The sequence below is a fragment of the Entelurus aequoreus genome, linkage group LG23, assembly GCF_033978785.1.
Source record: "Entelurus aequoreus isolate RoL-2023_Sb linkage group LG23, RoL_Eaeq_v1.1, whole genome shotgun sequence".
NCBI classification, from domain to species: domain Eukaryota; kingdom Metazoa; phylum Chordata; class Actinopteri; order Syngnathiformes; family Syngnathidae; genus Entelurus; species Entelurus aequoreus.
The window spans coordinates 4,629,040-4,701,128 of NC_084753.1; the positions used below are offsets into that span (position 1 = coordinate 4,629,040).

The window sequence follows — 72,089 nt, forward strand, 5'->3', positions numbered from 1 at the left end:
CTCAGTGGCGCTACTTTTGTGTGTATTACCCACTCCGTGGCTTACGTTTGTCCTTTACTTATCAGAGCCACTCCAATGCCATGTAAACAAATATGAGAATAAAAGGTGGATAGACGGGAATTAATTAAAAAAAAGCCTTGACGTTTCCATTAGTTTCCAGCTTCTGGGCTTTGATTGTCGTTATAAAGCAGAAGTGTACTTGTTGAACCCGGTCTTGTGCAGAATCTCAATGGATGCCCGTGGGAGCTCATTATTGAGAGGATAGCAGTTTAGGCTTTGACGGGCCAACACAATAGGAGCCAGCTGAAGCGCACACGGTGGCGAATGAGCACACGTTCATTATGCGAGCGCCTTGAATGTAGATAATGGCTATAATGGGTCACATCCAATCACCCGTTTCCTTTAGAAGCTGTCAAAACATACAGTACAGTCGCACCCAGGGTGTCACTGCTTGTTTGTGCACGGACATGTGACATAATAATGGGGAGGGCGTGGCGCGGTTGGGAGAGTGGCCGTGCCAGCAACCTGAGGGTTCCTGGTTCGATCCCCACCTTCTACCGACCTCGTCACGTCCGTTGTGTCCTTGAGCAAGACACTTCACCCTTGCTCCTGATGGGTGGTGGTTAGGGCCTTGCATGGCAGCTCCCGCCATCCATACTTGCCAACCCTCCCGATTTTCCCGGGAGACTCCCGAATTTCAGTGCCCCTCCCGAAAATCTTCCGGGGCGACCATTCTCCCGATTTCCACCCGGACAACAATATTGGGGGCGTGCCTCAAAGGCTCTGCGTCCTCTACAAGCTGTCGTCACGTCCGCTTTTCCTCCAGTCACATAATATATGCGGCTTCTACGCACACATAAGTGAATGCAAGCATACTTGGTCAACAGCCATCCAGGTCACACTGAGGGTGGTCCTATAAACAACTTTAACACTGTTACAAATATGCGCCACACTGTGAACCCACACCAAACAAGAATGACAAACACATTTCGGGAGAAATCCGCACCGTAACACAACATAAACAAAACAGAACAAATACCCAGAATCCCTTGCAGCAATAACTCTTACGGGACGCTACAATATACACCCCCCGCTACCACCAAACCCCGCCTAGCTCAACCCCGCCCCCCCCCCCCACCTCAAACCCGCCCCCCACCCCATCTCCCGAATTTGGAGGTCTCAAGTTTGGCAAGTATGCCGCCATCAGTGTGTGAATGTGTGTGTGAATGGGTGAATGTGGAAATAGTGTCAAAGGGCTTTGAGTACCTTGAAGGTAGAAAAGCGCTATACAAGTATAACCCATTTATAACTGAGCCGTATACACAAGTGCATGAATAAAAAAAAAGTGTATACATGTGTAGAGGTCGCTTCCTAGCGGTACCACTGACATATACTTCACAGGAGCCAGTCGTGCCAAGTTTTAATGTACATATATTTTATCCAAGTCTTTCTCCAGCAGAACGTGACTTTTCAGTCACGTCCGTATCCTCTCTCCCCTCCTGCTCCCGGCCGCTTACTGTTAAAGACAACGGATGATTAGATCAACACGTACCACCTGTGAAATCTAATCACCTGCCAGCTGTGTCTCGCCGTGAGCACTGCCACGCCCCCGTCTGATGGTGCTCTGTCCTCAGCACCATGGACAGAGGCGGTGACCTTTGCTCCTGCAGGCGGCGCTGGCCACATCTCCCTCCACAACATGTAATACATGTTTTAATTTTTTTTTTGTATTTGGGGCATTCTACCAAATTAAAGCAAAGTGCTGTCCCTTCACCAAAAAAGGGATTATTAAAACAATAAGTATTAAGACATAGATTTTTACTTATTGTATTTTCCGAACTATAAAATCCTTTTTTTTCTCCTCAAATCTCGACAGTGCACCTTACGTACGCCTAATGTACGGAATAATTCTGGTTTTGCTTACCGACCTCGAAGCAATTTCATTTGGTATGTGGTGTAATGATAAGTGTGACCAGTAGATGGCAGTCAAACATAAGATATACGTGTAGACTGCGCTATGATGGCAATATGACTCAAGTAAACAACAACAACATTTTATATGTTCCATTGAAAATAAATGTTTTAGTAGGACTTTGGTAAGCTATGAAGCCGCACCGCTTGATGGATTGTACTGTGCTTCAACATACCAGTATTATTATAGAAGTTGCATGTGTTACGGCAGTGGTCCCCAACCACCGGGCTGCGGCCCAGTACCGGTCCGCGGACCGATTGGCACCGGGCCGCACAAGAAATAAAATTAAAAAATAAAAATAAATTTTTATTTTTATTTTTATTTTTTAAATTAAATCAACATAAAAAACACAATATATACATTATGTATCAATATAGATCAATACAGTCTGCAGGGATACAGTCCGTAAGCACACATGATTGTATTTCTTTATGAAAAAATACAAAATAAAAAAAATAAAAATACCCTTAATTAACCTAAATTTTAAAAAATTATTTAAAAATAGACAAAATTGTAAGCAATTGACAATAATCGTAATATGTAATGATAACAATGCAAGTACCGTATTTTCCGGACTATAAGGCGCACTTAAAATCCTTTTTCCCCCCTCAAAACTCGACAGTTCGCCTTATAAGCCGGCGCGCCTAATGTACGGAACAATTCTGGTTCTGCTTACCGACCTCAAAGCATATTTATTTGGTAAATAGTTTAATGATAAGTGTGACCAGGAGATGGCAGTCAAACATAGGAGATATGTGTAGACTGCACTATGAGGGCAATATGACTCAAGTAAACAACACCAACATTTTATGTGTTCCATTGAAAATATAGAACATTACACACGGCGCTCAAAAATCTATCAAAATGTTTTAGTAGGACTTTGGTAAGCTATGAAGCCGCACCGCTTGATGGATTGTGCTGTGCTTCAACATACCAGTATTATTATGGTGTGTGTATAAGGTAAGACATATTATCTGGCGTTTTGTTTCGCAATATTATGCAAAAGCAACTTTTCTTACCTTCTGGTACTTGCTGATCTGTATTTGGGATCTGCATAAATACTGAAAAATTGGGCGCGTCCGCCTTTTTAGTCGGTGCCGACACCGTAGTCAATAAGCTCCTTCTTTTTCCTCTATCTTCTTGTTATTGGACATTCATCTTCCACTGTTGCCATTTCTAATATAAAGTAGTGTAAAGTTCTTACTTATATCTGTCAGTGAACTCGCCATGAAAGCGCTAAAACATACCGGTGTAGTGAGTTTACATTATTCACCCAAAGAACTTTAGTTATTAAAGAGTTCTGGTCGGACGTTTTTTCACCCTTTTTCAACATTGATGTTGTTTCCGGATGAGGAGATGCTGCTCCGTTATTGATTGAAGTAAAGTCTGAATGTCATTAAAACAGTTAGCTCCATCTTTTGACACTTCTTCCACTCCCGTCCTTGCACGCTACACCGCTACAACAAAGATGACGGGGAGAAGACGCTGCCGAAGGTGAGCCATGTAAATAAGACCGCCCACAAAACGGCGCATCCTGAAGCGACTGTCAGAGAGCGGCTTGAAAATGATCTGTAAAACATCATCTATGCAACATTTTGACCAAAGAACCACCATTACATGTTATGTACATTACCGTTCAAAAGTTTGGGGTCACCCAAACAATTTTGTGGAATAGCCTTCATTTCTAAGAACAAGAATAGACTGTCGAGTTTAAGATGAAAGTTCGCTTTTTCTGGCCATTTTGAGCGTTTAATTGACCCCACAAATGTGATGCTCCAGAAACTCAATCTGCTCAAAGGAAGGTCAGTTTTGTAGCTTCTGTAACGAGCTAAACTGTTTTCAGATGTGTGAACATGATTGCACAAGGGTTTTCTAATCATCAATTAGCCTTCTGAGCCAATGAGCAAACACATTGTACCATTAGAACACTGGAGTGATAGTTGCTGGAAATGGGCCTCTATACACCTATGCAGATATTGCACCAAAAACCAGACTTTTGCAGCTAGAATAGTCATTTACCACATTAGCAATGTATAGAGTGTATTTCTTTAAAGTTAAGACTAGTTTAAAGTTATCTTCATTGAAAAGTACAGTGCTTTTCCTTCAAAAATAAGGACATTTCAATGTGACCCCAAACTTTTGAACGTTAGTGGAGACCACAAGGAAGTCTTTTACATTTAAAAATAAAATAAAATAATATGACTTCTTTAATGCGCCTTATATATGAAAACAGATCCAAAATATACCATTCATCGGCAGTGCGCCTTATAACCCGGTGCGCCCTATGGTCCGGAAAATACGGTACTTTATATTATGACCTGTTTAAACCCAGGGCATTAATTGAGATAGTGATAAGATAAATAAATATATACAAAATCATCTTTTATGGGCTACTTTCTACTGAGAAGTAGCTGTCCCCAATTGTGACCCCTCAATTTCAATTACGAAAATACCGCTTAAAATATTCTTTTGTTTCCATGGTGTGATTTAAAATATCTTTATAAGTTTTGAACAGAGGTTGAAAGACATAGATTTATTGTAGGTTTTTTGTTGTTGTTGTTTTTTTTTTAATTAAAAAACTCTGCTCAAAAAAATCATGTCCCTAGTTTTTATGTCACTAAAGTTTTAGAGGCGTGGCTGAGTCTAGATTTAGGCCACACCCCTACATTTTTGACCAGGAAGTGACATTGCATTTCTGCCCCTCATGGCTGCCTGGTGAGTCACTTCATTCTGTAGTTTTTAAATAAATGTGTTCCAAAGTCTGAAACCGTAACCCATTCTCTTCAATTGTGTAAACTTTTTCAGCTTTTAAGCAAACTATTATGTTTTTATGAGTGTACGACTCTTCAAATATGTGTTTGCTAGCCATGCGCTTATTAGCATTATTTACTTTGGGTCAAAATGATCTGGAATTGTCACACCCGAAACATGTGTGAGAGAGAGAGAATACAGAGAAAGAGGGAAGGCTGATCCAGTTAACACCAAGGATATTTGAAAAGAAATAAGGAAATAAGAATAGAAAGGAAGAAAGAAAGTTTGAAATCATCAACGATTTGGAGGTCACTGCAGGGCAAAGTGGACCAAATCTGAGTTTTTTTCTAAATCTGATTTTTTTACAGCCGACTGTTAAAATGATAAGTAACATGTGATCTTTATCAGACTCCAGTATAAACACGCACAGGCCTTAATGTGGCCTCAATGTATCTATCCCCAATGTGGCCCCAATGTGGCATCAATGTATCTATCCCCAATATGGCCCTAATGTGGCATCAATGTATCTATCCCCAATGTGGCCCCAATGTGGTCTCGATGTATCTATCCCCAATGTGGCCTCAATGTATCCCTAATGTATCCCCAATGTGGCCTCAATGTATCTATCCCCAATGTGGCCTCAATGTATCCCTAATGTATCCCCAATGTGGCCTCAATGTATCTATCCCCAATGTGGCCTCAATGTATCCCTAATGTATCCCCAATGTGGCCTCAATGTATCTATCCCCAATGTGGCCTCAATGTATCCCTAATGTATCCCCAATGTGGCCTCAATGTATCTATCCCCAATGTGGCCTCAATCTATATATCCTCAATGTATCCCCAATGTGGCCTCAATGTATCCCTAATGTATCCCCAATGTGGCCTCAATGTATCTATCCCCAATGTGGCCTCAATCTATATATCCTCAATGTGGCCCCAATGTGGCCTCAATGTATCCCTAATGTATCCCCAATGTGGCCTCAATGTATCTATCCCCAATGGGGCCTCAATCTATATATCCTCAATGTGGCCCCAATGTGGCCTCAATGTATCCCTAATGTATCCCCAATGTGGCCTCAATGTATCCCTAATGTATCCCCAATGTGGCCTCAATGTATCTATCCGCAAGGTGGCCTCAATGTGGCCTCAATGTATCCCTAATGTATCCCCAATGTGGCCTCAATCTATGTATCCCCAATGTGGCCCCAATGTGGCCTCGATGTATCTCTAATGTATCCCCAATGTGGCCTCAATCTATATATCCTCAATGTGGCCCCAATGTGGCCTCAATGTATCCCTAATGTATCCCCAATGTGGCCCCAATGTGGCCTCGATGTATCTCTAATGTATCCCCAATGTGGCCTACATGTATCTATCCCCAATGTGGCCCCAATGTGGCATCAATGTATCTATCCCCAATGTGGCCCCAATGTGGCCTCAATGTATCTATCCCCAATGTGGCCTCGATGTATCCCTAATGTATCCCCAATGTGGCCTCGATGTATCTATCCCCAATCTGGCCTCGATGTATCCCTAATGTATCCCCAATGTGGCCTCGATGTATCCCTAATGTATCCCCAATGTGGCCTCGATGTATCCCTAATGTATCCCCAATGTGGCCTCGATGTATCTATCCCCAATGTGGCCTCGATGTATCCCTAATGTATCCCCAATGTGGCCTCGATGTATCTATCCCCAATGTGGCCTCGATGTATCCCTAATGTATCCCCAATGTGGCCTCGATGTATCTATCCCCAATGTGGCCTCGATGTATCCCTAATGTATCCCCAATGTGGCCTCAATGTATCTATCCCCAATGTGGCCTCAATGTATCTATCCCCAATGTGGCCCCAATGTGGCCTCGATGTATCCCTAATGTATCCCCAATGTGGCCTCAATGTATCTATCCCCAATGTGGCCTCGATGTATCCCTAATGTATCCCCAATGTGGCCTCGATGTATCTATCCCCAATCTGGCCTCGATGTATCCCTAATGTATCCCCAATGTGGCCTCGATGTATCCCTAATGTATCCCCAATGTGGCCTCGATGTATCCCTAATGTATCCCCAATGTGGCCTCGATGTATCTATCCCCAATGTGGCCTCGATGTATCCCTAATGTATCCCCAATGTGGCCTCGATGTATCTATCCCCAATGTGGCCTCGATGTATCCCTAATGTATCCCCAATGTGGCCTCGATGTATCTATCCCCAATGTGGCCTCGATGTATCCCTAATGTATCCCCAATGTGGCCTCAATGTATCTATCCCCAATGTGGCCTCAATGTATCTATCCCCAATGTGGCCCCAATGTGGCCTCGATGTATCCCTAATGTATCCCCAATGTGGCCTCAATGTATCTATCCCCAATGTGGCCTCGATGTATCCCTAATGTATCCCCAATGTGGCCTCGATGTATCTATCCCCAATGTGGCCTCGATGTATCTATCCCCAATGTGGCCTCGATGTATCTATCCCCAATGTGGCCCCAATGTGGCCTCGATGTATCCCTAATGTATCCCCAATGTGGCCTCAATGTATCTATCCCCAATGTGGCCTCAATGTATCTATCCCCAATGTGGCCCCGATGTATCCCTAATGTATCCCCAATGTGGCCTCAATGTATCTATCCCCAATGTGGCCTCGATGTATCCCTAATGTATCCCCAATGTGGCCTCGATGTATCTATCCCCAATGTGGCCTCGATGTATCTATCCCCAATGTGGCCTCGATGTATCTATCCCCAATGTGGCCCCAATGTGGCCTCGATGTATCCCTAATGTATCCCCAATGTGGCCTCAATGTATCTATCCCCAATGTGGCCTCAATGTATCTATCCCCAATGTGGCCTCGATGTATCCCTAATGTATCCCCAATGTGGCCTCAATGTATCTATCCCCAATGTGGCCTCGATGTATCCCTAATGTATCCCCAATGTGGCCTCGATGTATCTATCCCCAATGTGGCCTCGATGTATCTATCCCCAATGTGGCCTCGATGTATCTATCCCCAATGTGGCCTCGATGTATCTATCCCCAATGTGGCGTCGATGTATCTATCCCCAATGTGGCCTCGATGTATCTATCCCCAATGTGGCCTCGATGTATCTATCCCCAATGTGGCCTCGATGTATCTATCCCCAATGTGGCCCCAACGTGGCCTCGATGTATCCCTAATGCATCCCCAATGTGGCCTCAATGTATCTATCCCCAATGTGGCCTCGATGTATCCCTAATGCATCCCCAATGTGGCCTCAATGTATCTATCCCCAATGTGGCCTCGATGTATCCCTAATGTATCCCCAATGTGGCCTCGATGTATCTATCCCCAATGTGGCCTCGATGTATCTATCCCCAACGTGGCCTCGATGTATCTATCCCCAATGTGGCCCCAATGTGGCCTCGATGTATCCCTAATGTATCCCCAATGTGGCCTCAATGTATCTATCCCCAATGTGGCCTCAATGTATCTATCCCCAATGTGGCCTCGATGTATCCCTAATGTATCCCCAATGTGGCCTCAATGTATCTATCCCCAATGTGGCCTCGATGTATCCCTAATGTATCCCCAATGTGGCCTCGATGTATCTATCCCCAATGTGGCCTCGATGTATCCCTAATGTATCCCCAATGTGGCCTCGATGTATCCCTAATGTATCCCCAATGTGGCCTCGATGTATCTATCCCCAATGTGGCGTCGATGTATCTATCCCCAATGTGGCCTCGATGTATCTATCCCCAATGTGGCCTCGATGTATCTATCCCCAATGTGGCCCCAATGTGGCCTCGATGTATCCCTAATGTATCCCCAATGTGGCCTCAATGTATCTATCCCCAATGTGGCCTCAATGTATCTATCCCCAATGTGGCCTCGATGTATCCCTAATGTATCCCCAATGTGGCCTCAATGTATCTATCCCCAATGTGGCCTCGATGTATCCCTAATGTATCCCCAATGTGGCCTCGATGTATCTATCCCCAATGTGGCCTCGATGTATCTATCCCCAATGTGGCCTCGATGTATCTATCCCCAATGTGGCCCCAATGTGGCCTCGATGTATCCCTAATGTATCCCCAATGTGGCCTCAATGTATCTATCCCCAATGTGGCCTCGATGTATCCCTAATGTATCCCCAATGTGGCCTCGATGTATCTATCCCCAATGTGGCCTCGATGTATCTATCCCCAATGTGGCCCCAATGTGGCCTCGATGTATCCCTAATGTATCCCCAATGTGGCCTCAATGTATCTATCCCCAATGTGGCCTCGATGTATCCCTAATGTATCCCCAATGTGGCCTCGATGTATCTATCCCCAATGTGGCCTCGATGTATCTATCCCCAATGTGGCCTCGATGTATCTATCCCCAATGTGGCCTCGATGTATCTATCCCCAATGTGGCCTCGATGTATCTATCCCCAATGTGGCCTCAATGTATCCCTACTGTCAGGGTTGTCCCTGACAGTTTGGTCAAGTTTTAGTTTTCCTCTGCGTTTGTCTTGGTTTCCTGTTCTTAGTTTCCTGTCAGTGCTTTTATTTTGTCTTCATTTCCTGATTGTCTCCCTGAGTGCTTTGTCCCCTCAGCTGTGGCTGATTGGCACGTGGCCACACCTGGTGCCAGTCAGCCAGCTGCCTACTTAAACCTGTCCTGCCCTCCAGTCACTGCTGGATTATTGTAGTGTCTACTGGGCAATGTCACTTCTACCTGTAGCTTCTACCTGTCACTATTTGTCGTTGTAGCTCTGTCTACTTTTGTCCACTCCGCTCTAGTCATAGTTCCTTCGTGTCACAGTAAGTGTTTTTGTTTCTTGTCCACAGTTAGCCTTTGTGCTATTTTAGTTCATAGTAGTGATGGGTCGATGAGGCCTCATGAAGCGTTTCGACACATTGCAAAACTGTATTGATACTGTGTCGATACTGTGTCACTAAATACTGACATCTGCTGGACATTAAAAATCCCTACAGGCAACCTATGGACCGACTCAACTGACACTGATTTTATGACCTAGTATATACAATAATATAAACCAAGTCATTGTATTTCATTTAGGATTATTTCATATCTTCATTTAAATAAAAATATATTTTTATCTTTTTTAGATACAGTCAATAAATAATGTGAACATGTATCGTGACTAGGATGGTAGAAGGTGGGGATTGAACCCCAGTAACCAGCAACCCTCCGATTGCTGGCACGGCCACTCTACCGACTTCGCCACGCCGTCATTCCTGTAACTTTCTCTAATAACAGTAGTGATGGGTCCCGCAACACAGATGCATCGGCGCATGCGTCGAGCAGCTCATAGAGCGAAACCCTGTGTCGGTGCGCGTACCGCTTTTAGAAAGTCACGTGACCGATCATGAGCTGCTTTGGTCACGTGACCGATCATGAGCTGCTTTGGTCACGTGACCAAAAAGGTTAACCAACGAACGAGATTTCTCTACAGAATTTCCTCTCTGGTCAACAAAAGCACCTTGAGGATTCTGGCGGGAACTCTCGTTCAACCCTTTTTCGATTACGCATGCACTTCCTGGTACCCTAGCACCTCCAAAACCCTCAAATCTAAACTCCAAACATCTCAGAACAAGCTAGTCAGGTTACTTCTAGACCTCCACCCCAGATCCCACCTCACTCCTACCCACTTCTCTAAAGTGGGCTGGCTCAAGGTGGAGGACAGAGTTAAACAACTTGCACTGAGCCTAGTCTATAAAATCCGCTACACCTCCCTGATACCGAAGTACATGTCAAACTACTTCCTTAACGTAAATGACCGCCATAACCACAACACCAGGGGGTGCTCCACTAACCACGTTAAACCCAGATTCCGAACTAACAAAGGTCTTAACTCATTCTCTTTCTATGCCACATCAATGTGGAATGCGCTCCCAACAGGTATAAAAGAAAGGGCATCTCTATCCTCCTTCAAAACCGCTATAAAAGTTCACCTCCAGGCAGCTTCAACCCTAAACTAACACCCTCCCCGGATTGCTAATAATCAAATGTAAACAATCAAATGCAGATTCTTTTTCTTATGCCTTCTGATCTCTCTCTCTCTCTCTCTCTCTCTCTCTCTCTCTCTCTATGTCCACTACTTGATGTCCATATCCCCACCCCCCCACCCCACCCCCCTCCACACTCCTGATTGTAAATAATGTAAATAATTCAATGTGATTATCTTGTGTGATGACTGTATTATGATGATAGTATATATGATAGTATATATCTGTATCATGAATCAATTTAAGTGGACCCCGACTTAAACAAGTTGAAAAACTTATTCGGGTGTTACCATTTAGTGGTCAATTGTACGGAATATGTACTTCACTGTGCAACCTACTAATAAAAGTCTCAATCAATCAATCAATCAAAAACCGATCATGAGCTGCTTTGGTCACGTGACCGATACGCGAACTGTATCGCACTGATGCCTCCTCTGTGCCCTGTGAGCCACGTTCCCTCGAAGGTGCGCGCCTGCGCAATTGTGCACTGCTCAAGCGTCCTCTGCGCACAGCAAATATATGCCGCGCACCAAATCAAACCCATCTGAATTCTAAACAAATTAAACACATTTATTCTGTGTAATATTGAAATGCAACTTTGAGTGACAGTGCCAACAAGCGGCCCTAACGGTGTTCGTCAACAACGAAGCGTTTAAGGCCACACAAAAAGTCGGACAACTCAAACACCACACAAAGTTACACTATGACTCCTCAGTCATACGTGTGCTTATTTTTCTGTCATTTATTATTAATATTAATTTATTGATATTAATCATGGAATGCTGTTAGTCAATAAATAATGTGAACATGTATCAGAACAGTGGTTCTCAACCTTTTTTCAGTGATGTACCCCCTGTGAACATTTTTTTAATTCAATCACCCCCTAATCAGAGCTAAGCATTTTTGGTTGAAAAAAAGAGATAAAGAAGTAAAATACAGCACTATGTCATCAGTTTCTGATTTAGTAAATTGTATAACAGTGCAAAATATTGCTCATTTGTAGTGGTCTTTCTTGAACTATTTGGAAAAATATATATAAAAATAACTAAAAACTTGTTAAAAAATAAACAAGTGATTCAATTATAAATAAAGATTTCTACACATAGAAGTAATCATCAACTTAAAGTGCCCTCTTTGGGGATTGTAATAGAGATCCAACTGGATTCATGAACTTAATTCTAAACATTTCTTCACAAAAAAATAAATCTTTAACATCAATGGGACATGTCCACAAAATTTTTTAGCTGTCAACACTGAATATTGCATTGTTGCATTGTAATGAATGGAATAGCCTTCTTGATTTGATGTTCAGTTTATGAACTTACATTCATATTTTGTTGAAGTATTATTCAATAAATATATTTATAAAGGATTTTTGAATTGTTGCTATTTTTAGAATATTTTAAAAGATTAAGATTAAGATTAAAATACCAATGATTGTCACACACACACTAGATGTGGTGAAATTTGTCCTCTGCGTTTGTCCCATCCCCTTGGGGAGCAGTGGGCAGCAGCGGCGCCGCGCCCGGGAATCATTTTGTTGCTGAGTGCCAAGCAGGGAGGTTATGGGTCCCATTTTTATAGTCTTTGGTATGACTCGGCTGGGATTTGAACTCCAACCTACCGAAAAAATCTCACGTACCCCTTGGCATACCTTCAAGTACCCCCAGGGGTACGCGTACCCCCATTTGAGAACCACTGTATCAGAACATGGAAATCTAAGAGAATGTGTTGTAAATGATGATGCTTGTGGACTGGGATTTTTTTTTTTTTTTACATATTTTTATTAAAAAAAAACAGTTTTTCCAAAGTATTAAATTTTAAACGATTTCCCTTTTTGGTTATAATTTCTCCGGCTGTAGAAAATACCCGCTCACAGGGCACAGAGGAGGCGGGAGTGCAGAGGAAATGAAGTGATAGCTGGAAGAGGTTTGGGAAGGTGGTTTTCTGTTGGTCCCAGTATTTTAATGGGTCCTGGGACCTAGCTACATTTCCCTCTGCCAGGTACCGTTGGACCTCTTGTATGGCATCTACAGTAGTTTTTTGTCTGCCTTCCCACTTCCATATCCAGATGTTTCCAAAGGTTATCTTAAAAACAAAAAATATGCATTTTATTACATGATTTCAAACAACAACAAACAAATAATGCTGAATAAATGCCTGAAGTGGGTGCAGACAGCTGTTCTGCAGATGGTCCTGGCAGGGGCTCATTTGTGTGTCCCATGACAGACGCACATTCGGAGCGTAGGCGAACGATGGCGTCATTTAATTTAAAAGAACTGCGGAACCCGAGTGATTTATATCTGGGGTCAAGAAGTGTTGCTAGGGTCAACACACTTAATGACTCCAGATTGGAAGCAGTGTCTGTGACTCGACGCTTCAAATTTTCATGGAGGTGTTTGGCTGCCTGTGTTTGCAAGGTTCAAGCACTATGCTCTAGTGCAAGGTAGAGCATTTTCATCATCGGGATGACCTTTGACCCTGACACTCGCCTCTCCTCAGACAACTCCACTGTGGCTTGATGGAAAGGAGCAAGCACAATAAGTGTTTCTCCTACGATGTTAAACTCATCAGCTGTAAGTGGAGTCAAATCTGTTTTTAGAGAGGCCAGAGATACCCACACTGACTCCTTCTCATCATGTAGCCTTGACAGCATTTCATATGTGCTGTTCCAGCGTGTTGCCACCTCATTGATGAGTTTCAGGGTTGGCCGTCCCATCTGTTGCTGCACTTGAGCAAGCTTCTCCTTAGCTGTAGTGCTCGATCTGAAGTATGTGACAATGTGCCTAACTTTGTGTCTGATGGATGCAAGTGTGGGGATCTGGTCACATGATTTTCTAACTAATAAATTAAGACTATGTGCTATGCAAATTGAGTGTCGAATTTGGAGCTGTCTAGTGGATGCAATCATGTTTGGTGCTGCGTCGGTCACAAAACACTTTACTTTATTAGTTATGGCCCAGTCTGCCATCATGTCCCTTTTGACCTGGGCCAAATTGTCAGCAGTGTGACTTTGTGGAAAGTATTGCACACCCAACACAGATGTACACAACTGCAAAGGATCATTTATGTAGTGACAGGTAAGAGCCAAGTAAGCCTCCATGTTTACAGATGTCCACATGTCAGCTGTTATACTCACTGCCACAGCTTGCTGTACTTCCAATTTCACTCGTTCCCGTTCCTCCTCATATTTTGTCACCAGCATTTTTTTGATGGTCTGAAAATAACACCAAGTCAAACCAAAAGCAACTCAACGTATTCAATTTAAATATTAAATAAATTGGATGTATCAACTACAACTTTAGATCATTTCCACACAAACCTTTCTGGTAGGCAAAACATATGATGGCTCAAGGACCTGCACCAGTTCCCTGAACCCTTCACTCTCCACAATGCTGAGGGGCTGGCAGTCCTTCACAATGAAGTTCAGCAGAGCCTCATCCAGCATCTGCTTCCTGGTAGCTTGATGGTTAAAAATGAGATAAAGAAGAAGGGAATTAATTCTCAAAAAATAAACTGAGTAAGTTGTAGAATGGCTGTATACCTGAGTTTATCCTGGGTGTCTCTGGAACTTCATTTTCATGCCTGGCCCTATAATGCCTCAGCATTGAGGAGGTGGATTTGTTGATGTACGACAATTCTGTCGAACAAATGCGACATTTAACCTGCAGAAAATATGAATAGTAAACTAAGAATCATTTTGAAGAGATTTTGAATTCTAATAGATCAAGTGGAAACTTTGAGAGAAGAGGATGAAACGAGAAGGAAATGAACACCAATACCTTATTATCCGGTATTTGATCAAAATAGTCCCACACGGCGGAATTTTTTCTTTTTCCCTGAGGCTGCTCCATGATCGACGACGATAAATGATAAATGGCCAACAAGAGAAGTGCGCCGATTCTGTTGCCAGGTGCATCTCGTTGACAGATGCGCCGCTTCCTTATAAACACAGTTTGGCGCGCACGCGTCAGTGCGATACAGTTCGCGTATCGGTCACGTGTCCGGAACAGCTCATGAGCAGTCACGTGACAAGAACAGTTCATGAGCGGTCACGTGACCAAAACAGCTCGTGTTCGGTCACGTGACTTTCTAAAAGCGATACGCGCACCGACACAGGGTATCGCTCTATGAGCTCGACGCATGCGCCGATGCATCTGTGTTGCCGGACCCATCACTACTTTGTGCTGTTTTAGTTCATAGCCTAGTTTGTTCTCCGCCTTGTGCGCGCCTTTTGTTTGTACCCTTTTGTTTGTTTTTTGCCATAGTATCTTAATTAAATCATGTTTTCCTGTTCAATGCCTGCCATCATCTCTGCATCTTGGGGTTCGGCACCTACAAACTCTGACATAATCCAGCCAAATTCGAACCTCGCAGAGATGTCCATGGCGGAGAGGCTTAACAAAGATTTGGAATTAATGGCTAATTTGAAGAGAACTTCGGCCGCTTTTCAAGCCCTCTCCCACCCATCCCTGTCGTCTGTGGGCCTATCTGGGGACGTCTGGGATCCGTCCCTTGGGGGAGGGGGGGGGCTATGAGTAGCTGTGCAGCTGGGGAGGCACAGCTACTCCTCACCCCAGTGGGTCTGCAAGAGATGGCGCCATCATCTCCAAGGGGTCTGCAACAGACGGCGCCATCCTCTCCGGTGGGCCAGCAGGGGTCTCCACCATCCTCTCCGTTGGACCAGCAGGGGTCTCCACCATCCTCTCCAGTGGACCAGCAGGGGTCTCCACCACCCTCTCCGGTGGACCAGCAGGGGTCTCCACCACCCTCTCCGGTGGACCAGCAGCAGAGGGCGCCACCACCATGCACTCCGGTGGGCCAGCAGCAGAGGGTGCCACCACCATGCACTCCGGTGGGCCAGCAGCAGAGGGCGCCACCACCATGCATTCCGGTGGGCCAGCAGCAGAGGGCGCCACCACCATGCACTCCGGTGGGCCAGCAGCAGAGGGCGCCACCACCATGCACTCCGATGGGCCAGCAGCAGAGGGCGCCACCACCATGCACTCCGGTGGGCCAGCAGCAGAGGGCGCCACCACCATGCACTCCGGTGGGCCAGCAGCAGAGGGCGCCACCACCATGCACTCCGGTGGGCCAGCAGCAGAGGGCGCCACCACCATGCACTCCGGTGGGCCAGCAGAGGGCGCCGCCACCATCGTCTCCGGTGGGTCCTCCCACGCCGGCGGTCGAGCCGCCTCGCCAATTGCGGCGGCGTTCAACACGCCGTCGCCACCTGACTCTTCCCCGCTGGTTGCGGGGACTCTTGGCCTGGCGGCCCACCTCCTTGTCCTCCCTCCACCCTCCCTTGACTTTGGACTGTTTTTTTTTTGGGGTGGGGAGGATTTTTTGATACGTCTGGTATCCGTTATGGGAAGGGGGGCTACTGTCAGGGTTGTCCGTGACAGTTTGGTCAAGTTTTAGTTTTCCTCTGCGTTTGTCTTGGTTTCCTGTTCTTAGTTTCCTGTCAGTGCTTTTATTTTGTCTTCATTTCCTGATTGTCTCCCTGAGTGCTTTGTCCCCTCAGCTGTGGCTGATTGGCATGTGGCCACACCTGGTGCCAGTCAGCCAGCTGCCTATTTTAACCTGTCCTGCCCTCCAGTCACTGCTGTATTATTGTAGTGTCTACTGGTCAATGTCATTTATACTTGTTGTTGTAGCTCTGTCTACTTCTGTCCACTCTGTTCCTATCATAGTTCATCCTGCTCGTTTCTTGCCACGTGAGTTTTGTTTATTTGTGTCACAGTAAGTGTTTTTGTTTCTTGTCCACAGTTAGCCTTTGTGCTATTTTAGTTCATAGCCTAGTTTGTTCTCCGCCTTGTGCGCGCCTTTTGTTTGTTCCCTTTTGTTTGTTTTTTGCCAAAGTATTTAATTAAATCATGTTTTCTCGCACTATGCCTGCCATCATCTCTGCATCTTGGGGTTCGTCACCAACAAACTCTGACACCTAATGTATCCCCAATGTGGCTTCAATGTATCTATCCCCAATGTATCCCCAATGTGGCTTCAATGTATCTATCCCCAATGTATCCCCAATGTAGCCTCAATGTATCCCTAATGTATCCCCAATGTGGCCTCAATGTATCTATCCCCAATGTGGCTTCAATGTATCTATCCCCAATGTGGCCTCAATGTATCCCCAATGTGGCCTCAATGTATCTATCCCCAATATGGCCCCAATGTGGCCTCAATGTGGCCTCAATGTATCTATCCCCAATGTGGCCTCAATGTATCTATCCCCAATTTGGCCCCAATGTGGCCTCGATGTATCCCTAATGTATCCCCAATGTGGCCTAATGTATCTATCCCCAATATGGCCTCAATGTATCTATCCCCAATGTGGCCTAATGTATCTATCCCCAACATGGCCTCAATGTATCCCTAATGTATCCCCAATGTGGCCTCAATGTGGCTTCAATGTATCTATCCCCAATGTGGCCTCAATGTATCTATCCCCAATGTGGCCCCAATGTGGCCTCAATGTATCTATCCCCAATGTGGCCCCAATGTGGCCTCGATGTGAAGTGAAGTGAATTATATTTATATGGCGCTTTTTCTCAAGTGACTCAAAGCGCCTTACATTGTGAAACCCAATATCTAAGTTACATTTTCAAACCAGTGTGGGTGGCACTGGGAGCAGGTGGGTAAAGTGTCTTGCACAAGGACACAACGACAGCGACTAGGATGGCGGAAGCGGGGATCGAACCTGGAACCCTCAAGTTGCTGGCATGGCCGCTTTACCAACTGAGCTATACCCAATGCATCCCCAATGTGGCCTCAATCTATCTATCCCTAGTGCATCCCCAATGTGTGGCCCCAATGTGGCCTCGATGTATCCCTAATGTATCCCCAATGTGGCCTCAATCTATCTATCCCCAATGTGGCCTCAATGTATCTATCCCAATGTGGCCTCAATGTATCTATCCCCAATGTGGCCTCAATCTATCTCAATCAATCAATCAATCAATGTTTATTTATATAGCCCTAAATCACAAGTGTCTCAAAGGGCTGTACAAGCCACAACGACATCCTCGGTACAGAGCCCACATACGGGCAAGGAAAAACTCACCCCAGTGGGACGTCGGTGAATGACTATGAGAAACCTTGGAGAGGACCGCATATGTGGGTAACCCCCCCCCCCCTCTAGGGGAGACCGAAAGCAACGGATGTCGAGTGGGTCTGACATAACATTGTGACCCCAATGTGGCCTCAATGTATCTATCCCCAATGTGGCCTCAATGTATCTATCCCCAATGTGGCCTCAATGTATCTATCCCCAATGTGGCCTCAATCTATCTATCCCCAATGTGGCCTCAATGTATCTATCCCCAATGTGGCCTCAATGTATCTATCCCCAATGTGGCCTCAATGTATCTATCCCAATGTGGCCTCAATCTATCTATCCCCAATGTGGCCTCAATGTATCTATCCCAATGTGGCCTCAATCTATCTATCCCCAATGTGGCCTCAATGTATCTATCCCCAATGTGGCCTCAATCTATCTATCCCCAATGTGGCCCCAATGTGGCCTCGATGTATCCCTAATGTATCCCCAATGTGGCCTCAATCTATCTATCCCCAATGTGGCCTCAATCTATCTATCCCCAATGTGGCCTCAATGTATCTATCCCCAATGTGGCCTCAATGTGGCCCTCGATGTATCCTAATGCATCCCCAATGTGGCCCCAATGTGGCCTCGATGTATCCCTAATGCATCCCCAATGTGTGGCCCCAATGTGGCCTCGATGTGGCCTCGATGTATCCCTAGTGCATCCCAATGTGGCCCCAATGTGGCCTCGATGTATCCCTAATGCATCCCAATGTGTGGCCCCAATGTGGCCTCGATGTGGCCTCGATGTATCCCTAATGCATCCCCAATGTGGCCCCAATGTGGCCTCGATGTATCCCTAATGCATCCCCAATGTGGCCTCAATCTATCTATCCCCAATGTGGCCTCAATGTATCTATCCCCAATGTGGCCCCAATGTGGCCTCGATGTATCTATCCCCAATGTGGCCTCAATGTATCTATCCCCAATGTGGCCTCAATCTATCTATCCCCAATGTGGCCTCAATGTATCTATCCCCAATGTGGCCTCAATCTATCTATCCCCAATGTGGCCTCAATGTATCTATCCCCAATGTGGCCTCATCTATCTATCCCCAATGTGGCCCCAATGTGGCCTCGATGTATCCCTAATGTATCCCCAATGTGGCCTCAATCTATCTATCCCCAATGTGGCCTCAATCTATCTATCCCCAATGTGGCCTCAATGTATCTATCCCCATGTGGCCTCAATGTGGCCTCGATGTATCCCTAATGCATCCCCAATGTGGCCCCAATGTGGCCTCGATGTATCCCTAATGCATCCCCAATGTGTGGCCCCAATGTGGCCTCGATGTGGCCTCGATGTATCCCTAGTGCATCCCCAATGTGGCCCCAATGTGGCCTCGATGTATCCCTAATGCATCCCAATGTGTGGCCCCAATGTGGCCTCGATGTGGCCTCGATGTATCCCTAATGCATCCCCAATGTGGCCCCAATGTGGCCTCGATGTATCCCTAATGCATCCCCAATGTGGCCTCAATCTATCTATCCCCAATGTGGCCTCAATGTATCTATCCCCAATGTGGCCCCAATGTGGCCTCGATGTATCTATCCCCAATGTGGCCTCAATGTATCTATCCCCAATGTGGCCTCAATCTATCTATCCCCAATGTGGCCTCAATGTATCTATCCCCAATGTGGCCTCAATCTATCTATCCCCAATGTGGCCTCAATGTATCTATCCCCAATGTGGCCTCAATCTATCTATCCCCAATGTGGCCCCAATGTGGCCTCGATGTATCCCTAATGTATCCCCAATGTGGCCTCAATCTATCTATCCCCAATGTGGCCTCAATCTATCTATCCCCAATGTGGCCTCAATGTATCTATCCCCAATGTGGCCTCAATGTGGCCTCGATGTATCCCTAATGCATCCCCAATGTGGCCCCAATGTGGCCTCGATGTATCCCTAATGCATCCCCAATGTGTGGCCCCAATGTGGCCTCGATGTGGCCTCGATGTATCCCTAGTGCATCCCCAATGTGGCCCCAATGTGGCCTCGATGTATCCCTAATGCATCCCCAATGTGTGGCCCCAATGTGGCCTCGATGTGGCCTCGATGTATCCCTAATGCATCCCCAATGTGGCCCCAATGTGGCCTCGATGTATCCCTAATGCATCCCCAATGTGGCCTCAATCTATCTATCCCCAATGTGGCCTCGATGTGGCCTTGATGTATCCCTAATGTATCCCCAATGTGGCCTCAATCTATCTATCCCCAATGTGGCCTTGATGTATCCCTAATGCATCCCCAATGTGTGGCCCCAATGTGGCCCCAATGTGGCCCCAATGTGGCCCCAATGTGGCCTCGATGTATCCCTAATGCATCCCCAATGTGTGGCCCCAATGTGGCCTCGATGTCACTTACATGCGCAGTTGGATAAAGTGAAAACAAAGGAAGTTGACTGGATTTCGTAAATGAGCAAGAAAGTCACTACTGCAGGAGAAAACATGGACGCCACAGATCAGCGTGTGAGTGTGTTTGTGATGTGGCTGTAGTGTAGAGACTGCAATCAGATGATGGAAAACAACTGAAGGAGGAGAAGATAAATAATTGAAAAAAGGAAAGTGATGGTGCTGCACACACGAATGCCGCACCTCGACCAAAGATGACGTAAAAGTCGCAAACAGGTTGCATTCCAAACGGATTTGGACTACCTCCTGATGTGGCCCAATATCATATGAAAATATTACATTTGAATTGCTTTGGAGCGTTTAGACTGTTTACCTTTTTTAAACTGATATTAACAAATTTCTCCAAAAATAAAGGATTTTAATGTCCACAAAATATAAATGTTTGTAATATTTCCAACATCAAGCATGTTAAAAGTTAATATCAAGCACTAATGTTGAGGTGATATGATACAACCTTGCAGACAAAATAGTGGTCACAACTGAAACATGTGCAGTCACTACTGAAACACTCTCTGTTTACAAAGTAAAGGAAGTATATTGAGTTATCAACTAAAATATTATATTGATTGGTTACATTTATGTTTAACTTCATAAATCATTAACTCTGATCAGTGTTATGCATTTTAGAAAGAAAGAGTGCATATAAATGTTGAAGAATTTCATATATTGAAACAATTACATTTGTAAAAATAATAATTTTTATGGATTTTATTGTGAAAAACCTCAATAATTATTTTTTTAAATAATTTCTACACAAGGGAAGTATGCATAATATCAACAAGCTAGCTTAATATTTGTCATTCATAAGTGAATGTTATGTTTCGATTGTGTGACAAATTTGGGGAGAGGAAACACATTCCCAAATATTCTGAAAATACAAAATACATGTGAACCGTTCTTTTCCTAGAAATGTGTACTCCAGATATTATTCTATAATAATGGGGACAACATTCTGAGAATACAAAATACAAGAGAACCGTTCTTTTCCTAGAAATGTGTACTCCAGATATTATTCTATAATAATGGGGACAATGTTCTGAGAATACAAAATACAAGTGAACCGTTCTTTTCCTAGAAATGTGTACTCCAGATATTATTCTATAATAATGGGGACAACGTTCCGAGTATACAACTTACAACATTTTTAAAAATCTTTTCAACCTCACTTTGAACTAATTTAGTAGAATGGCCCATTTACTACAGTGTGTTTCTGTCAAAAGTTTTACTCTGGTATCGTTTTAACATATTTACTCAATTCTAAATGATTCATTTTTGTATTTATCATTGGTTATACTCATTGTTAGCGTATTCACACTTATTACATTTGCATTAAACACATTCATTTTTTTCTTTAATATTTTTTCAAGGGGGATCTTATGGCCCCATTCGTGGTGGTTTACCAGACACATGGAACGTGACAACTATTCACTTTAGCCGCCAGACGGCAGTAGAGGGTGGAATATCTTAAAATGTGCTTTGTGGCAATTCCAACTTTGACCACAACGTCGGTTACAGAGTAGCGCTTTCCACCATTTTCAGCAGACTGCATTGCAGAATGATTAACCCTCCACCTTCCTCGAACACAAGGATTGGGGCCGTATGAATCCCTTCCCTACTGTACTACACTGTACTTTTCCCCCTTTATTTATTTATTATTTATTTTGCCTCTTTTTTTATTTGTATTTTTAACACATTTCCCTTGATACACTAAAGCTGGGGTGTCCAAACTTTTTCCACTTAGGGCCGCACATTGAAAAATCAAAGCAAGCAGGGGCCATTTTGATATTTTTTATTTTAAAAACCAATACAATATATGTATAAAAAATATACATTTAGGCTTCCACTCAGGCTTGATCACGGGGACCCCAAAGGGTTTTGGTCCAAAAAAATATAAAAAATGTGTCATTATTCAGTATTATTATTTGTGTTATTATTCAAGTTTTAAATCTCCAGATCAACATTAGGTCTATCTGTCAATGTAACATTTTTTAAAGATTTAAATTGTATGCTCTTTTTGTCATAGAAAACCCTTTTTTTTAATGAAAACCCCCCCCACAAAATATGCAATATTTTCACCCAATAAGATTATATAATAATTGGAGCCTTAAAAAGGTCAATAATTCATAACACCATTGATTTGAATTCATTATTGTTTTTTGAGCAATAACACTTAAAAACTAATCACACTAAAATTGTAGGGGATCCAAAAGGGTCCTACTCATTAAGGTGTTAAAAAATAAATTATATATAATTTTTTTTTACTGTTTACTTTTAACACAATAATTTTAAGATCAACTTCAGATCTATCTGTCAATTATAAGTTTGATTTTTGTTTATGTTTTTTGTTTGTTTGTTTTAGGCCCTTCTTTTAAAAAAAACAGCTCGTTTTTTTACATGGCAAACACAAAATATGCAACATTTTCCCCCAAAAATATCTCAAAATATTTAATGTGACGTAATTGGAGCCTTGAATAGGTCAATAATTCATAATGACATTGATTTTGATTCATTATTATTTTTTAAAGAAAGAAACAGCCTACATGGCAGCTGTGTGTTATTAGAGTAAACATTGCTACATGTTCTTGTTACATTTCACCTGTTTGCACTTTTATACCACTTTTTATGTTTTGAATTTTTTTTCAATCGTATTTTTAAAATGTGCCGTGGAGCCGTTAAAAAATGACCTGCGGGCCGCACTTTGGACACCCCTGCACTAAGGTATATATCCCTCTTTGCTACATATTCCCAATTACAGTATTTTCTCCACGGTAATAAAATGAACAGGAAGTAAATGACAAAATTAGACTTAGACTTCCTTTTTATTGTCATTCAAATTTGAACTTTACAGTACAGATAAAAACGAAATTTCGGTGCATTAGCTCATGGTAGTGCAGGATAAAAAAGCAATAGGGTGCATATATAAATAAATAAATAAATAGGTTACTGTACAGATAAATATATTGCACTTTTTCATATGCATCCAGGTTTATGGATGTATGTTATATTGTCTTTTTTATTCCAGCGAGTTAATCCATTTTGGGGGGAGTTGAGGGAATAATTATGATGCGTTCAAGAGTCTTACGTAAGCATATAAAATATTTTAAGTGTTAACATGCATAAGATGGTGTGGTGGTGTGAATTAATTATTAGTAATTGACAAGGAGAAGGGGTAGAAATAAATCATAATTTCAAAAAAATATTCATACTCTTGCGGACATATTTAATTGTGAAAAACTACAACGTGATGTTCCTTAACGTAACTTGTTAAACGGGTCTGAAACAAATTCACTATACGCCAATTAAGTAAGATGTTTTACGTATGACCGATTACGTTTAAACATATTCACCCTCTTCCATTTAATTAAACACTTATAATCAGTTACTGCTCGTTAGTATATGACGTTTGAGTGCAAAGGAAGTTATGAGGACGAGAATAAAACAGCAGCACTGTAGTAACATTAATATGGAGATTAAAGCGCCCCCTCTGGCTCTAATATCACATTACAGCTTGTTTTACTTCCTGGTTACCGTTGCTAAGGTAGCTTGTTAGTGTCCTCGAGCAAGCTAATACTGGCAGAAACACGGCTATTTTTTTAAATACACTATATATCTTCTTTTTTTAAAAACAATGGCTCTTGTTTCACACAGCCAGAAGGACACAAACGAAACCTACACCTTCTCCAGCCGGCCGAGACCTGTTGAGAACCGCTCCAAATACAGAGAACCACCGACAGAAAAGTATGTTTTTGTTCCGTACATGGTAATGCTAACGCTAAACCGGAAGTGTCATAATTTGACGAGTTTAACTCTTCTGTGCCGCGTTGGTGGTCAGAATGTGACAAATATGACAAATATATACGTGTGCAGTCCTACACGGCGTGTTGTAAAATAAGTGTTTTTACGCCACCTAGAGATTTGTTAGTGCAAGTTTGGACTGAATAGTTCCTGGCAAGTCATGACGCATTGATGACGTCATTTAGGCGATAGTGACCTGGTCGTGAAAGTAAACAACCGTGGAAATCAACAATTATGACTCCTTCTGGAACTGCATACCCCCCAAAATATGTGATGTTCTAGGGCAGTGGTTCTTAACCTTGTTGGAGGTACCGAACCCCACCAGTTTCATATGCACATTCACCGAAGCCTTTAGTGAATTTTTTTTTTTTTTTTTCAAATTCAAGACAAAGTTATATGTTTTTGGTAACACTTTAGTATAGTGAACATATTCTAAGTAACAAAGACTTAATTTAATTTCGAGTTTTTTGGACACTAGGGGAACATATTCTAAGTAACACATACTTAATTTAGAGATATTTGGACACTAGGGGAACATATTCTAAGTAACACATACTTAATTTAGATATATTTGGACACTATGGGAACATATTCTAAGTAACACATACTTAATTTAGAGTAATTTTGACACTAGGGGAACATATTCTAAGTAACAGACTTAATTTAGAGTTATTTGGACACTATGGGAACATATTCTAAGTAACAAAGACTTAATTTAGAGTAATTTTGACACTAGGGGAACATATTCTAAGTAACAGACTTAATTTAGAGTTATTTGGACACTAAGGGAACATATTCTAAGTAACATACTTAATTTAGAGTTATTTGGACACTAGGGGAACATATTCTAAGTAACACATACTTAATGTAGAGTTTTTTGGACACTAAGGGAACATATTCTAAGTAACAAAGACTTAATTTAGAGGGTTTTTTAGACACTAGGGGAACATATTCTAAGTAACACATACTTAATTTAGAGATATTTGGACACTAGGGGAACATATTCTAAGTAACACATACTTAATTTAGAGATATTTGGACACTAGGGGAACATATTCTAAGTAACACATACTTAATTTAGATATATTTGGACACTATGGGAACATATTCTAAGTAACACATACTTAATTTAGAGTAATTTTGACACTAGGGGAACATATTCTAAGTAACAGACTTAATTTAGAGTTATTTGGACACTAGGGGAACATATTCTAAGTAACACATACTTAATGTAGAGTTATTTGGACACTAGGGGAACATATTCTAAGTAACACATACTTAATGTAGAGTTTTTTGGACACTAAGGGAACATATTCTAAGTAACAAAGACTTAATTTAGAGGTTTTTTTAGACACTAGGGGAACATATTCTAAGTAACACATACTTAATTTAGAGATATTTGGACACTAGGGGAACATTCTAAGTAACACATACTTAATTTAGAGATATTTGGACACTAGGGGAACATATTCTAAGTAACACATACTTAATTTAGAGTAATTTTGACACTAGGGGAACATATTCTAAGTAACAGACTTAATTTAGAGTTATTTGGACACTAGGGGAACATATTCTAAGTAACATACTTAATTTAGAGTTATTTGGACACTAGGGGAACATATTCTAAGTAACACATACTTAATGTAGAGTTATTTGGACACTAGGGGAACATATTCTAAGTAACACATACTTAATGATGAGTTATTTGGACACTAGGGGAACATATTCTAAGTAACAAAGACTTAATTTATAGTTATTTGGACACTAGGGGAACATATTCTTAAGTAACAAAGACTTAATTTAGAGTTATTTGGACACTAGGGGAACATATTCTAAGTAACAAAGACTTAATTTAGAGTTATTTGGACACTAGGGGAACATATTCTAAGTAACAAAGACTTAATTTAGAGTTATTTGGACACTAGGGGTACATATTCTAAGTAACAAAGACTTAATTTAGAGTTATTTGGACACTAGGGGAACATATTCTTAAGTAACAAAGACTTAATTTAGAGTTATTTGGACACTAGGGGAACATATTCTAAGTAACACATACTTAATGTAGAGTTATTTGGACACTAGGGGAACATATTCTAAGTAACAAAGACTTAATTTAGAGTTTTTTGGACACTAGGGAAACATATTCTAAGTAACAAAGACTTAATTTAGAGTTATTTGGTTAGGGTTAGAGGGTTAGGGCCAGGGTTAGAGGGTTAGCTTATAATAAGGCCATGCCGAAGAAAGCATTAATAAGTTCTTAATAATTACTAGTTAAGAGCCAATATGTTACTAATTTGCATGTTACTAAGCAAGTAATTAATGGTGAATATGTTCCCCATACTAAAGTGTTACCATGTTTTATTACTGGCGCACAAAATGAAGCTTGCATGAACATCACCTTGTTCAAACAACAAAACCAACACAGTGCATAAACTCACAACAAATTACACACCTGCAAATCAGTCTGACTTCTGCTGTTGCCGTATCCGTAATACGCCGATAGGGAGAAGTTTTTATTCACACGATGAGTCGGGTGTGTCTTGACCTCCACCGAACCCCTAGGGTTCGATCGAACCCAGGTTAAGAATCAATGTTCTAGGAGGATTGGAGTTGCAAGTGCGATGCGAAATTGAATGTGGAATTAAGAAGCTTCCTATCGGATTCCAATATGGAACAACATATTTATTTTACACAGAAACAAATCACTGTATTATGATGGCTAAATGCAGAAAATTATATGGTTGGTTGTTTATGGATTTCAGTTTCATCCTCCACTTTCTGCATACAAGCAACTGCACAAAGCATTTCCAAAATAATTGTTATTTATCTTTAAAAAATAACTTTGAGTCAGGCTCAGGGGTTCGGCGGAGGTCAAGACACACCCGACTCATCGTGTAAATAAAAACTTCTCCCTACTACTTCCACAATTGATTGTACACAATATTTCATTAAGGGACAAACAATGCACTAACTATTTTATTACATCATGTCAACACGGTGGAACATGGGTTAGTGCATGTGCCTCACAATACGAAGGGGTCCTGAGTTCAATCCCGGGCTCGGGATCTTTGTGTGTGGAGTTTGCATGTTCTCCCCGTGACTGCGTGGGTTCCCTCCGGGTACTCCGGCTTCCTCCAAATACATGCACCTGGGGATAGGTTGATTGGCAACACTAAAATGATCTCTAGTGCAGTGTTTTTCAACCACTGTGCTGTGGCACAGTGTGCTGTGAGATACAGTCTGGTGTGCCGTGGGAGATTATCTAATTTCACCTTTTTGGGTTAAAAAAATTTTTTTGCGAACCAGTAATTATAGTCTGCAAATGATGTGTTGTTGTTGAGTGTCGGTGCTGTCTAGAGCTTGGCAGAGTAACCGTGTAATACTCTTCCATATCAGTAGGTGGCAGCCGGTAGCTAATTGCTTTGTAGATGTCGGAAACAGCGGGAGGCAGTGTGCAGGTAAAAAGGTGTCTAATGCTTCAACCAAAAATAAACAAAAGGTGAGTGCCGCTAAGAAAAAGCATTGAAGTTTAGGGAAGGCTATGCAGAACGAAACTAAAACTGAACTGGCTACAAAGTTAACAAAAACCGAATGCTGGACGACAGCAAAGACTTACTGCAGAGCAAAGACAATGTACATCCAAACATGACATGACAATCAACAATGTCCCCACAAAGAAGGATTAAAAACAAGTAAAATATTCTTGATTGCTAAAACAAAGTAGATGCGGGAAATATGGCTCAAAGGAAGACATGAAACTGCTACAGGAAAATACCAAAAAAAGAGAAAAAGCCACCAAAATAGGAGCGCAAGACAAGAAGTAAAACACTACACACAGGAAAACAGCAAAAAAGTCCAAATAAGTCAGGGTTTGATGTGACAGGTGGTGACAGTACACCTACTTTGAGACAAGAGCTATGGTGATGCATGCTGGGTTATGCTTTAAAGTCATATCCAACAATTGCGACAACGACTTTTTACTGTCAACTGAGTTTCGTTTTTTAATTATTTCTGCCTGTGGTGTGCCTCTGGATTTTTTCAACGCAAAAAATGTGCCTTGGCTCAAAAAAGTTCGAAAAACACTGCTCTAGTGTGTGAATGTGAGTGTGAATGTTGTGTGTCTATCTGTGTTGGCCCTGCGATGAGATGGCGACTTGTCCAGGGTGTACCCCGCCTTCCGCCCGAACGCAGCTGAGATGGGCTCCAGCACCCCCCGTGAACCCTGAAGGGGACAGGCGGTAGGAAATGGATGGATGTCTTACAGTTAATTTTTACCCAGGCAAACAGACATTATATACTTATTACATTTGATAAAGACAGCATTTTAAAAATGCATACATCTTTTTCCCTTCATCACCACCCAAGGTAAAATAAACTCACTTTAAAGCCATAAACAATATTTTGAGACAGATTCCGTATAGAGGACAACATTAGTATATTTTGTTGTGATGACATAGAAACAAACCACCAACCATGTATTTTTTTTCATGTACCAAAGTTGAGTCATTTTGCAACAATGTTTATATGGCTAAAACTAGGGATGTCCGATAATGGCTTTTTGCCGATATCCGATATTCCGATATTGTCCAACTCTTTAATTACCGATACCGATATCAACCGATATATGCAGTCGTGGAATTAACACATTATTATGCCTAATTTGGACAACCATGTATGGTGAAGATAAGGTACTTTTTAAAAATAATAATAAAATAAGATAACTAAATTAAAAACATTTTCTTGAATAAAAAAGAAAGTAAAACAATATAAAAACAGTTACATAGAAACTAGTAATTAATGAAAATGAGTAAAATTAACTGTTAAAGGTTAGTACTATTAGTGGACCAGCAGCACGCACAATCATGTGTGCTTACGGACTGTATCCCTTGCAGACTGTATTGATATATATTGATATATAATGTAGGAACCAGAATATTGATAACAGAAAGAAATGGGGGGAGGGAGGTTTTTTGGGTTGGTGCACTAATTGTAAGTGTATCTTGTGTTTTTTATGTTGATTTAATAAAAAATTTTTTTTTTTTTTAAAAAACAAAAACCGATACAGATAATAAAAAAACGATACCGATAATTTCCGATATTACATTTTAACGCATTTATCGGCCGATAATATCGGCAGGCCGATATTATCGGACATCCCTAGCTAAAACCTGTTTTTCCATCATTGTCAACACATTTCTACTCTAATGATATTTTATCTGGTATGCTTCTTCAAAACAGAACCCTTGTGTAACTCTAGATTATGCCTTGCAAAATTCCATATACGTAAATGTAAATTGCAAAATACTCCCCCAAATATACTTGCCTTTAAAATCCTCATCTGTATTTGAAATCCCTTATAATTTTTTTTGTTTTTTAAACTAAAAATGCCCTAATTGTTTATTCATTCTGTCAATCTATTTTGTAAAAACACTTGTTATAGCAATTCTCTTGTCTCTTGGTTATTCAGTCATGTTCTTATTTCTTGGTTTTTTAAAAAAAAATTTTTGTCTTTTGTGATTGCTCCCATTTTTGTGGCACGATTCTGCATCTGATTTCTCAAAATTTGTAATGAAAAAACAAACAAGTAAACAGAGGAAGCACGCTCGCTCCAAATGAGTACCAATTCTTTTTGTCCTATGAAATAGTGCTTTGAACGCCTCACACCTCGGACGCTACATTAATAGTGATTACATCTGTTAATTATTCAACTACCCTACAGTAACTGTTGTGAACATTAGGTTGACATTCTATTTCAATATTCTAATGGATAAATGAATATTTTAGTAATCTTTTGTCTAAACCACAATTGTAGTCCAAGTGTTTGTGTAGGGTTTCTTTTCCTCAGTGTTTTCCTGGTGCTCAGTGGCCTAGTGGTTAGAGCAGTGGTTCTTAACCTGGGTTCGATCAAACCCTAGGGCTTCGGTGAGTCGGCTTCAAGGGTTCGGCGGAGCCTCCGCCGCGGAGGTCAAGACACACCTGATTCATCGTGTAAATAATAACTTCTCCCTATCGCTGTATTATGGATACCCCCATACAATGTTCCCTCTTATGTTCCATCTGATTTGCAGGTGTGTAATTAGTTGTGAGTACATGCACTGTGTTGGTTTTGTTCTTTGAACAAGGTGATGTTCATGCACGGTTCATTTTGTGCACCAGTAAAAAAAACCATATAACTTTGTCTTGAATTTAAAATTATTTTTTAAAATTTTTCACTAGAGAAGGGTTCGGTGAATGCGCATATGAAACTGGTGGGATGCGATACCTCCAACAAGGTTAAGAACCACTGGGTTAGAGTGTCCGCCCTGAGACTGGAAGGTCGTGAGTTCAAACCCCGGCCGAGTCATACCAAAGACTATACAAATGGGACCCATTACCTCCCTGCTTGGCCCTCAGCATCAAAGGCTGGAATTAGGGCTGCAACTAAAGATTAATTTGATAGTCGATTAATCTGTCGATTATTACTTCGATTAATCGATTAATAATCGGATAAAAGAGACAAACTACATTTCAATCCTTTCCAGTATTTTATTGAAAAAAACAGCATACTGGCACCATACTTATTTTGATGATTGTTTCTCAGCTGTTTGTACATGTTGCAGTTTATAAATAAAAGTTTATTAAAAAAATAATAATAATAATAATTATTAAAAAAAAAAAAAAAAAAAAGCCTATGCGCATAGCATACATCCAACGAATCGATGACTAAATTATTCGCCAACTATTTTTATAATCGATTTTAATCGATTTAATTGATTAGTTGTTGCAGCCCTAGTTGGAATTGGGGGTTAAATCACCAAAATGATTCCCGAGCGCGGCCACCGCTGCTGCTCACTGCTCCCCTCACCTCCCAGGGGGTGAACAAGGGGATGGGTCAAATGCGGAGGACAAATTTCACCACAGTGTGTGTGTGTGTGTGACAATCATTGGTACTTTAACTTTTAACCTTAACTCAGCTGCCTGTGACTGGGTTTTGTCATAGATAAAAACACTTTTATAGCCTATGCATTTTTGCAGCCCATTCGGCATGTCTCCAAAACCCCCCACTTTCCCCGAGTATGAGACAAATTCTGCTGTGATGTTGATAGATCACTAATTTATGTTGCATTTGTCTTTTTGTCAGATGTCAAATGGGTCTCTATTGTGATTTTGACTGCCAGGCCAATGTTTAATCAAAACATTCCTGTTTTTGCTAAAATCACAATCCGATAAGTTCTGTTTTGCTCATTCCTCCACAACTCCAGGGATGGGACATTTCACCCCAACCCTTCCCTTGTCTCTCTCATTCCTAATAGCATATAAGATTAGAATGTTTTTTGTCTCACTCTCTCTATCCTGCTTTCTTCTTTCTTTCTGTAGCAGCGTAAACATTTCTCCTTTGTAATTCTGGTGTTATTTGGGATTTCAAACACTTAAAACAACTATATGTTTTAATGGACAAAACATAGGTGAGCCCATTGAGACGTTCCTCAACTAATGAGCTGTTTTGTCTCCAGGGCAATCAGCAGCAATTATGGAAACATCATGTATGATCGGCGTGTCATCAGGGGAAACACTTACGCCCAACGCTTCATGTCAGCTGTAAGTACATGACTGTAAAATAGGACTTCATGTTTGCATTCGTCAGGTAATATGTGGGATTGTTCACCGTGTGACAGATGGTGCAGGATGATCAGGTTGAAATACAAAGACAGCAGGAGATCAGGCGGAGAGCCGTGGATCGAAAAAAGAAGATTAGGGAGCCCCTGAGATCTGCAACTCCAGAGGCCGTCGAAGGCAGAAAACACAATGTCGTGCAAACAGGTGAAGTGTGTTCATCAACCTCTGTTTGTATTTCATTATACTTGTCCAGGGTGTACACCGCCTTCTGCCCGATTGTAGCTGAGATAGGCTCCAGCACCCCCGCGACCCCGAACGGGACAAGCGGTAGGAAATGGATGGATGGATATACAAAAATTTTGGTTCGGTACGTACCTCGGTTTAGAGGTCACGGTTCGGTTAATTTTCGGTACAGTAAGAAAACAACAAAATATACATTTTTGGGTTATTTATTTACCAAATTTGCAAAATCTTCCACCAAAAATATTTTTCTTACTGGAATATTTGATGTGAAGTAATGGGAACCTTGGATAGGTCAATAATTCATAATAACATTGATTTTGATTCAATATTATGTTTTGAGCAATGACAGTTTGAAAAGAAAAAAAAGCAGCTTTGTTTTATTAGTCAACATTGCAACTTTTTCTAAATTACATTTAACCTTTAAGCTTTTTTATTTGACTTTTGTTATGTTTTTGTTTATTTGAATAGTATTTTTAGAATGTGCCGTGGGCCTTTAAAACATTAGCTGTGAGCCGCAAATGGCCTCCGGGGGCACACTTTTGACACCCCTGCTATAGATCAGTGGTCCCCAACCACCGGGCCGCGCAAGAAATTTAAAAAAATTTTTTTTTTTTTTTTTTTTTTTAAATTAAGTCAACATAAAAAACACGATATATACATATTGTGTATGTGTATGTCAATATAGATCAATACAGTCTGCAGGGATACAGTGCGAAAGCACACATGATTGTATTTGTTTATGGAAAAAAAAAAAAAAATCCCCCCCATCCCCCTTCCCCCCCGGTCCGTGAGACAAATTTTCAAGCGTTGACCGGTCCCCAGCTACAAAAAGGTTGGGGACCCCTGCTATAGAAAATAAAAAATTAAATCTGATAAATCTATGGATAAAAAGCAGAGCCTGGCGACGCATGCGCGTTTATCATAGCTCTCTCGTTCTCTCTGTCTCTGCCCCAATGCTGCTGCGCGCACAATTTGTTTTGTTTTTAACCCCTTCTTAACCCTGAACGTACATTGAGAATACACGCAACCCTAACTCAAAATGCCGCACATTCAAGGCATTTAAGAAACTCCGCAAAAGAGGACATGTCTGGTGAAAAGAGGACGTATGGTCAGTCTATCGTAGCCCGTTAGCTGCTAGCATGCCGTGTGTTGTGCCTCGGTGTGCATTTTTTACACTACGTGCATTACGCTACTTAATATGTCCGTGTGGAAACTCGTTCGGTACACCTCCGAACCGAACCGACACCCCCGTACCGAAACGGTTCAATACAAATACACGTACCGTTACACCCCTAATGGATATAAGAGCCTGCAAAGTTGTGGTGTCTTTTCAGAGCTTTACCTGGAAGAGTTGAGCTGCATCATACATGTTTCACACACTGAATGCCAGACTGATCCTCTCCTGGACAGACCGGCGTCTCCGCTTTTTATACCTACCAAATCTGGCGAAGATGTTGCAACGCAAGTTGAGGAAGGAGAGGTAGGCATGCCACTCACGACTGAACGGTACTGCTTGATGAGGGAAAAAAGCGATTAAACACATATTTGTCTCATTTTTGTATAGTTGTTTGACTTTGATAGAGAGGTGCAGCCGTTGCTGGAGGTCCTAGTGGGGAAGACCATTGAGCAGTCCCTCCTGGAGGTGATGGAGGAGGAGGAGCTGGCTCGTCTGAGGGCCCAGCAGAGGGCCTTTGAGGAGCTCCGGAACGCTGAGCTGGCCGAGGTGCAACGGCTACAGGAGCAGGAGAGGCGCCGGCGGGAGGAAAAGGTATTACGGTGGAAGTACATTTGGTTTTTAACCCCCCAAAAAGGCTTGTGTGGAGATTTGGCAGTACAGTGGAACGCCTCTATTGGCAACCTTTTCGGTCTACGAACCTTTAGATCGAGCAAAACATGCCTCCGTGTGTACGAACGCTTCATTCATTCATTAAAGTGCACTACGCATAATAAACGCAACATTGTTAATATTGCCACTACGGATAATCTTAACAAAAACTCGTCAAAACAGCCCAATACCTATAATATGGGCTTTTTAAACATAAGATCATTGTCTCCCAAGGCGTTATTGGTTAATGAGGTCATTAGAGACAACAATCTTAACGTCATTGGTCTTAGCGAAACCTGGCTCAAACCGGACGAATTTTTTGCGCTCAATGAGGCATCTCCTAACTATACGAATGCGCATGTTGCCCGTCCTCTTAAAAGGGGAGGGGGTGTCGCACTAATATACACACATATGCGGTCCTCTCCAAGGTTTCTCATAGTCATTCACCGACGTCCCACTGGGGTGAGTTTTTCCTTGCCCGTATGTGGGCTCTGTACCGAGGATGTCGTTGTGGCTTGTACAGCCCTTTGAGACACTTGTGATTTAGGGCTATATAAATAAACATTGATTGATTGATTGATTGATTCATTCATTCATTTTGTGTGCCGATGGAAGCGACGTGAGTGAATTGTGAAGAGTAGTATATTTCTATAGCACTTTTCTCTAGCCACTCAACGCGCTTCACATAGTGAAACACCTTTAAAGTACATTTAAACCAGTGTGGGTGGCACTGGGAGCAGGTGGTTAGGTCTCTTGCCCAAGGACACAACGGCAGTGACTAGGATGGCGGAAGCGGGGAACCGAGCCAATTTTGATGACATCACTTCCTGTACACGCTGTGTCCTTGGGCAAGACACTTCACCCTTGCTCCTGATGGCTGCTGGTTAGCGCCTTGCATGGCAGCTCCCGCCATCAGTGTGTGAATGTGTGTGTGAATGGGTGAATGTGGAAATAGTGTCAAAGCGCTTTGAGTACCTTGAAGGTAGAAAAGCGCTATACAAGTATAACCCATTTATTTATTTACACGCGGTTACGGCCATTTTGGCCCTTTACGTCACATCTAATGGCGCACGAATTGGCTCGCAAATATGGAAGAAACACGTCCACATTTGCAATCGTTATAAAAAAAGAACGGTTATACGACCCCGAAAGGAACAAGCGGTAGAAAATGGATGGATGGATGTATATATGGTTGCTGACTTTGCCAAAAGGGTTTAATATAGAGATAAATGCTTTAAAATGTAATATCGTAAATTATCGGTATGGGTTTCAAAGAGTAAAATGTATGACTTTTGAAAAGGCCGCTGTGTACACGGACGTAGGGAGAAGTACAGAGCGCCAATAAACCTTAAAGGCACTGCCTTTGTGTGCCGGCCCAGTCACATAATATCTACGGCTTTTCACACACACAAGTGAATGCAATCATACTTGGTCAACAGCCATACAGGTCACACTGAGGGTGACCGTATAAACAAGTTTAACACTGTTACAAATATGCGCCGCACTGTGAACCCACACCAAACAAGAATGACAAACACATTTCGGGAGAACATCCGCACCGTAACACAACATAAACACAACAGAACAAATGCCCAGAACCCCTTGCGGCACTAACTCTTCCGGGATGCTACAATATACACCCCCCGCGACCCCCTACCTTTTTTTATTGAATTAAGTAACGTTTATGACAACCTTTTTCCAAAACAATATAGAATGTGAGATATAACAGGATCATGCATACATTTATCATTTGTTTTCAAAACGCTTACACAAAAGTGGGACCCCAAACATTTACTGTGGGACCCCATTTTTATGACTTGATGGGGTCCCTGGGACCCCATTTTGAAAATTCCTAACACCAACACTGATGGAGTGAAGTGAAGTGAATTACATTTATATAGCGCTTTTCTCTAGTGACTCAAAGCGCTTTTACATTGTGAAACCCAATATCTAAGTTACATTTCAACCAGTGTGGGTGGCACTGGGAGCAGGTGGGTAAAGTGTCTTGCCCGAGGACACAACGGCAGTGACTAGGATGGCGGAAGCGGGGATCGAACCTGGAACCCTGAAGTTGCTGGCACGGCCACTCTACCAACCGAGCTATACCGCCCCAGATGGAGTATTGGTGCGTGCAAAAGAACAGCACGCACCAACAGCACGTGCCGGTTCTAATACTAATCAAATATCATGGGGGGCCATAGATCATTCCGCGGGCCTTGACTTTGACACCTAGATTATTAAAAAAAGCCGCAAACATTCACCGACACAAAGTGAAATGGAATTTCCTTTGTTTTTAATGTAGCAACATGGTTGGTAACGTTTTGGAAAGCACCAAAATCAAGCAGACTTATGTGTGTGTGTGCGCTAGAGATGCGCGGTTTGCGGACACAATTATCCGCAGGTCGGGCGGATGCATGACGAAAAAAATAGATTTTAAATAGATTCGGGCGGGTGGCGGTTGAACCAATTCGGAAATATATATACATAGTTAAATGTTGTTACCCACATACGAAAAACGAGCAGCACTCTTTGAAACAGGCAATTATTCATCAGGCACTGCTGCAGCTGTCACGCCAAATTTCTTCCCCCCTTACAAAAACCTCCCCCCCCCCCCCCCCATTTACTTCCGGGGCTGCGTCCAATAAAGTCACAAAGTTGCCGGGGGTCCTTAACCGGCATGCGACTGTCCTGTTTCGCGCCTGTACAAAAAAAAACCAATAATCGATTTCTTCAGATTCCAGCAGCTGTCAAAGACGAAGTATCCTTCCAGCAACGGGCAGTCAAAGCCGAAGTGCTATCGATCGCTGTCAATGACGTAAGAGGAAACATGACCACGGAAGTAAATGGGGGGGGGGGGGGGGGGGGGAGGTTTTTGTAGGGGGAAGAAATTTGGCGTGACACAGCACACCACAACACAACACAGCAGAAGAAGAAGAAAAAAATAAAAAGATGGCAACGCCGGCAGCAAACGTGGTACGCGACAAACTAAAAAAGGGAATACTAAAGACCAGGGGAAAAAAATACCAATAATAGTCAACAGTTTCGTAATGGAAATGACAATAATATTATAATAATGATAAATAATATCATCATGCATTAATATCTCTTAGCCTCTAATGCGTGGCCAAGAGATATTAATGTGTGGCACGCATTGAATGTCTCTGCTGCATTGGATCAGTCTCCTTTCTTTAACAGGCAAAAGCTTTCTAACCTCACTAATGCCTTGCATCGTCTATATTAGATATATAACAACGGGCGGGTGGCGGGCGGTTGTGGTTTTGATAAAATGTTAGTTCGGGTGGATGGCGGGTGGATGACGACTTTTGTGATGCGGTTGCGGATGAAATAATTGCCTATCCGCGCATCTCTAATGTGCGCACGCATTGACAGTTACCTGTAAGCTGGCTGTTGTTGTCTTGTTTGGATAAAAAAAATAATTGTTCAGCCATTACTCCCTTGTTATGTCGCTTTGATATACATACACATTATAGTGTCTTCAAACAGTACTTTTTCTTTAATGAAATAGGGATTTTTGTTGAGGCTAGAACCAATTATTCATGTTTACATTGATTTTTATGGGGACCTCTGCTTCACAATATAAACTTTTCAGTGTGCGAACCATGTTAATGAACCAATTAAGTTTGTAAATCGAGGTTCCACTATATAACTGAACATTACACATCATTAAGAGACAAACTACATAAAAAGACTAGAAGAAGAATAGCTGGCCGCTTCTCAAAGTCAAAAACAATGTTTGATGAGGGGGACATTTTGACCGCGAAACTAATTATTTTATTTGGAAAAATTTTAAATAAATGAAAATGCGATTATGTGACTATGGCTATGAGTTTATGCTTAAAAATAATAGTTCATTAACAGCTTTCGGTCCCCAGGAGCGTAGGATTGCCCAGCAGAGGGAGACATTGAAGAGGGAGCAAGAGACAGTGGAGAAGATTGCAGCCCGGGCCTACACCCATCATTACCTGGCTGACCTTGTACCCACTGTCTTTAAGTCTCTAAGGACCCACGGCTTTTTCCATGACCCCGTGGAGAAAGGTGGTGAAAAGTACCACTCAGTAAGCTTAGGTTCAAGCTGAAGTGTTGAAACTGTGGTGCGCTTCTGATTTCAGATATTGAGACAAACTTCTTTCCATGGCTGATGGCTGAGGTTCACAGCAACTTAGACAAGAGAAATACAGCAAGGGAGCTTTTAGACAGTAAGTCTGAAAGCATCACAACAGCATGTTACCTTTAAAATAACATGAGAAGGAGGCCTGGGTTGTTAAACAGTTCTTACTATTACAGTATTGTAATAATGGCTGAAAAGTAAGTTGCACAATATAACACTAGGGGGGGCTCTGGTCAGCTATTTAAGGATTACCCGCTCAGTTCTCTCACTCGTTTGGCTGCTACACAGCCATCTAGTGGCCATTTTTAGTTATTACAAATGTTAAATGATTATTGTTGAGATTTTAACGTTTTTTTTAAATGACCTGCTTTTTTATTTCAGCACTCATCCAGGATGTGGTCCAGAAAAAACTGCCACTCTACACACAAATGGAGTCACAACAAGATGACAAGTAGAGGGATGTATTATAGTAACTACCAAAAAAAGATCATGAATACTTTTTTTTCTCTTCCATTTTTGTGTTCCAAAAGCTCTTTCGTTCACCTTATTTGTAGACGTGAGTAAACAGACATTTGTCTCAGGCATGCAGTGTTCATACATTAAATACATGCTTTGATATACAACTAATAAATCAGGGGTGTCCAAACTTTTTCCACTGAGGGCCGCGCACTGAAAAAAATCAAAGCACGCGGGGGCCATTTTGATATAATTTCATTTTCAAAACCTATATGTCAAGTTCCACTTATTGACTCCGTAAAGACACCAGGACAACTCGGATTTCCAATTGATCAACTTTATTTATCCAACTTTTTGGCTTTGTTGGTTTCTTTTCTGTTGATCTTCATTCAATCAGGTTGTTAACCTTCGAACACAAGTGTTAACAATGGAAAAACAATATATGTACAGGTATTTACAAAAAGGTTCAAATTCAACTGACTCAAACAGGTATTAATTTTAAAGTTAAATTTGCAAACTTTTAAATACTATTGTTTAAACTTTTAAATTATTTAACATTACTTTTCAAAAGGACTCTAGACACTTAGATTAAATGCATGTGAATGCACTGTCAAATTAACCAGTTTCAGTAAAATGAAACAAGTAAATCAGAAAAGTAGTTTTAGTCACTTTAAAGAAGTCAAAATTAATTGATCATTTAATTTAATCAATCAATCGTTTAATTACTTAATCGTTCACTCAATTAATCATTTAACTAATCATGCAATTAAGTAATCAATCATGTAAATTCATTACCATGATGGAACTGAGTAAATCCACCAAACGGAGTAAAGGTAAGTAAAAGGTAAGTATAATTAGCTTAATTAATAAGGTAGCTTAATTAGTAAGGTAAGTATAAAGGTAAGTATAATTAGCTTAACTTTAAGCAAAAGTTTTAACATTTTTATCCTTCAACTTTGCTTTTATCTTTATTACTTTTAACTTTGAACCATAATCTTTGACTTTTTATCCCTTTAAATTGAGCTTATTTAACAATTCAATTAACTCAAGCTTTTTAATTATCAAACAGTAAGAAAATACCCAGATGCAATCAATGCTCAAGGTTGGAGTAAATTTGCTGTGGTTCAAACTAAAAACAATTTAAGACAGGTAAGTAAACCAACATGTCAAGGTGAGTTTTAACAAATAAGCATTTCAGCATATTGCAAAGTGGGTATATTCACCGACCATTGGTGTGTTGGAAGTCTTTTAAAGATGGATCTTGTAGATTTTTGCGTCTTGCCGCTCTGCTTGCTTGCATGAAATGAGACAGCACCACCATTCCTTAACAGCTGCCTTGAATCAGCCAATTGGTGGCCATCTTGACCTTGGTGTTCTGGGAAATGTAGTTCTTTCTGGTACTTCACCAAGGAGTAAGATTAAGGAGGAGACAGCTCCTTACTTCCAGGGCAGGGACACTTCATTCACACTGAGTTTCAACTCCACACCTCCCACTTGGCCCTCATGGTTTTCAAAACCCAATGGGGTCACACAGGTCCTTCTTTCCTTTGTTCTTCAATGGGAATTAGAATGATGAGGCGTCTGACATCCCTATGCAGGATTGTTGCTGGGATTTGATGTCTGAGCCTCTTGGTTTTCGTGGTCGGTTTTTCTTTGTCGCTTGTCTTCTTGATGGGGACAGGATAGCTGGGAAAGGTCCTCACAAGCACGTCTCTTACGATGCCTTTGCTGTCCGTATTGGCTCTGACTACTCTGGCCAGCTTGTACTGTCCTCTCAGGGCATTTTGGTCAGCCAACCAGACCACATCTCCGACAGAAACATTTCGCTCTTTGGTGTGCCATTTGTTTCTTATGAAGAGGTTGGGTCCAGCTAGTTGGCTCCATTTCTTCCAGAATTTGGTGACTTCAGCTTGAATCACTTGCAGTCTTTTATAAGGATAGCGATCAAACTGGAAGTCTCCAGGATCTCCCCTAGGGTTGGCACGCCCTAGGAGCAGAGAGTTCGGGGTGATGAATTCCACACAGTCTTCCCTGCTTTGAGTTCTTGCATCGATTGGTCGCTCATTTGCAAGGTTGGCAGCCATGTAGAGGAAGGTTTGAAATTCACCCCAGGTGAAGACACCATCTCCGCCGACATTGGTCAGGGCCCGTTTGACCACTCTGACAGCCGCTTCTGCAGCACCATTTCTGTGGGGAGAATCCGCAGGGTGGATCTTCCAGGACCATTCTGTTCCATGGTTGGCAGCCATGTCTTCGACTTGAGACTTGTCCAGTCGGTCAAGGAATGTGTACAGCTGTTCCAGAGCAGGTTTGGCGCCCACAAAATTTGTGCCGGGGTCTGACCAGAGCTTCCTGGGATGTCCTCTGAGTGACGTGAACCTCTGATAGGCGAGGAGGAAGCCTTGGGATGACTGGTCACTCACTAGTTCAGTGTGTATGGCACGGGAGGCCATGCAACTGAAGACGATTCCCCACACTTTCAGTCTGGTTCTTTTCTTGACTTCATCCTTCACTTCATAAGGGCCGAATAGGTCCATGGTTGTGAATTCAAAAGGAGCAGCTGGGGTGGTTCGCTCTGGAGGTAAGTCTGCCATGATTTGTTGACACTTCTTTGCTCTGTTCTTTCTGCAAACTATGCAGCTGTCAACTACTTTCTTGGCAATTCTCCGGCCCTTTATTATCCACGCTGTCTTCCTCATCCGTAGAAGGGTTCCTGCTACCCCCTCGTGGTTAGCGTCATGGGATTCTTGTGCCAGCAATGTTGACACCCATGCTTCAAATGGCAAGACTGGCACGGCTGTCTCATCTTCGTTAAATATCTGGATCCTCCCTGCACAAACGAGGAGTCCAGTTTTCACATCTTTGAATACTGCCAATCTGCTCAGAGTAGTGACTGGGAATGTTACACCTTCTTGAGCTGCGAGGAAGACGTCTTCACGTGCACCTTCTAGTTCAGTGCCAGCCAATCCAGCCTGCTTGGGTGTTGCCTCCCACTTTGGTTGTCCTGGGTTCGACCTCCTCTTCAGCCACTGCTCGGCAGCTCGTCGTGTCCAGGCAACAACTCTGATCAGTTTTGTCAGGCTACTGAACCTTTTTACATCCACAAGATGTTTCACCCAGCTAGTGGGTTTTCTTCTTGGCATAATAGGTTTCGATTCTTCACAGGGACTTTCCTTTTCCGGAGTGGCCAGTGGGTCTTCTTTTTGCCGACTCATCTTAGCTTGAGCTCTGGTCAGTGCAGCAGAGAATGCCTTTCTTTGAAGCTTGTTTACACTCTCCCTGGCCTGGGCTGCAACTTCTCCAGCTGACTGAATAGGCCACTCCTCCACTGGCCACTCCAGGAACTCTGGTCCGTTTTGCCATGTGGATTCCTCATTTAAGTCTTTGGGATTGCCTCCTCTTGTTATTAAGTCAGCAATGATCAGATCTCCTCTGATCCACCACCAGTCTTGCACTGGCCCGGACATCTGGATTTCGCCCACTCTGTTGGCGAAGAAGGTTTGGTATCCGTATGATTCTCGTTGGATGGCCCCGAGGACTGTTTGACTGTCCAGTAGGTGGAACCATTTCTCAATCTTCATACGGGCATGTTTCTCCACGTACTTCCGAATTCTGGCAGCAAAGACTGCGCCACAGATTTCTGCTTTTACAGCATCTCCCTTTTGGTCCAGGGGTGTCAGTTCGGCCTTTGCTTCCACGAATCGAACTTCAGTTCCGTGACTTGTCTCCCATCTGACGTACATCACAGCACCATAGGTTTTGTCACTTCCGTCAGAAAATGTGATGCCGTAGGGTTTCCCTTTCCAGTCGGGCGGTGTGAGGCTCCTGTGGAATTTCACCTGTCCAAGCTGGGCATATTCCTCGAAGAGCTGTATGGCTTCTTCCCTGAGTCTTTCTGAAAGAGGTTGATCCCAAGTTTCTTGGGTCAGCTTGCCACCCCCTCCTTCTTGGAATGCTTTACGGACGAGAATTGCTCCCTTCTGCTTGACCGGTGCAACTAGGCCGATTGGGTCGTACAGTGCAGCAACTTGGCTTAGGAGAGCTCTCCTCGTCAGTGGGTTAGGCGTTTCAGCTCTCACCTCCTCTTCAAGAAGATCTTTGCCAACTCTCATCTTTTTCTTCCTATTGGAAAAGTTAACCGCCGTCAGCATGTACAGTTTGTCTTTGTCCACCTGGTAGCCGATGCCCAGGGCTTTGTTCTCTCCTTCTCTTATTTGGTTTGGAAGAATCAAGGTGTTTCCTTGCTCTGGCTTTAGGACATCCGCTTCAGTTTCTTTCCTCCCACTTTGCCCTGACCTGACCCATGGTTTGAGGAAGAAGCCTCCAGCCTTTAGGACCTCTTCAACTCCAGCTGTGATTTGGTCAAGTCTGTTCAGGTCATTGTGGGAGGTCAACAGGTCATCCACGTAGCTGTCTTCTTCAATGACTCTGCGTTCATCCTGCAGGTGAGTGAAGTTGGGCAGACTTGCAGTTTCCCTCATGGCCAATTGAGCAATGCAGCCAGCAGGTTTGTCGCCCATATTGACTCTGGTGACGGCATACTCACTGATTTCCTCTTCTGGGCTGTCTCTCCACAGGAACCTGTGCAGATGCATCTCTCGCTCTTCCAACCAGACAGAGTTATACATCTTTCTGATGTCGCCCAGAGCTGCGTTCACTCCTTTTCTGAATCGGAGCAGGACAGCTCTGATGGGGTTGAGAACATCTGGTCCTTTTAGGAGAAGATCATTCATGCTCACTCCGTTGTATTTTTGGCTGCTGTTCCAGACAATACGAACTGGTGTAGTCACTGAATGGGGATTTGGCGCCACCAAGTGGCTGACATACCAAACTGGTCCTTTCCACTTCTCCATGACTTCATTGGTGAGTTTTATGGCTGCGCCTCTTTGGACCATTTCATGGATCTGGGTGGAATATGCAACTTTCCAGTCTGGGTCTTTGCTCAGTTGCTTTTCCATTCTCAAGAAGCAAGCTTGGACTGCTCTTTTGTTGTTGGGGAGAGAGGCTGGATTTTCAGTCCAGGGATATTTGGCATCCCAGTGTGGAGTTGAGGAGTGAGAGTCCTTCATCTTGTAGGTGAGTCCTCCTTTAATGATCTCAAACTCCCTCTCCTCCGCCAGGGTCATGTCCTTTCCTCCTGGAGGACAGTTTCCACACCGGCAGCTTCCACATTTCGGCTCACATGCAGCTCCGATGCTGTCCCAGTGCCACCAATCAAGAAATTCACGGTTACTGGCAGATGTAGTTGCGTGGGCCACATCGTCCTGCTGTAGCCGGCCTGGCTCAGACGCTGGGACTGTGATCTCTTGGTATCGGACAGCAGCGGTTCTCATGGAGCGGGCAAAGTGGGTTCTTGACTCATATGCTGCCACCTCCACTTCTTCGAGCAAGTCAGGGTGTGCTCCACCGACTGTTTTGCCCAGGGGGCTCTCCCATAGGACAAGGTCACCGATGACTTTTAGTCTTTGGGGTGCGAGTCGTCCCTCGCGATGGCTTATGAGGAGCTCGACTTCCTCTGGTCTTTCTAACTCCTCAAGCTGGACATCTGGGAAGAAGCTTTTCAACTTTTCGGGTTCAGTTGCTTGATGGACCTTTGCAATTTGCTCCAGGCCATAGCAGACCAGTTGATGTGCTCGCTCAGTCCCCTTGGGAGTCTTGACTCGGACCTTCAGGAGGTACCTTTTCGTCCTGACTTTCATTGTCATGCCTCCAACTCCATGTACGACCAGCGCTATGTCTTCACTTCTCAGGCCAAGTCTTTCGGCAGCTTTGTGAGTGATGTAATTTGTGTCGGATGCCAGGTCTATAAGTGTGCCAATCTTCTGACCTGCGTTAGCTGTGACCATCATCAACATCATCATCACTGGTAACTCAGCCAGCCCAGTTTCCTTCAGCAGTTCAGACTGGCCCGCTGATTTGAGAGTCATTGAGGCTCGGTTCGAGAATGCCTTTCTGCCCTTCTCTGCCAGTTCTGGGGCAAGTTGTGACAAGAAGGCCTCCTGTTCCTCAGTGAATTTACCTTTTCCTTCTTTTCCTCCTTTTGCACCTTTGCTTCCTTCTCTTCTGGCCTCTGCTGTTGGGCATAGGAAGTAGTGGTGGTCAGGTGTGCCGCTTGCCCTTTTGCAGTCTTGGTTTCCGCATAGGAAGGTGTCTCTGCAGTAGCCACCTGCGTCGTGATACCCAAGACACTTCCTGCACGCTCCCAGCTTCTTCAGGGCCATTTTCTTCTCATGTAGCTTCAAGCCTTTAAACTTCTTGCAAAAGTAGATCTTGTTGGTGTGCCCACCACCACCACAAATGCCACAGACCTCGTCACCATCTTTACTCGTAGCCCTGGTAGATGCAAACTTTCTTTCTGGCTTCTTCCTGTCTGCTTCTTCCGCTTTGTCCACCAGCTTTAGTTGCTCGAGTCGTTCCAGTATTTCCTCCTGGCTCTTTAGGAACTTTAGGAGCATATCAAAATGGTTGTCTGGGGTTACACGGTTGGTGGGCTCAACCATATACATCAGCCAGTCTCTTTTTATGAAATCTGGTAACTTGCTTTCAATCGACCTGATGACGAGGGGGTTTCTGATGGCTCCAGAGTTTCCTAGCTCCGTCAGGTCAGCCAGGGCCTTCTCCACAGCTTGTATTAGGTCAATGACCTTCCTGGGCTGGTTCCCCTTGACTTGTGCCATCTTGTCCAGCGCTTCCAAGATTTCGACTGTGATCGTTGATTTGTTGCCGTACCTGTTTTCGAGGACCCTGAAGATATCTGTTGCTGTGGTGTAGGTGGACAGTCTTAGTTCCTTGGCAATGGAATCACTGACGCTCTCCAACAGCTGGATCTTCTTTACCTCTGGTGATCCAGTCGGCTCCCCTTGTTTCTGGAGGCTCTCCCAATCCTTCTTCCACCTGTGAAAGTCTATTTTGCTCCCATGGAAGACTGGTAGGGATGTAGGCTTTATCCTCACAATGGGATGTGTTGGTTGGCCAGGTCGTCCTCCTGCACCTTGATCAGCCAGCCTCCTGGATGTGGCGAATTCAGCTTTCCTCAACTTGAGCCTGTAGTGAGCTGCTTTCACTTGTGTTAGTTTGTCATCCATCTCGTCCTTTAAGTGCTGAGGGATCCATTTCTCCCAATGGGCCATGGTATGGATGGTAACACTCACCGTCTCATTCAGCAGGGTGAGGTAAACGTCATAGCCTTCCACGTTGTTGCTTTCAACTGCTACATTTTCAGCCCTTTGAATGGCGTCCTCTGCCTCGGAAATCGCTGCCTTCAGCTCAGTCTTCCCGTATCTTCCCCACAGGTTGGTCTGGACAATGTCCTTGATTTCTGCCATCTTATCTTCGGCATCTCTTATAGTTGCTCGGATGTCATCCTCCTGCTGTTTCTCGAGCTCCCCATCTGGGTCATCCTTCTTGACGTCAGCCTCCAGGCCAATCTTGAAGTCCTCGTTGGCATCCAGCAGTGATGTGAAACGGTCGGCAAACTTGGCAAACTCCTCTTTTAGTTCGGATTGCAGCATGGTGCCTGCTCCTCTGGAGATCAGGTTGGCCACTCTGGTCAGGTTCCTCTTGGCTGTCGTCCTCTCCTGCTTGAGGATCACGGCAGTCTTCCCCAATACCTCTTCGGCCATCTTTATCCCGTTTTCTCCGGCGTCCACAGCTCCCCTGGGTCTTGAGGCCTTTGATCTTCACTGTCCAGGGCTGGTCCGTGGTTAACAACTGTCAAGTTCCACTTATTGACTCCGTAAAGGACACCAGGACAACTCGGATTTCCAATTGATCAACTTTATTTATCCAACTTTTTGGCTTTGTTGGTTTCTTTTCTGTTGATCTTCATTCAATCAGGTTGTTAACCTTCGAACACAAGTGTTAACAATGGAAAAACAATATATGTACAGGTATTTACAAAAAGGTTCAAATTCAACTGACTCAAACAGGTATTAATTTTAAAGTTAAATTTGCAAACTTTTAAATACTATTGTTTAAACTTTTAAATTATTTAACATTACTTTTCAAAAGGACTCTAGACACTTAGATTAAATGCATGTGAATGCACTGTCAAATTAACCAGTTTCAGTAAAATGAAACAAGTAAATCAGAAAAGTAGTTTTAGTCACTTTAAAGAAGTCAAAATTAATTGATCATTTAATTTAATCAATCAATCGTTTAATTACTTAATCGTTCACTCAATTAATCATTTAACTAATCATGCAATTAAGTAATCAATCATGTAAATTCATTACCATGATGGAACTGAGTAAATCCACCAAACGGAGTAAAGGTAAGTAAAAGGTAAGTATAATTAGCTTAATTAATAAGGTAGCTTAATTAGTAAGGTAAGTATAAAGGTAAGTATAATTAGCTTAACTTTAAGCAAAAGTTTTAACATTTTTATCCTTCAACTTTGCTTTTATCTTTATTACTTTTAACTTTGAACCATAATCTTTGACTTTTTATCCCTTTAAATTGAGCTTATTTAACAATTCAATTAACTCAAGCTTTTTAATGATCAAACAGTAAGAAAATACCCAGATGCAATCAATGCTCAAGGTTGGAGTAAATTTGCTGTGGTTCAAACTAAAAACAATTTAAGACAGGTAAGTAAACCAACATGTCAAGGTGAGTTTTAACAAATAAGCATTTCAGCATATTGCAAAGTGGGTATATTCACCGACCATTGGTGTGTTGGAAGTCTTTTAAAGATGGATCTTGTAGATTTTTGCGTCTTGCCGCTCTGCTTGCTTGCATGAAATGAGACAGCACCACCATTCCTTAACAGCTGCCTTGAATCAGCCAATTGGTGGCCATCTTGACCTTGGTGTTCTGGGAAATGTAGTTCTTTCTGGTACTTCACCAAGGAGTAAGATTAAGGAGGAGACAGCTCCTTACTTCCAGGGCAGGGACACTTCATTCACACTGAGTTTCAACTCCACACTATACAATGTACACTTTTTTTTTTTTTTTAACCTTTGGGCCTCCCTCAAGTTAGGTCCGAGGGACCTAGAAGGGTTTCAGTCTTAAAAAAGGTTAAAAATAAGTCATATATTATTTATTTTTTATTAAACGCTTGAATCTCTAATTCAACTTCATATTTGAAGTTCAATCAACTTCAAATATAAATATATATATATATATATATATATATATATATATATATATATATATATATATATATATATATATATATATATATAATTTTTTTATTTTTTTATTTTTTTATTTTTTATTTTTTTATTTATTTATTTATTTATTTTAATTTATTTTTATTATTTTATTATTTTATTTTATGAGCTTTTTGTCAAAATCCTATTTTTTGGGGCAAAAATATAAAATATACAGTATTTTTCCCAAAAATATTTTCAAAGTAGAATATTTGATGTGAAGTAATTGGATCCCTAAATAGGTCAATAATTAATAGCAAAATTGATTTTTTAATTTCAATAAAATTCTTGGGGATCCAAAAGTGCCCCACTCAAAAAGGTCATGCTTTTTTTTTTTTGGTTAAATTTTTTTTAATTTTTACAATCAACACTTAAATCTCTATATCAGCTTCAGATAAAATATAATGTAATTAGTTTACTATATTCTTAATAACAATCAATGTAATAATTAGTATTAGTATATAATTAGTATGTATTTTTTTGAAATAATTTTCATATTTTTCACGTTTTTTATTTGTATTTATGTCCTTGTTGTCCTAAAAATCAGTCAATTCATAGCAACATTGATTTTGATTCATTATTATTTTTTGATAAATTATTTTTAAAAAAAAGTGTTATTAGATTTAACAATGCAACTTTTTCTGATTGCATTTCACCTATTTGCTCTTTTATTTAAAAAATGTTTTAGTATTTTTAGAATGATGTGCTGCGGGCCGGTAAAACATTAGCTGCGGGCCGCAAATGGCCCCCGGGCCACACTTTGGACACCACTGTAATAAATGGATGTCTACTAACTTAAAAAGTACTTTCTGCTGAGATGCAAGTCCTATTATACGAGTCTATTTTTATACCGTTATCCTATTGGTCAGATAACCTGTGGCTCCTCCCCCTTTCAGTTTTTGAGCGCGCCAATCGCTACGATTTTGTAAGAAATGACATATGTTTACAGACTGACAGGTAAGTAAACAACACTCTGACTTTCTTGCTCTTACAACCCCAGCAAGTCGCCCACGGTGACGTCATAACGTGACTGATTGTTTTTAATTTGTAAAATATTTGGTAAAGACAAAGATTAAGAAGGTGTGGATGGTAAATCCCAGCTGCATTCATAATGGTGTCAATTCTCAAAGCATTCATTTCCGGTGTGTTTGCGTTTGAGTACCACAATAAAAGTGCTTCAAAGAGAAACATAATCTGACATTATGCGTATCAGTTTAAAATATATATATATATATATATATATATATATATATATATATATATATATATATATATATATATATATACGTAGTCCAATATAAATATGACATATTTCAATCAATGGAAAGTTTGATGAGATTACACTATTTGTGATTTTGAAGTGGTCTTATATTGAAAATCGTGCATTGTAATTTCCTGCGCTGTTGCCAGCTTTGTTACCTGTGGGGGACGCTGTGCTTGCAGGAGTGCTAAACAGCTCCTCTCAGTCGCCTATATGTGACAGGCAAAGTGGCCCAAACTTGTTTCTCCTCTTTCTCTCTCTTCAGGAAGGCACTGCGACAACACCGTGTCTGATTATTATCCCCGTTCTTCTCACTTGAAACCCGGCAAAAAGAAGACAAAATGCCGAAACCGGTAAGTCACTTGAGTCTTGATTGACATTTTGACATTGTGCACTATACATCAACCCCCAAAACACATGTAACTTTAACGCACTTTTAGAAAGAAGCCAGGATATATGACGTCAGATTTTCTTTAAAATATTTGCATTGTATTTATTTTTTGTTAACTTTCAGAGTGAAAGTGCAAACACAGTTTTGCTAAATTGTGCATTTGACTTCTACAGTGAATTATTGCAGTGAGCAAGACATTTTTAAGACATGCTTCAAAATACTGACACATTTAGATTTAAAAGTCTCATTGTCAAAATCTAGACATGGATGGGGCTAAGATAAGTGCATTTGTCTAATTTAGTCATAAACAAGATATGTTATTTTTTTTCCCTCATTAAAGCAAGGGTGTCAAACTAGTTTTCATCGAGGGCCACATCGCAGTTATGACTGCCCTCAGGGGGCCACATGTAACATTAAATATATCAATATAAATACACAAGGATTTGACTCATGACATTATTACACAATTGACTATGCATTTGATTATATATTTTACCTAAGATGTAAAAAAAAAATTAAAAATAATTTTACTGTAAACTGGTATTTACAGCATAAAACAGTACCACTGATTTTTAAGGTACATTTTTTTGGCAATTTTTGTTTTAATGTGCTTTTTGAGGTTTTTCCTGAATATAAGTATACAAGGATTTGACTCATGACATTATTACACAATTGACTATGCATGTGATTATATATTTGACCTATGATGTAACATTTTTTGGCAATTTTTGTTGTAATATTGTGCTTTTTGAGTTTTTTATGACTATAAGTATACAAGGATTTGAGTCATGACATTATTACACAATTGACTATGCATGTGATTATATATTTTACCTATGATGTAAAAAAAAAATTAAAAATAATTTTACTGTAAACTGGTATTTACAGCATAAAACAGTACCACTGATTTTTAAGGTAACATTTTTTGGCAATTTTTTCCGTAAATCTACAATTGATTGGAATGTAGTCTATAAAATAAGTAAAATATTAATACAGTGTTTGTTTCTAAATTTTTGTTGTAATATTGTGCTTTTTGAGGTTTTTATGAATATAAGTATACAAGGATTTGACTCATGACATTATTACACAATTGACTATGCATTTGATTATATATTTTACCTATGATGTAAAAAAATGAAAAATAATTTGACTGTAAACTGGTATTTACAGCATAAAACAGTACCACTGATTTTTAAGGTAACATTTTTTGGCAATTTTTTCCGTAAATCTACATTTGATTGGAATTTAGTCTATAAAATAAGTAAAATATTAATACAGTGTTTGTTTCTAAATTTTTGTTGTAATATTGTGATTTTTGAGGTTTGTATGAATATAAGTATACAAGGATTTGAGTCATGACATTATTACACAATTGACTATGCATGTGATTATATATTTGACCTATTATGTAAAAAAATATAAATAATTTTACTGTAAACTGGTATTTACAGCATAAAACAGTACCACTGATTTTTAAGGTAACATTTTTTAACAATTTTTGCCGTAAATCTACAATTGACTGAAATTTCGTCTATAAAATAAGTAAAATATTAATACAGTGTTTGTTTCTAAATGTTTGTTGTAATATTGTGCTTTTTGAGGTTTTTATGAATATAAGTATACAAGGATTTGAGTCATGACATTATTACACAATTGACTATGCATGTGATTATATATTTGACCTATTATGTAAAAAAATATAAATAATTTTACTGTAAACTGGTATTTACAGCATAAAACAGTACCACTGATTTTTAAGGTAACATTTTTTGGCAATTTTTGCCGTAAAATCTACAATTGATTGACATTTAATGGATAACGTGCTTTGAAAATCATATGTCAAGCAGGTAGTTGAGCATTTATTTTTATTTCTACAAAGAAAAATGTTGGAATTCGTTGCATTATTAGATAATATTAAAGTTGAAAAGATATGCAATTGCATGCAGTTCATGCATTTTCTTCTATTAAAATGGAAAGAACAAATACATTTACTAAAAAATTATATTTATTTCTTGACACATATTATTTCCAGGCTTTCGCCGGGCGCTATAAAATGATGTGGCATTTGAATTTGACACAAAAAATTATGATGAATACAGGCATTGTTGGTTTGCTCTCATCGGTTGACCTAAAAATAAAAGTAATGTGGTGACATTTACTATCATGTTGCTCAAATAAATAAAGAGAATTAAAAAAAATGTGTTTTTTTTAAAGGTAAGCAAAAAAAAAGGGTCTGTCATGTTTTCCGAACAGGTCAGGTTTGCCCCTGACTTGCTTGCCCCACCCATGCCTGCTCCTACTGACCGTGCAATACTATAAGTTTGGAAACATGGCATTTACACCTGCGTGGATGGCGTGCTATTTACGCAGTACTTCCATGAGGGAAATGCATATACAAAATAATAGATACCTTGATATCTAATAATATGGTGGAAAATAGGTGACAAGAAGCAAGTCTTTCTATCCCGGGTGGTTGCTTTGTTTGGAAAAAAGGCCTCCAGGTTGCCGTGTGTGTTACCGTGGGAATGACATCACTCTTGTGAATGTTGCTTTTCGAGCCACGTCACCGGAAATACTTTTTTTCCTGAATGATCACATTGTTTACTTTGAGACAAGCATCTTGTTTCACGGCACGGTGAACTGGCCAAGACATTAGAATTACTCATGTAGAGATTGTATGTGCAGTCCTTCTAGAAATTTGCGACGTCGCAATCGTGCCAATTCCCGCAAATTCGACCAATTGTGGCGATTTAGGCGCGGCCTCACATATTTGCCCGCAACTTCCCCGCACAGAGTCGTCGTCTCCAATCAAATTTGTCTTGGAGTGGCCATCTATCTACAGCACTAAGCCTTCCCGGTATTAACACAATAGCATCCTCCCTTTCCAGTTTACATGTATTTATATATTTATTTAACCTTTATTTATCCAGGGTAAGGCAAGAACAGATTCTCATTTGCAATGCCGATCTATCAAAGAGGCGGCGCACATCAACAGAGATGTTGAAGTGTGATGATAATCTCTTGTCGTCTCTCGTTTATCTACACAAATGCTCCCAACGTGCCTGAGTAAATGTGTCGGAACATAAATAAATGTTGAAGTTTTCAAGCTTAAAACATAGATGGAGAATGTCTGCAACTTGAAGACCACAGAGCAGACATCTGACAATCTGGAGGTCTTCAGTGTTGTTTCTTTCTGTAATTATAATTAATTATTACTATCGTTTATTTAAAGACGTGATCATTATATTACAGTTTTGTTATTATCAGAGTTTGTTGTGTAAAAATGGAATCCCCAGAATTATAGAGCTTATGGATAGGGACCCACAGTTAAAATGTACATCAACATATAATACTCAAAATATGTTACAATGTAATTACAAAAAATATATATATTTTGAAAATCTACCCACCCAATACCTATTTACAAATTCCTACCAACATGATTACAGTTCCAGAGAAGGAAGCTTTTAATCCACCCAATGAGTCTCAACATCTTATTATTCAAATTTGATTAGAAAATTGCATCTGCGATAATCATACCATATATAGAAAGGTCAGTCATAATTTATTAAAATTGCACAGCAATTAGACGAAGAGCTCCGAGTATGTGCTTTTACTGCTGTCTAGTGTCGATTTTTAGGTCTATAAAACAAGTAAAACATCACTACAGTATTTATATAATGTTTTTGATCTAATCATGTGCTTTTTGAGGTTAAGGTTACAATATTTGACATTTTTTTATAACCAGTTCATAAAATCACAATTTAATTAAAAAAAAATGCCCCAAAACCTCGCAACTTTTGTCGCAACTCTTCAAAAAAGCTGCTGCATCGTCAGGTAATCACCAAAAAGCTTGCAAACTCATTAGGTATAAATAATTTCAAACAGTACAACAATTAGACAATGAGCTCTGAGTAAGTGCTTTTACTGCCATCTAGTGTCTACATTTACACTACCGTTCAAAAGTTTGGGGTCACCCAAACAATTTTGTGGAATAGCCTTCATTTCTAAGAACAAGTATAGACTGTCGAGTTTCAGATGAAAGTTCTCTTTTTCTGGCCATTTTGAGCGTTTAATTGACCCCACAAATGTGATGCTCCAGAAACTCAATCTGCTCAAAGGAAGGTCAGTTTTGTAGCTTCTGTAACGAGCTAAAGTGTTTTCAGATGTGTGAACATCATTGCACAAGGGTTTTCTAATCATCAATTAGCCTTCTGAGCCAATGAGCAAACACATTGTACCATTAGAACACTGGAGTGATAGTTGCTGGAAATGGGCCTCTATACACCTATGTAGATATTGCACCAAAAAGCAGACATTTGCAGCTAGAATAGTCATTTACCACATTAGCAATGTATAGAGTGTATTTCTTTCAAGTTAAGACTAGTTTAAAGTTATCTTCATTGAAAAGTACAGTGCTTTTCCTTCAAAAATAAGGAAATTTCAATGTGACCCCAAACTTTTGAACGGTAGTGTAACTTAAGTCTATAAAATAAGTAAAACAGTAATACAGTGTTTGTTTTTCAATTTTTGTTGTAATCTTGTGCTCTTTGAGGTTAAAGTAACAAGAAAAACCTAAAAAAAAATCAGAACCTCACAACTTTTGCTGCAACTCTGAAAAAGCTGCCACAAAATCAGGCAATCGCAAAACAGCTTGCAAATTTCAAACTCATTAGTTACAACTAAAAAAAACCAGCACAGCAATTATTAGACAACGAGCTCTAAGTATGTGCTTTTACTGCCGTTCAGTGTCTACTTTTAAGTCCGTAAAACAAGTCAAACACAAATAAAGTTAATGTTTTTCAATTTTTGTCGTAATCTTGTGCTTTTTGAGGTTAAGGTTACAAGAAAAACCTATACAAAATTGATAAGAAATTCTTAAAATCACAGTTTACTGGGAAAAAAAAAAGTCTCAAAACCTTGCAACTTTTGCCGCAACTCTGAAAAACTTTCGGCAAATTCTGGCAATCACAAAAAAGCTTGCGAAACCCACTCATTGGTTATAACTAATTACAATATTATAGCAATTAGACAATGAGTCTACCTTTGAGTCTACAAAACAAGTAAAACGTCAATATGGTATTTATTTTCCATTTTTTGTTGACATCTTGTGCTTTTTGAGGTTAATGGGGAACTGCACTTTTTTTAAAAATTTTGCCTGGTTCACAATCATGAAAGACAAGAACACGCTTTTTAAGGTTACAAGAAAAAAATTATAACAAATTCATAAAATTACAATTTAAAAAAAAAAAAAGCTTAAAACCTCACCAATCCTCTCTGGAAAACGTAAATTCAGCCAATTACAAAAGAGCTTGCAAAATCCAAAGTCATTAGTTATAATGAATTAAAACTGTACAGCAATTAGACACAAAATCGAGTGTCTATTTTAAATCTTTAAAATGAGTAAAACATGAACACAGTATTTTTATCGTAATTATGTGCTTTTTAAGGTTAAGGTGACAAAAAAAAAACTTTAAAAATTGTAAGAAATTCATAAAATCACGATTAAAAAAACGTCTCAAAACCTCGCAAATTTCGCTGCAACTCGCTAAAAAAGATGATGCGAATTCAGGCAATCAAAAAAAACAACTTTCAAAATCCAAACTCATTACCGTATTTTTCGGAGTATAAGTCGCTCCGGAGTATAAGTCGCACCGGCCGAAAATGCATAATAAAGAAGGAAAAAAACATATATAAGTCGCACTGGAGTATAAGTCGCATTTTTTGGGGAAATGTATTTGATAAAAGCCAACACCAAGAATAGACATTTGAAAGGCAATTTAAAATAAATAAAGAATAGTGAACAACAGGCTGAATAAGTGTACGTTATATGAGGCATAAATAACCAACTGGTATGTTAACGTAACATATTATGGTAAGAGTCATTCAAATAACTATAACATATAGAACATGCTATACGTTTACCAAACAATCTGTCACTCCTAATCGCTAAATCCCATGAAATCTTATACGTCTAGTCTCTTACGGGAATGAGCTAAATAATATTATTTGATATTTGACGCTAATGTGTTAATAATTTCACACATAAGTCGCTCCTGAGTATAAGTTGCACCCCCGGCCAAACTATGAAAAAAAACTGCGACTTATAGTCCGAAAAATACGGTAGTTCTAATGAATTAAAGCAGTACAGTGATTAGACAATGAGCTCTGAGTATGTGCTTTTACTGCCATCTAGTGTTTACTTTTAAGTCTATAAAACGAATAAATCATCAATACAGTATTTTTTTCCCCATTTTTTGTTGCAATCCTGTGCTTTTTTAGGTTAAGGCTTCAAGGAAAGCCTAAAACATTGTTAACAAATTCATAAAATCACAGTTTAGTTTAAAAAAAAAAGCCTCAAAACCTCCCAACTTTTGCCGCAACTCTTTGAAAAAGCTGTCGCAAATTCAGGCAACCACAAAAAGGCGTGCAAAATTCCGTACAGACTATTCGAAATGAATATACTGTCGGCGTCAAAGGACCACATTTGACCACAATTTAGAGTTGTCATCTTTGTTTTTGTAATTTATCCTAATATGGCAAAGCCACGGAAAAATACAACACATTCTTTCCTCGCGACAGAAAATGTCCCATTGAAATTCACATTTTTAAACCACATTTAATGAACATAAGCTCATGCAATCTTTTATGTTAAGATTGCAATTTGATTATTTATATCCATCCACCAGATGGTGCTACTTTTTCCCATTCAAAGCATGCAGCAAAAAGTTTGTTGCCTTCCTGCTGAAATGATAAACGTGTTTATATGTAAAACAAGTGTCAATTTCAGTTGGTTTCCCTTTAGTTTTTTATGTAGCTAAAACAGTGGAGCTATGGGAACATAGTGGCTTTTTAATGGGTTACAACACACAATATTCATATTTGGTATGTGTATTTCAGGCTGAAGTAAACGATTGACTTGTTTAGGTGGAATATGAATATATAATATTTTCACAGCAGTTGCTGGGAAGTGAACGTTTAGTTTTTTTGCGAAGGAATGTGTTTTATTTGAAGGACCTCCTATAGGTAAAACAGCCTGCATGTCCGCTTTGTGTTATTTTAAACAAATAGCTATTGCTTGTTATTAGCTCTGCTACGGACTGTGTGATTTAATTTGTAAAGTATGTCCCAGAGGATTAAAAACCTCTAAGGAGTCCTTTGGACACTCCTGTTTTAAAGCTTAGTACATACACAAAAGGGACTTTAATAATGAGGACAGAGTAGCCACATCTATGGAATAAGTCATCTTGATGTGTCTTTAATGAGTCACGTTTCACGTATGAAACCATATCAGGTAAGCAAGGAAGGCATCTATGACATTACCCTTCAAGGCGTGATCACTATCTACAGCGTTCCACCCTTACATTCCTATTGTTAGTGTTTCCGGCCCTCATAATTAATGACAAAATTATGGAATTCTTCGTTTGCTAGTCTTTGATGTGGATCTGAGCGTGTGGAAAGCACATCACTTGATAACCTGCTGAAAAACTTGTATTTTCCCTGAACTTTGTCAGTTGAATTGCTAAAAACTTACCACAATAATGTGGCCAATGTGAGTAAATCAGATCAATGATCATATAAAGTGTGCACAGCATTTACTAAGGTGACCCAATCCAAACAACAATTTCCACTCATGGTGCAAACTGTGACTAACACAGGGAGTCAACACACATGGTCACACAACACAACCTGCTCATGGACTTTGTTATTATAAAACATTGTTCACGCATTACACATAATTCAAAATTCCATACTACAATGCATTATGGGAAATATGCAAAACACAGTCCACACTTATCCATGTTTGGGCATTTTAGCTGTTTGATATTTCTAAATGATTAGAAAACTTTAAGGAGGTCGTCACGGAAGTGAACAAGGTAGAAGTCGAACTTTCACATACTTTTAATATCTAATTATATGAATAATTAATTATGTATCCATTATATTAATATAATATGAATATGTACAGTATATATATAAATATGTACATATGCATTACATATATATGTGTATATATGTAATATATATATACATATGTATATATATGTATATATATGTGTATACATATATAAATGTGTGTATATATATATATATGTATATATATATGTATATATATGTGTGTGTATGTATATATGTATATATATCTGTGTATGTATATATATATATATATATATATATATATATGTATATATGTATATATATATATATATATATATGTATATATGTATATATATATATATATGTATATATATATATATATGTATATATATATATATATGTATATATATATATATATGTATGTATATATATATATGTATGTATGTATGTATGTATATATGTATGTATATATATATGTATGTATATATATGTATGTATATATATGTATGTATATATATATATATGTATGTATATATATATATATATATGTATGTATATATATATATATATATGTATGTATGTATGTATGTATGTATGTATGTATGTATGTATGTGTATGTATACACTACCGTTCAAAAGTTTGGGGTCACCCAAACAATTTAGTGGAATAGCCTTCATTACTAAGAACAAGAATAGACTGTCGAGTTTCAGATGAAAGTTCTCTTTTTCTGGCCATTTTGAGCGTTTAATTGACCCCACAAATGTGATGCTCCAGAAACTCAATCTGCTCAAAGGAAGGTCAGTTATGTAGCTTCTGTAACGAGCTAAACTGTTTTCAGGTGTGTGAACATGATTGCACAAGGGTTTTCTAATCATCAATTAGCCTTCTGAGCCAATGAGCAAACACATTGTACCATTAGAACACAGGAGTGATAGTTGCTGGAAATGGGCCTCTATACATCTATGTAGATATTGCACCAAAAAGCAGACATTTGCAGCTAGAATAGTCATTTACCACATTAGCAATGTATAGAGTGTATTTCTTTCAAGTTAAGACTAGTTTAAAGTTATCTTCATTGAAAAGTACAGTGCTTTTCCTTCAAAAATAAGGACATTTCAATGTGACCCCAAACTTTTGAACGGTAGTATATATATATATATATATATATATATATATATATATATATATATATATATATATATATATATATATATATATGTATATATGTATGTATGTGTGTGTGTGTGTGTGTGTGTGTGTGTGTGTGTGTGGCAGAACATGCCACATAGAGCGGCATGTTCTGCTCAATACACTTTTCCTGCACTTGTTTCAGAGAAAAGATCATGTCCATTGTGCTCCTTCCTTATCTGAAGCCACATTGAGTTTCTGGAAGTACCTCTGGCAAGATATGTTCATTCAACCTGTTCAGAAGCATTCTTGAGAAGATTTGACTGACAATGCAGGCTAAGAGTGAGATGCCTCGATAATTCCTACAATCTCTTCTGTGTCTTTTCTTCTTTCTTCTTAATATGCTGCCTGCAAAAGGCCTTTGGACCAAGGCTGTCTCAAAACAGTTCATGGTTTAGTCCCTGATTTAGTCAGAAATGCTCCAACAGAGATTAGAACCCAACCTGCTGTTGTCCCATCAGCTATCCTGTCAGAAGAAATACTGTACATTTAGACATGGTCTGTTTACTGTACATTTAGACATGGTCTGTGGCTTACAATATGTACTGTCGAATGGGAAGATCTGCTTAACGTGGTGAAAGTATATCCAAAACAAATAACAACCATGACCAAAGTTAGGTACCAAGTCTGAACTTTAGCCCCAAATAAGGTTGCTCAAAAACAAAACGTTGATTTATAGGTACATTTTTGTTTTTAGCCTATGTGTCATACTCAGAGTTTATGGTCAATTTAATTCTGGTCTTGGGCATACATGTGCATGCTGCAGTATTAAGGGTAGCCTCTATGTCTGAGCTTTTCCTACCTCATTAAAAACAGCAAGCTCCAGTTTGTGAGCAGGTAATAGCAGCAGACCTGCAGCTCAAAGGGTTTCTTTGTCTGGCTGTTATAGAGTGGAGGCTGTATTTCACCACCTTCTTATTTTTTTGCCTTTTAGCTGTGAGTCAAAACCAGACTACAAGTTCTCCTGAACATATTTGCACCATTACAGTCACCGTGCCACAATTCCAAACTCTCCTCTACTCATCCTTGGCAGCATTATACAAAACTGTGCCATGTTTAGACTGCTGTTTCCGTGCAGTCTCCTCCGAACATGCGCTTTCTAAAACTGTCAGTTGAGATGTTTGTCACCACCTCTCACAATGGACTCGAGATGAAAGATGCCACCAGAACCTCTGCATGGCACTGCTGACCTCCTTTGTGTCCATTTCAATAATATTTAATAACCTCTGTCAATATTTTCAAGCACTTTTGCACTGTATGCCCATTTGAATATTTGTGTCACCACCTATGGCAGACATGGGGATTCTGCGGCCCGCGGGCCACATCCGGCCCTTTGTGCGTCCCTGTCCGGCCCGCGTGAGGCCAATCATAAATTACAAAATAAATTTAAAGAAGTATCTATGTCGAGTGTGCAATACAACGGTGCTGCTTTTGTTTTGAAAAGCGTTATTTGTATTACTTCCGTGTGGACGTACAGTACGCGTGTGCGTGATTGTGAGTGAATGTGAACAGCTGCAATCACAAATTACAAAATAAAGTTGAAAAAACATCTATGTCGTGCGCGCAATACAACTGTGCTGCTTTTATTTTGAAAAGTGTTATTTATGAGCGTATGTCCGTGTTTAACCTGTGAGTGAAGGTGCACAGCGACAAGTGATGCACGGTTTACACCCGAGACGTTTTCAACAAGACATGGACTGCCAAGCAACGTTCCCTCTAAGGTGCGCGCCTGCGCAATTGTGCACTGCTCAAGCGTCCTCTGCGCACAGCAAATATATGCTGCACACCAAATAAAATCCCATCTGGATTCTAAACAAAATAAACACATTTATTCTGTGTAATTTTGCAATGCAACTTTGAGTGACAGTGACAACAAGCGGCCCTAATGGTGTTCGTCAACACCGTTCAATTGAGCACCGTTCAATTATTGTAACGTCTATCGAGATGCTTCGAGGCCAGGAATTATATCGATCACTTTATTGAGCAAAACTGTTTATATTCGGCCATAACCACACCAAAAACATGAGTAAAACACTTCTATCTCGAAAAACTAGTCATTTTCTGCCGTACAAACCAGGCCAAAACCAACTTGTCATCTGTCACCAACACGCATACCACTAAACCACTGGTGCGTTTATGGCCACACAAAAAGTCAGACAACTCAAACACCACACAAAGTTACACTATGACTCCTCAGTCATACGTGTGGCTTATTCTACTGTCATTTATTATTAATGTTAATTTATTTATATTAATCATGGAATGCTGTTACTAGAGAAAGTTACAGGAATGCACACTTCATCCTATGCTTACATTTCATTGTGCAACATGAGGATGTTTAAGGGGAACTAAATCTCTGAAAGGGGTACAAATGATTTCCAAAGCAGTGCTTTTGGTATAAAGTTAAGTTAGGTTGAATGAAAGTATTATTATTATTATTATTATTATTTATCTTACGTTATACATCAAAAATAATATTGAGCAAAATTTAATTGAAATATTGTTGATGTGGCCCTCCAGCAGTGCTCGCGTTGCTCATGCGGCCCCCGGTAAAGATTAATTGCCCACCCCTGACCTATGGGTTATGCTTAAAATACATTCGAAGACATTACACCATATGTTTGATACTCATATCATCAAAGTTTTATAATCATTGATGATTTATGTGCAACTACTGTAGTTTTTGAAGGTGCCATGGCTCGAGACTTAGTCGATGGTAGCCACGTTTTTAAACACATTTTTGCTTAAATCTTATGGACTTGTAAATTCCAAAGATATGTACCAAATTTCATAGTGGTTGGGCTAAAATAAATATCCATACGTTATAAAGAGCGCTTTATAGCCAGCCCCGCATTAGCCATTGTCCAAGAAAGACGAGACCTCCAGTCAGCATTCAGAAAGTAGAGAAACTTAAGGTTTACGTGTAATAAAACGCGTACAAACCTAATAGCACACAGCTGATTGACTAAACTTGTGAGCAGAGGACTGTGTCTCAAAAGTGAGCCAAATTACAGACATTTGGCATTTCTGTCTCCATGCATATGCTGAATGTATGCTGATTATCGAAGCGCCCACAATGCAAATACAATCACTAAGGACACGCAGTGGGAATTTTCTAAACTGAAATTGTTCTGCGGACGCTGTTTTCCGTCTGTATTTAGTGTGTGTGAAACGGACGTGGAAACTGGCAGTTACATATAAATAGCTGTGAGAGAGGAGGCAATCACGCTCCCGCTCCGTCCTACGTATCTTTGTCAACATGTACGGACTGTCGAAAACAAATTCAGCAATGTCATTTTATAATTTCTGGAGAACTTAAGGGGCTGGTTAAAACAAGTTAAATTGTGGCATTTTGGTGTCTGCTGGCGTCCCTTAATGATGTTTATTTGTTCACATGAAAATAAACGTGCATTTTCTTTCACTGGAACATTCCAGCGCACTTTCGCAGTTAGTGCCAGCATCTTTCATGGGCGCACCTTCGGTGCGGTGAAAAAGCGGATTCAGTTGTAAATGCACTGCAGGACTGCTGTTGAAACGCCCAGAAAAAGTGGTACATAGATGTCGGTTACATTTTTCATAACATAGCATTACACAAATGTGCAAAAACCTCATTTAAATAGGGCGGTCTGCACAACCTATCAATTGTTTACAGTCTCACCAAAAAATAATTTAAATAAGGCGGTCTGCACAACCTATCAATTGTTTACCGTATTTTTCGGAGTATAAGTCGCTCCGGAGTATAAGTTGCACCGGCCGAAAATTCATAATAAAGAAGGAAAAAAACATATATAAGTCACATTTTTGGGGGAAATGTATTTGATAAAAGCCAACACCAAGAATAGACATTTGAAAGGCAATTTAAAATAAATAAAGAACAGTGAACAACAGGCTGAATAAGTGTACGTTATATGAGGCATAAATAACCAACTGAGAAGGTGCCTGGTATGTTAACGTAACATATTATGGTAAGAGTCATTCAAATAACTATAACATATAGAACATGCTATACGTTTACCAAACAATCTGTCACTCCTAATCGCTAAATCCCATGAAATCTTATACGTCTAGTCTCTTACGTGAATGAGATAAATAATAATTGATATTTTACGCTAATGTGTTAATCATTTCACACATAAGTCGCTCCTGAGTATAAGTCGCACCCCCGGCCAAACTATGAAAAAAACTGCGACTTATAGTCCGAAAAATACGGTACACAGTCTTACCAAAAACCTCATTTAAATAAGGCGGTCTACACAACCTATCAATTGTTTACACAGTCCTACCAAAAACCTCATTTAAAAAGGGCGGTCTGCACAACCTATCAATTGTTTACAGTCTTACCAAAAACCTCATTTAAATAAGGCGGTCTACACAACCTATTAATTGTTTACAGTCTTACCAAAAACCTCATTTAAATAAGGCGGTCTACACAACCTATTAATTGTTTACAGTCTTACCAAAAACCTCATTTAAATAAGGCGGTCTACACAACCTATCAATTGTTTACACAGTCCTACCAAAAACCTCATTTAAATAGGGCGGTCTGCACAACCTATCAATTGTTTACAGTCTTACCAAAAACCTCATTTAAATAAGGCGGTCTGTACAACCTATCAATTGTTTACAGTCTTACCAAAAACCTCATTTAAATAAGGCGGTCTACACAACCTATCAATTGTTTACACAGTCTTACCAAAAACCTCATTTACATAGGGCGGTCTGCACAACCTATCAATTGTTTACACAGTCCTACCAAAAACCTCATTTAAATAAGGCGGTCTACACAACCTATCAATTGTTTACACAGTCTTACCAAAAACCTCATTTAAATAGGGCGGTCTACACAACCTATCAATTGTTTACACAGTCTTACCAAAAACCTCATTTAAATAAGGCGGTCTACACAACCTATCAATTGTTTACAGTCTTACCAAAAACCTCATTTAAATAGGGCGGTCTGCACAACCTATCAATTGTTTACACAGTGCTACCAAAAACCTCATTTAAATAGGGCGGTCTACACAACCTATCAATTGTTTACAGTCTTACCAAAAACCTCATTTAAATAGGGCGGTCTGCACAACCTATCAATTGTTTACACAGTCTTACCAAAAACCTCATTTAAATAGGGCGGTCTGCACAACCTATCAATTGTTTACACAGTGCTACCAAAAACCTAATTTAAATAGGGCGGTCTACACAACCTATCAATTGTTTACACAGTCCTACCAAAAACCTCATTTAAATAAGGCGGTCTGCACAACCTATCAATTGTTTACACAGTCCTACCAAAAACCTCATTTAAATAGGGCGGTCTACACAACCTATCAATTGTTTACACAGTCCTACCAAAAACCTCATTTAAATAGGGCGGTCTACACAACCTATCAATTGTTTACACAGTCCTACCAAAAACCTCATTTAAATAGGGCGGTCTGCACAACCTATCAATTGTTTACACAGTCTTACCAAAAACCTCATTTACATAGGGCGGTCTGCACAACCTATCAATTGTTTACACAGTCTTACCAAAAACCTCATTTAAATAGGGCGGTCTGCACAACCTATCAATTGTTTACACAGTCTTACCAAAAACCTCATTTAAATAGGGCGGTCTGCACAACCTATCAATTGTTTACACAGTCTTACCAAAAACCTCATTTAAATAAGGCGGTCTGCACAACCTATCAATTGTTTACACAGTCTTAGATCCCACGCACACAAAATTAGTTGATCAGGTCCATAGTTCCTTATAGGGACCAACCTCACTAAACAGAACATTACATTCAATGTTTTGGCTCATCTAAGAGAAGCACTAAAGCATTTTGTTTTTCCTTCCATAGATCAACATCAACGTCAACACCTTGGACTCGGAGCTGGAGTTTGCCGTCCTGCCTGCTGCCACCGGCGAAGTTGTGTTTGATCAGGTGTGCTGAACACATTCTGCACTGACCTCTACTCTCACACTAAATTCAATTAACAATTCAACTACAATATACACAGTTGTCATGACACAAGGAAATATCTCAAGTTTTCCCGATATATACACAAACCCAAGATTTCCCAAGATCGTATTCAGGTTTATTTGAGTTAAAAGAATACTGTATGGAAGCATTTACAGCAAGCAGCGAGAGCCAACTTATGTTACGGCCATTTATTAAACAGGGTAAAAGCCAACTTACTATGGTGAAGTATAATCATCTTCATTACCTCGTTTGTGTTTGGACAGGTTTGTGTCATAGGTAGTAATTAGAGATGTCCGATATTATCGGCCGATAAATGCTTTAAAATGTAATATCGGAAATTATCGGCATCATTTTTTTCATTATCAGTATCGTTTTTTTTTGTTGTTTTTGTTTTTTTTATTAAATCAACATAAAAAACACAAGATACACTTACAATTAGTGCACCAACCCAAAAAACCTCCCTCCCCCATTTATACTCATTCACACAAAAGGGTTGTTTCTTTCTGTTATTAATATTGTGGTTCCTACATTATATATCAATATATATCAATACAGTCTGCAAGGGATACAGTCCGTAAGCACACATGATTGTGCGTGCTGCTGCTCCACTAATAGTACTAACCTTTAACAGTTCATTTTACTCATTTTTATTAATTGCTAGTTTCTATGTAACTGTTTTTATATTGTTTTACTTTCTTTTTTATTCAAGAAAATGTTTTTAATTTATTTATCTTATTTTATTTTATTAATATTTTAAAAAAAGGACCTTATCTTCACCATACCTGGTTGTCCAAATTAGGCATAATAATGTGTTAATTCCACGACTGTATATATCAGTATCGGTTGATATCGGTATCGGTTGATATCGGTATCGGTAATTAAAGAGTTGGACAATATCGGAATATCGGATATCGGCAAAAAGCCATTATCAGACATCCCTAGTAGTAATGTGTGACATTTTGTCATGTTTTTTAAATAGATACTGTAGATCGCACTTTATTGTCATCGTACTTAAAAAGTACAACAAAGTTACATTTTCAGCACAGACCCGTTCAAGAGCAGACATACACTGCAGGGTAGACAGAACAGGAACGCTGATGGATCGCCACTGGAGCGGCGCCCCGTAAAGGTGGGAAAAGGTCAAACATGGGGGGAGGTTAAGTTAAGTTAAGTTAAAGTTAAAGTACCAATGATTGTCACACGCACACACTAGGTGTGGTGAAATTTGTCCTCTGCATTTGACCCATCCCCATGTTCACCCCTTCTGGGAGGTGAGGGGAGCAGTGAGCAGCAGCGGTAGCCACGCCCGGGAATCATTTTTGGTGATTTTAGTGATGGTTGATAGGTTGATTGGTGATACTAAATGTTCCCTAGTGTGTGAATGTTGTCTGTCTATCTGTGTTGGCCCTGCGATGAGGTGGCCACTTTTCCAGGGTGTACCGTTTTTTTCGGACTATAAGTCTCAGTTTTTTTCATAGTTTGTGCGACTTATACTCAGGAGCGACTTATGTGTGAAATTATTAACACATTACTGTAAAATATCAAATAATATTATTTATTTCATTCACGTAAGAGACTAGACGTATAAGATTTCATGGGATTTAGCGATTAGGAGTGACAGATTGTTTGGTAAACGTATAGCATGTTCTATATGTTATAGTTATTTGAATGACTCTTACCATAATATGTTACGTTAACATACCAGTTGGTTATTTATGCCTCATATAACGTACGCTTATTCAGCCTGTTGTTCACTATTCTTTATTTATTTTAAATTGCCTTTCAAATGTCTATTCTTGGTGTTGGCTTTTATCAAATACATTTCCCCAAAAAATGCGACTTATACTCCAGTGCGACTTATATATGTTTTTTCCCTTCTTTATTATGCATTTTCGTCCGCTGCGACTTATACTCCGAAAAATACGGTACCCTGCCTTCTGTCCGAGTGCGGCTGGGATAGGCTCCAGCACCCCCGAAAGGGACAAGCGGCACAAAATGGATGGATGGAATCATGCCTTCATTCATACTTCTGTTAAACGTTCCGCTTGGAATTTGACCCGGTAGTAAAAGTTTTCCTTTTGGTGACGTCAGCAGATTATACAAAAATGGACATAACTTACCCAAAGTCCCGCAACCTCGAGAGGAACAAGCGGTAGAAAATGGATGGATTTACCCAAGCTGCTTTGCGCCAGTCCGCCACTGTAGTTTGATGCTGTAGTCAATAAGCTCCTTATTTTTCTCTTGTCCTCTTGTTGTGGAGCAGACTGGCTCGTACATGCACATGCATCCAATGTTGTTACCATTTCTAGTACAAAGTAACGTATAGTTCGAATTTATATCTATCAGTAGACTCGCTATGGAAGCGCTAAAAACTACAAGATGGACGACCGGGAGAAGTCGCAGTCAAAGTTGGACGCCCGTAAATAAGACCGCCCACAAAACGACGCATCCTTAATAGAAGGTCAGAAAGCATCTTGAAAACGCTCTTTAAAACATAATCTATGCAAAATTTTGACCAAAGGACCACCATTACATGTTATGTAGACCACAAGGAAATGTTTTAAATGTAGGAAAAAACATAATATGACCCCTTTAACACATTTACCCAAGAACTTTGAGAGTTTGTGAACTGTTGAGCGTGGTCTATAACGATCATTTTTGTTGGTAAATAAGAGACAATGAAATATTACTATCACACTTCAACATCTCCGTCATGTAAATGTTGCCTCTTTGCTATGTCAGCATTGCAAATGAGAATCTGATTAATAAAGATTGAATACATATATAAATACATGTAAACTAGGAAGTCAGAACACTGGTGTGTTGCTAATTGTTTATATACTACATTACCCACAAGGCTTAGTTAGCACTCTCGACAGGAACCGGAAATAGGTCCGAGTTTTTGATTGATTGATTGAAAGTTTTATTAGTAGATTGCACAGTACAGTACATATTCCGTACAATTGACCACTAAAAGGTAACACCCCAATAAGTTTTTCAACTTGTTTACAAGTCGGGGTCCACGTAAATCAATTCATGGTAAAAGAGCTTGGTGGTATTTGGCATTTGTACCGTTAGAGCAAAAAAGGGTGGATATATTGTAACACGTTACTTAAGAAACATGTTGTGATTAGTTAGTTGTAGTCGATGCGCGTGTTTGAGTGTCGCTCAGAGACAAATTCGATTGGCGAAAATGACGCTGACTGGCCAAAATATGCGGGAAAGTTGCGGGGCTTTGGATAAAGTTGTGAGGCCTGCACATCATTTGTGGAGATTTATTACACTTGCCCGAATTGGCGCGATTGCAACATCGTGAATTCCTGCAGCGACTGCATAATGTGCTTGTGCACTGCCAAAAGTCAGTGTTCAAAAACAAGACAAAAAATTACAAAAATGAGGGGTATTTTATTTGAACTAAGCAAAATTATCTACCATTAGAATAAGAAAATTCGGCTTGTCAAGACTTTCCAAAACAAGTAAAATTAGCTAACCTCAATGAACCCAAAAATACCTTAAAATAAGTATATTCTCACTAATAACAAGTGCACTTTTCTTGGTAGGAAAAAAAAGAGACCTTTTTGCTCAATATGTTGAGAAATATTCTTCGATTAAGTAAATGCTAGTGCCATTATCTTGACATAATGATATGCGCTCGGCACCATGATTTTTTTTTTTTCATGCTTGAAGTAAGAAATGATGACTTTAAAAAAGTAGTTTTCTACTTGTGAGTGTTGATGACACAGCTTTGCAACAGTTGATATTCTAGTTTCAAGCATGTTTTACTCAATATAGGTCATCAAATCTCATTTTACTGAGATCATTTAGGAGCAAAACACTTAAAACAAGTAAAACACTCTAACATAAAATCTGCTTAGTGAGAAGAATTATCTTATCAGACAGAAAATAAGCAAATATCACCCTTATTTGAGATATTTCATCTTACTTAGATTTCAGTTTTTGCAGTGTGAGCAAGGACAAACACGACAAATGTATTTTTTCTGGTGGTCGAATGCATTGATATCGTCACTGAACGTATAGCGGTTAAAGGCCTACTGAAAGCCACTACTAGCGACCACGCAGTCTGATAGTTTATATATCAATGATGAAATCTTAACATTGCAACACATGCCAATACGGCCGGGGTAACTTATAAAGTGACATTTTAAATTTCCCGCTAAACTTCCGGTTGAAAACGTCGCGGTATGATGACGTATGCGCGTGACGTCAATCGTTGAAACGGAAGTATCCGGACACATTGTATCCAATACAAAAAGCTCGGTTTTCATCTCAAAATTCCACAGTATTCTGGACATCTGTGTTGGTGAATCTTTTGCAATTTGTTTAATGAACAATGAAGACTGCAAAGAAGAAAGCTTTAGGTGGGATCGGTGTATTAGCGGCTGGCTGCAGCAACACAACCAGGAGGACTTTGACTTGGATAGCAGACGCGCTATCCGACGCTAGCCGCCGACCGCACGGATGATCGGGTGAAGTCCTTCGTTGCTCCGTCGATCGCTGGAACGCAGGTGAGGGCTGGCTGGCGTAGGTGGATAGCTAACGTTTTTAGCATAGCTCTGTGAGGTCCCGTTGCTTAGTTAGCTTCAATGGCGTCGTTAGCAACAGCATTGTTAAGCTTCGCCAGGCTGGAAAGCATTAACCGTGTATTTACATGTCCATGGTTTAATAGTATTGTTGATCTTCTGTCTATCCTTCCAGTCAGGGGTTTATTTCTTTTGTTTCTATCTGCAGTTAAGCACGATGCTATCACGTTAGCTCCGTAGCTAAAGTGCTTCGCCGATGTATTGTCGTGGAGATAAAAGTCACTGTGAATGTCCATTTCGCGTTCTCGACTCTCATTTTCAAGAGGATATAGTATCCGAGGTGGTTTAAAATACAAATCCGTGATCCACAATAGAAAAAGGAGAAAGTGTGGAATCCAATGAGCCAGCTTGTACCTAAGTTACGGTCAGAGCGAAAAAAGATGCGTCCCGCACTGCACTCTAGTCCTTCACTCTCACGTTCCTCATGCACAAATCGTTCATCCTCGCTCAAATTAATGGGGTAATCGTCGCTTTCTCGGTCCGAATCGCTCTCGCTGCTGGTGTAAACAATGGGGAAATGTGAGGAGTCCTTCAACCTGTGACGTCACGCTACTTCCGGTACAGGCAAGGCTTTTTTTATCAGCGACCAAAAGTTGCGAACTTTATCGTCGATGTTCTCTACTAAATCCTTTCAGCAACAATATGGCAATATCGCGAAATGATCAAGTATGACACATAGAATGGATCTGCTATCCTCGTTTAAATAAAAAAAATTCATTTCAGTAGGCCTTTAAGGTGAAAGAGCTTATTCCGGCAAAATAAATTGCATGATTAATCTAAGTGTGTTCATGATTATTGCAATATTTTTCGTGATTAATCACATGAGTTAATTAGTTAATATTGACAGCCCTAATAATAATGCAATCGCTCCTACCGCTTGTTATTAATGATAAACGCCAACTTGCACAGTAGAAAGAAAAAAAACGCTTGAAAAAAGGCCCAAAGTAAGGAAAGTTGCAGTAATACAACATTGCATAATGAAGTGATGGCACATGTGTGACTGGGCAGCCATGGGGTGGGACAGTCAACTTGTTTTATGAGAATCAAGTGTGAAATTGTACCAAAAAAAATGAGGCGTTTTGTTGCGTTTGTAACAGCTGTTGTGCAGAATAGGCACCCTTGCCATTTGGGCAATGCTTTTTGGGCAAAATGCCATGGAGAAGAACTCCAGTCAATGACAACACCTGCAGCATTTAGCTGCAACTTATGCGTTTCTAATCGTTTCGTGTGGTGCCATTAACACAAACCTCCCTCAAACGTTATGTGGAATGAAGTAAAACATATTTTACAATATCTTATTTTTTGTTTTAGCTTGTTTCTAAGTACACCTTAATAGTGGTGTAGCCGGCATGCTTGTCTGTACACATGCCCCTATCCAGTAATAGGACTTAGTGAGTCATATACAGTACAAAGCAAGAACTAATTATGAATATTAATTTTATGCGGCAGATGTGCAGATGTGTCAGCGTTTTTATGGTAGCTAAATGTCTTTTTTTTCCCTTCCTTTGTACTTACTTTAAATGAGAATTGCAATTCTCCAACCCAGATATGTCTTCAAGGTGAACCCGTTTTGTACCATGTGACAGCATCAAGGTAGGAAAGGCGTTGTTTTCGCCTCTTCCTGTAAAACCGGTTCTTCCGATAGCTAGTTTAGCCAAGTGCTTGTATATGTTGTGGTTTCGTGTCTGGGGACCCACCCTTCGTCTCAGCTGCGGAGAGAACAACGTGATCAAATCCTGTTGATGCTTAATGGCAACACCAGTGAATGTGGCAAATTTCAAAGGCATTAATTATGTTGTTTAGTTCGCCGGTGCTAATTTATATATGTTTAGGTTTATATTGTACAAACCCCGTTTCCATATGAGTTGGGAAATTGTGTTAGATGTAAATATAAACGGAATACAATGATTTGCAAATCCTTTTCAAGCCATATTCAGTTGAATGCACTACAAAGACAACATATTTGATGTTCAAACTCATAAACTTAATTTTTTTTTTGCAAATAATAATTAACTTAGAATTTCATGGCTGCAACACGTGCCAAAGTAGTTGTGAAAGGGCATGTTCACCACTGTGTTACATGGCCTTTCCTTTTAACAACACTCAGTAAAGGTTTGGGAACTGAGGAGACACATTTTTGAAGCTTCTCAGGTGGAATTCTTTCCCATTCTTGCTTGATGTACAGCTTAAGTTGTTCAACAGTCCGGGGGTCTCCCTTGTGCTATTTTAGGTGCCACACATTTTCAATGGGAGACAGGTCTGGACTACAGGCAGGCCAGTCTAGTACCCGCACTCTTTTACTATGAAGCCACGTTGATGTAACACGTAGCTTGGCATTGTCTTGCTGAAATAAGCAGGGGCGTCCATGGTAACGTTGCTTGGATGGCAACATATGTTGCTCCAAAACCTGTATGTACCTTTCAACATTAATGGCGCCTTCACAGATGTGTAAGTTACCCATATCTTGGACACTAATACACCCTCATACCATCACAGATGCTGCCTTTTACACTTTGCACCTATAACAATCCGGATGGTTCTTTTCCTCTTTGGTCCGGAGGACACGACGTCCACAGTTTCCAAAAACTATTTGAAATGTGGACTCGTCAGACCACAGAACACTTTTCCACTTTGTATCAGTCCATCTTAGATGAGCTCAGGCCCAGCAAAGCCGACGGCGTTTCTGGGTGTTGTTGATAAACGGTTTTCGCCTTGCATAGGAGAGTTTTAATTTGCACTTACAGGTGTAGCGACCAACTGTAGTTACTGGCAGTGGGTTTCTGAAGTGTTCCTGAGGCCATGTGGTGATATCCTTTACACACTGATGTGGCTTGTTGATGCAGTACAGCCTGAGGGATGGAAGGTCACGGGCTTAGCTGCTTACGTGCAGTGATTTCTCCAGATTCTCTGAACCCTTTGATGATATTACGGAGCGTAGATGGTGAAATCCCTAAATTCCTTGCAATAGCTGCTTGAGAAATGTTGTTCTTAAACTGTTCAACAATTTGCTCACGCATTTGTTGACAAAGTGGTGACCCTCGCCCCATCCTTGTTTGTGAATGACTGAGCATTTCATGGAATCTACTTTTATACCCAATCATGGCACCCACCTGTTCCCAATTTGCCTGTTCACCTGTGGGATGTTCCAAATAAGTGTTTGATGAGCATTCCTCAACTTTATCAGTATTTATTGCCACCTTTCCCAACTTCTTTGTCACGTGTTGCTGCCATCAAATTCTAAAGTTAATGATTATTTGCAAAGAACAAATGTTTATCAGTTTGAACATCAAATATGTTGTCTTTGTAGCATATTCAACTGAATATGGCTTGAAAATGATTTGCAAATCATTGTATTCCGTTTAT

General features: G+C 40.2%; 3 protein-coding genes across 5 annotated transcripts in view; 2 read left to right on the plus strand and 1 right to left on the minus strand.

The window, feature by feature from the left end:
• The first annotated feature begins 4,634 nt into the window (after positions 1–4,634).
• Positions 4,635–38,506, plus strand: rsph3 (radial spoke head 3). Of its 2 annotated transcripts, XM_062033906.1 has the most exons (9): positions 4,635–4,687; positions 23,893–23,982; positions 31,533–31,617; positions 31,695–31,839; positions 33,213–33,358; positions 33,443–33,646; positions 37,597–37,759; positions 37,834–37,920; positions 38,214–38,506. In XM_062033906.1, exons 1-9 carry the CDS (start codon positions 4,677–4,679, stop codon positions 38,285–38,287), a joined length of 1,005 nt encoding a protein of 334 aa, XP_061889890.1. In that variant the 5' UTR covers positions 4,635–4,676; the 3' UTR covers positions 38,288–38,506. The 2 variants fall into 2 exon arrangements, with proteins under 2 accessions (XP_061889890.1, XP_061889889.1); XM_062033905.1 differs by lacking the exon at positions 4,635–4,687 and having other exon boundaries at positions 23,779–23,982; positions 38,214–38,505.
• Positions 13,148–14,681, minus strand: LOC133640950 (E3 SUMO-protein ligase ZBED1-like). The gene is made up of 4 exons (XM_062034676.1): positions 14,508–14,681; positions 14,270–14,390; positions 14,048–14,187; positions 13,148–13,942 (listed from the first exon to the last, which is right to left on the minus strand). The coding sequence occupies exons 1-4, from the start codon at positions 14,577–14,579 to the stop codon at positions 13,148–13,150; spliced, it is 1,128 nt and encodes a 375-aa protein (XP_061890660.1). The 5' UTR covers positions 14,580–14,681.
• A 10,327-nt stretch (positions 38,507–48,833) lies between the features above and the next one.
• The window catches only part of ezrb (ezrin b), a 105,706-nt gene continuing 82,450 nt past the window's right edge, over positions 48,834–72,089 (plus strand). For both annotated transcript variants that reach the window (XM_062034909.1, XM_062034910.1), the window contains exons 1-2: positions 48,834–49,054; positions 64,003–64,086. In XM_062034909.1, the coding sequence (XP_061890893.1) occupies positions 49,043–49,054; positions 64,003–64,086 (96 nt within the window). In that variant the 5' untranslated portion in view covers positions 48,834–49,042. The remainder of the gene's footprint in view (positions 49,055–64,002; positions 64,087–72,089) is intronic.

Coding starts and splice junctions, on each gene's coding strand:
- LOC133640950 (XM_062034676.1), bottom strand. CDS start 14,579: ATGGAGCAGCCTCAGGGAAAAAGAAAAAATTCCGCCGTGTGGGACTAT. Junction 14,391..14,507: donor ATCAAATACCGGATAATAAG/GTATTGGTGTTC, acceptor TATTTTCTGCAG/GTTAAATGTCGCATTTGTTC. Junction 14,188..14,269: donor GACACCCAGGATAAACTCAG/GTATACAGCCAT, acceptor TTAACCATCAAG/CTACCAGGAAGCAGATGCTG.
- rsph3 (XM_062033905.1), top strand. CDS start 23,873: ATGGCTCTTGTTTCACACAGCCAGAAGGACACAAACGAAACCTACACC. Junction 31,840..33,212: donor ACACAATGTCGTGCAAACAG/GTGAAGTGTGTT, acceptor GTGTCTTTTCAG/AGCTTTACCTGGAAGAGTTG. Junction 37,760..37,833: donor CCATGACCCCGTGGAGAAAG/GTGGTGAAAAGT, acceptor TTCTGATTTCAG/ATATTGAGACAAACTTCTTT.